Below are 72,089 nucleotides of genomic sequence, written 5' to 3'. Positions count from 1 at the left end.
TAAGTGATACCATGGCATGCATTTATTTCTTAATTTCAACCCCATTTCCATGCATGAATGGAGACACACGATGTGACTGCTATGTGTCTATTCCTCTTATGGACTGGTTTGCATGCCATCAACCATCAACTAGTGGGCGCAGGGGAGTCCAGTTCCTTGTGAGTGCCCATGCACTGTGTTAGTCCACAGCGGTTGTTTCTGTGATCTGGCAGATGTCCAGTAATTTGTATGCTTTCATCCTGGCACCGTTGATGTCAGCCTCATGATGATCTCACTACGCACAACACATGGTGTCATGCAATTCAATTGGGCCTCTGTGTCAGTGTGGTGGTGTATTGATGTATTTGACCCTCATGTGACTCCTTTGTACGCAATAATGGGGGACTGTCCTTTCAGTTGATGGTGTTTGGTGCTGTGTATTGGCTATAGTCATTGCTTGTAGCTGCATTTTGTTGAGGGGGATGCAGTCTAATTTGGTACAGTGCACATGCAAATGGCTGTGGAATGGTTGTGACACTGCTTCATTTACATGGTAGGGCTGCTTCTTGCATTATGTGGTCAGGTGTCAGCTCCAGTCTGGCCTGCTTTGATGTATGAGCATGCTCCATTCCCTCTGGCACTCGCAGCCAGGTAAAGTATGCATCTCTCCCCCCCCATCTGATCCAGGTGAAGTATGCATCTCTCCCCCCCATCTGATCCAGGTGAAGTATGCATCCCCCCCCATCTCAGCCAGGTGAAGTATGCATCTCTCCCCCCGTCTCAGCCAGGTGAAGTATGCATCCCCCCATTTCAGCCAGGTGAAGTATACATCTCCCCCCATCTCAGCCAGGTGAAGTATGCATCTCTCCCCCCATCTCATCCAGGTGAAGTATGCATCTCCCCCCCATCTCAGCCAGGTGAACTATGCATCTCCCCCCATCTCAGCCAGGTGAAGTATGCATCTCTCCCCCCCATCTCAGCCAGGTGAAGTATGCATCTCCCCCCATCTCAGCAGGTGAAGTATGCATCTCTCCCCCCATCTCATCCAGGTGAAGTATGGATCTCCCCCCCATCTCAGCCAGGTGAAGTATGCATCTCTCCCCCCCATCTGAGCCAGGTGAAGTATGCATGTATACCTCAATCGCCTACCCACATCACATCTTCATGGGCATAACATGCGACTCACCGAGAAGCCAGGATCTCTGCCCTGCATGTCGCTCCATGTAGCGTGGTATCGTGGAGTTCCGCAGGACCATTGAATCATGGGTTGATCCAGGTGATCGGGCACAACAATGTGTGATGATCCTGTTCGAGTCACATACCATTTGCACATTGATTGAGTGGTATAGCTTAAGGTTGCGGTACGCTACCTCCATGGCATGTGGGACCACCAATTCCACATGGGTGCAGTCGATGGCGCCAATGCAACCAGGTATGCCGGCCAGTGAATGGAAACCTACTTTGGTGTTTGAGATCTCCTGTGCAGACCGTGGTAAGGAAATGTGGTCGTCTGTGTGCTTGAGGAGGGCATCAAGCACTTGGTTCAGCGTGGTTGTGAAATGCCATGCAAGTGCCTCACTGTGTGCTGGTAGGTACCTATGGCCAGGAAGTGGAGCACAGACACTACCTTCAGTGGGGGTGGGATGGCGGTGTGTGTTTCAATCAGGCTGACAATGTCATCATGTATCATGTCCACAATTGTGGTGATGGTGTCCCGGTCCAGACGGTACAGGGTGTGGATCTGCTCAGCGGTTAGGTTGAATGGACTGGCTCTGATGCCTGGGATTGGGGGCTGCCTGCATGGTGTCACTGGCTGTGCTGGTGGGGCATGCTGGCCCTGCCTTGCCCTCTTTCTCCTCCTGCGTCTCCTCTGTGCTGCCTGTTGTTGTTGTTGTAGCACTTCCACTGCAATCAGGTCCTCCAGCCCCAGCATTGCTAGTAGTATTGGAATCATTGTGGAGTGTGACTGGGTGTGGGAAGGGGTGGGGTGTGCTCCTTTTGTGCTTGCCCAGTCTGTATTGCCTCCACCTGTGCTGATTGTGTGCACCTGTGGTAGTTGGGAACACTGCACATGGCCGTTTACGGTTGGTCTGCGATGGCAGTATTTGCACCATGGTGGTAAGGTACTTTACAGCCTTCACAAGGGCGTTAATTGCATGTCTGCGCAACTTGTAATGTCCCCACTTTGCGCCATGCCGGTATTTACGGCATGGGAGATCGCATGCCCACGCCCTTGGCGCTTTTAGCGGCACCGTTAATTACAGTGCCGTTAATAGTGCTTTATCAGGTCAGAATCGGCCGGAGCGGTAAACGATGCTGGTAATTCTTTACTGGCATCGTTTTTCACTTACTGCCAGGGTCGTAATGAGGGCCAAAGTGTCAATTTCTTTTTGCACCTTGCATATGCAAAAACACTATCAGGCTCCCCCTTCTAATTTAAAATTAAGAGGATCAATGGGGAATTTTGTTTTTACACCCTGCGCACCCACGTGGTAGCAGGGCTTTGGGATTCATTCTTTGGCCTAATCTTTGTCTATACCGGCTCAAAACACAATGGGAAGAGTCTGTTAATTTCTAATGCCAGCAAACACCACCCATGATTTCCATAGGGAAATTAATTGATTTACTTTGATTAAACATGCTAGGGATCCACACAGAAAAATAAGATATTTTCAATGGGGAAATAACTAAAAGAATGCTGGAAGAATATAGTGCCTACTCAATCTCTGGCTTTGGGGCAGTTCTACTTACAGGAGAGGCCTAGAACTGGGCATCAGGGAGCATCATGGCACCGTTGGGACAGCAAAGGGGGATCAGTCAAGGGCCTCCTCTCTTTCCTCCAGGGGGCCCCAGTCAGCTTCTAAGTCTCCTGGCTCCTGTCTCCAATGTAAGGTTTTAGGCCTCTCTGCTGGGATGTTTCTCGCCAGATTTTAGCAACAGGTCTCCTCTCTGAATTATTGGAAGAAGTCCCAGCTCTTATGCAAACTAATCTAGTTATAGGGTAAATGACATCACAAACGTGTCATGATTCTCGTGGAAGGGATTGGTTAATGATCACTACCCATCTCCTACCTGTGTGCTGATAGGACAAGCGGATTGGGGAGTGATTTGAGGGATCTGTGGGAGGAGATAGCTTCATCATCCCACTTTGACAGGTGGGCTCGGCATGCTTAGTGCTAGCAAAATATCTCAACATGGCAAGTACCCTTAATTTCCAGGCCCTTCTGTCCAAGGCAGCAAGGGGAGAGGTCGGAACGTTAATGTTAATTTCTGAAGGAATGGACTTTCATGCACGCAGCCGCAAATCGCCTTTTAAACTCATGCACCATTTCAATTTTAATTGACATCTTATTAAGCACACAGTTTCACGATACATGCGGATTACTTCTGGATTGAACATGTATATGATAACACCATGCCCAAGCTTGAAACTCTAGTGGGCATTTCGCTTAACATACTGTTAATTACTTTTTAATTCACATGTAATACACTCTGTTTTACTTCTGCTGCTTGGGATACAATTGTGGTATCCCATTGAAGATACTGTGCACTGCAGTTTCTTAATGTGTAAGTGCAGCTCTCCATGGATTGAATCAAAACATCATTGACACATGTCTTTCTTTTCCTTCCTGAAAGGAATTGCACACATTTTTGCACTTTTTAGAGTCAGGCCCACTTTCTTTCCTTAGATTTTAGGCCTGTATTTAATTGCATAGGCGTTATGTCCGACATCACTTCTGTTCTGGCCTTATATTTCAAAGAGCATGCACAGATGACTCTGGCTTCTGTATTTCTGGCATCCAGGGGCTATATTTCACCCCACAAGTTCCCACCTCTAGGCTCTTTGATTCACATGAGACAGAGAGAAGAGCAAGGAGAGAGTGTGGTGTCTGTTTCCTTGTGGCCTGGGTTTGTTCCAAGGATCTCCTTGGAAACTTGTGCTTTTTTCCTGGACTTGAGGGAGTGACGCTCTGGTCTGCACTCCACTCTTTGGATTTTGGGTTTTTGTTCCTGGACCCCTCCCTTTCCGGTAGTTCCACCTCCAAACTGTAGAGATAATGAGTTATTTAATCTGCCAAGAATAAAGGAGAGGTTTAGCATTTCATGCAGTACTACTTTCCCCGTTATTGACGTGCATATTGACAGCAAAACAGCAAGATCTACATACATTTTACTTTGGCATACACACTTTCAAACAATGAAATTTCTTTTTGGGACATTCCTGATAAATATAAGTTGGTCTACTCACAGTAAATGTGTAATTTTCTCCATCCGGGATCACATTCTTTACCTTTATTCTTCAGATATTTCCTGGGCACGAACCTCACTGGGTTCTTCAATCTGTCGCAAGTTCGGTCTGGGAAGACAGCTTTTCAACTGATTGATATGAACCCATTTCTCTTCTGTCTGTTCCCTTTTAGGGATGCAGATCTTATAAGCGACAGGTGAGATTTTATCGACAATTTCAAAGGTGCAGCATCATGAGGGAAGGAACTTCCACTCTGCGTTCTGGTTCCTTTGGAAATTGTACAGGTAGACCCTGTCTCCTACTTGTTACTCTTTCCTGGTGGTCTTTAAGTTGTAGCAGGTTTTCATCCCCTCTGCTGAATTTTTGAAATTTCGGTGGGCATAAGCAAAAGCGCGCTGAAGGTGTTTTCGGAAATTCTCAATATATTCATGGGTCGTGGACGCATTGATCAGGGTCTGCTCTTGAGTTCTGTAAAGCAGATGCTGAGGTAGCACCTTTTTTCGGTCAGTCATGAGCTCGAATGGTGACATGTTTGTGGCAGAGTGGGTGTAGACCTGATGGCCATCAGCACAAATGGTAATCGGATGTCCCAACTAGGTCCAGAGTCTGCCACAAATATTTACAAGATTCCCACAATCATTTTATTGTACCTCTAAACTCCCCCACTCGAGGCTGGCGGTAGGCAATGTGGAGCTTTCTCTTTACCCTTAGTTTCTCGCTCATTTTGTCATAACCTCACTGGTAAAATGACTTCCTCGGTCCGACTCAATCCACGGGAAGATGTCATTGATCATTAGGGCAGAAGCTGTTTCTGCCTTGCAATATGGCCCGGGAGACATTCCACCTACTTGGTAAACAAGCATATCACGGTCAACATGTACTTATTTCCTCTAGAGGAGTGAATCGCGGGCCTGATAAAATCGACTTGCAGGTCCGAACAAAGCAGTGTCATTCTCCTTTTCTGTAGGGGAGTTCTGTGTGTGAGAGAACCTGGCTGAAATGGAGCATACACAAGACACCCCTTTAAGTATAGGTTGAGTGTCATGATCCCCTTGTGGAGGGTCAAGCAAGAGTCCACATTATGGCAGTCCTGACAAACCAACCAGGGCATTGGGTCAGCTTTCCCACACCTATAGCATTGGCAGGGTTTGGTTGCAAAGATTGGCAGGCTGGCGTAGACAACAGTGCATTAAATATGAAGGCCTATTCCAAGATGGCCGCCACCAAAATGGACCAGTCAATGGCCCTTAAAATGGCCCCCCAAGTATTTTGTGCTGAAACCATCCCTGGTGGTCTAGTGTTCAAGGGTGCTGCCCAGAGCTATAAAACCACGCCCTCGAATGCACCTTGTGCTCAGCATTTTTCTTTCTTCAGAGTGAGCAGTGCAACATGTATCATCTGTGTCCTGCATGGCATTGTCTCCACAGAGAGAACCTCCATCAGAGCTCCGTTCTACAATTACTTACCAGTTTTGATCCAATCCGCTCTCCACAACTGCTGGAAGCTCCGTTCTGCAATTACTTACCCGTTTTGACCCGATCTGCTCTACGCTGCTTTGGGAACCTGCAGTAGAGGAACAGAAGAGAAAACACAGGTTAGAACTTGGGTTTGCCTCGAGGCCCACCACTGCTTCCAAGACCGCTTACCTTTGCCATCCTTTGACCACAGTTCCCGACCTGCCTTTGCCATCCTTTGACCACAGTTCCCGACCTGGCGAATCTACCAGCAGCATTTAGGATGCATTGCAAGCCTGCAGAAGGGGGAAAAGAAAGCAAGACATTAATACAAACAACAATCAGCATATACTTTTCAAAATGCTGTGCTGCTATTTCCAACCTTGAAATGCAAGCAACATTGTAGAGGAGATACCAATATGAAGAGGAGGTACCAACAACTGAATGCAAGGCATAGAAATCTGCGTGTGGTGATCTAGGCCTTCAAATATGATTTAAAAAGTGTGTGCTTTGAATTGTGTTATGTTTATAAAGTCCAAAATGCTTTGAATTTTGAATGATGTAGTAAGAAGGGCAGAATACAGAATATGTACTATAAAAATTGGGTTGAAAATAACTACAGGCCTCATTACGAGTCAGGCGGAATGGGTTATCGGGTGCTGCTAATGGATGCGGACCCGTTAAACCCATTCCACCTGATTACGAGGTCCCATCGCGGGTCCCGGTAAGGACGCCTGGTAAAACCAGGCATCATTACCGGGTCCCACGAGGGGACCAGGGAGCTAACAACGGCTGGTCATAATCGACCCGTTGTTAACTCCCTGCACCCATTCCCAATGAGCCCTAGGGAGGCTTGAATGGGAATGAGGATGGTCTGGGTTCCCTGAGGGTGGAATTATCGGGCCCTCCAATCTCGGAATGACCCGGTAATTCCCCATTCAGGGAACCCGGACCCAGTTTTGGAGGCAGCCATGCCGCGAATAGCGGCATGGCTACCGCCAAAGCTGTAATGAGGCCCTAATTGTTTAAATATGACCAGACAGAAAAGAAATCCACCATTTTGTATAAATGGCCTTGTTTTTAATTAAAACATTGCCTTTAAGCAACCCATAGAAGGTATTTAATGAAGCAGAACTCTGCAGACGATGTAGCATGAGCCAGCCTCTTGTGTGGAAAAAGTTTCAAGGCCACAGAGCCCTATTCTTGCCAATGTTCCCTGCGGAATCAGATAAGCAGCCTGAGACCAGACAGCCAACGATGTTGTGTCTGAGTTTTTAGCCAAAGAACAGGACACAGCTGCATGACCAAATAAGGGTAGCTGATCTGGGAAATCCAGTGGCGGGTGCCAAAATGCATCTCAGTTTGAAGGTTTAAGCATAGAATGACTAATCGCCAGGTGTGAGATTAAGGTCAATGGAAATGCTTTGCTTTAGCGTGCATTAAAAAAGGTTGGGGCTGGTTTCCACTCTCAGAATGAGTATAAAACCAGCTCTGACTTCAGTGTCAGGGCTGAGTTCTTGCACTTGACAATGTTGCAGTGTGTGTGTGTGTGTCAGTCTGGCGTGAATAAAACCTGACGTCCCTGAAAAGCTGTTTCTGTCTCATGGTATGCTGTCTGAATATTTTTCTGAGTGTCGAGAGCCCAGCAGAGCCTAGCAGAGCCAGCAGAGGTGCAGAGGAGAAAAATGGGGGTCACAGGACCCCGAGAACACATGGCTAGCCAGTCCAAGAGGGATAGGATGATGAACGACCGTCTCTTCAAGCCCAAAAGAACCTGGAGATTCAAGTTTAAGAAGATTAAGGTGAGCCATATTGTTCTGCCCAACATAAGAGTAAAGGGAGTAGTCTGCAGCTACCCTAGCCGAGAGAAAAGAAGGGACAGGGAGGCAGAACAGTATGAACAGAAAGGGACTATATTTTTGTGGCAACTTTCCAGGGAAAAATAATGTCAGTCCAGATTTGGAAAAAAATATATATATAAGGGGAAAAAATATTGACTCGAGATTACCCGAGCAATAGAGAGATACTGGGAAGGATACCCGAGCAGAAAGATACCGAGAAGGATACCAGAGCAGAGAGATACCGGGAAGGATACCCAAGATAGAGGACATGCCCAGATACCTACGCTTTAATATAGTGCTAGAAGAAGCCTGCATTCAAAGTCCTGAAAAGATAGGGTGCTATCGGAGACCAGAATCGATGAAAGAGGCAATTTGAAAGGGATGGGCTTACATTCCATGTCAGAATAGTGATAGGGGCATGAGATTCATGAAGCTAGCCGAGTCTGTCTGATTTTATTATATGTCATGTTGTTTATTTGATTTTATTATATGTCATGTTGTCTGTCTGATTTTGTTATATGTCATGTTGTTTGTTTGATTTTGTTATGTGTCATATTGTTTGTGTGCACTGTATGATATTGTTTATGACAAAAAATGTATTTTCAAAATGATTGAAAAAACTTGGTTTTAGCCAAAATTCTAAAGTGCTCAAAATTAAAAAAAATGTTCAGCTTGCTAGATACTATAATTCAAGGTGAACACAATCATGGGTCCCACTTCAAAAGAGCCAATCATATCTGAAATAAATGAGAAAGAATGGTTCCCCTTTTTAAGCCAGTATAAATAAATTAAGACCAACAACTACCGAGTTAAATTTTTGACTTCCTAACACTAGACAAGATAATTAATGAATTGTGTCAGGAACGACAGAGGTTTGCATTCAAATAACTGAGTTACAGTGATTTAGAGAAGTGCTGTCATACATGAGCGCGCTAAAACTGTGCAGAGTTGAAAGACAGAATGAGAGGTTGGGACCTTTAGAAACTTTGTGCGAACAGAGAATCGTGTTGGATTTATAGTGATTCATGGTTAAAAAATGTAACTGTGAGAATGTGAAGTGTGCAGTGCTAAAGCAGATAAGAAGCGTGGCACTATGAAATTCCAGTCTGGCTGTGTTTCTGGAACACTAAGCTGAGAGAGATAAAAATAAATATATAAAGTTAGAGAAAACTGTTTAAACGCGCACAGTTGAGAGACATGTAAGATTTAAACAGTGGTTGCTATGTGCAGAATGCAACTAAGTTAATGGGCCTCATTACGACCCTGGCGGTCCGGAAATAACGGTGGCGGTAAACCCGCCGCCACCGTTGTTTCCGGACCGCCTGATCCCGACCCCTGCAGGCGGGAGGTGATGTTCCCGCCAGGTCTGACCAGGCGGGTTTAACACCTCCCGCATGCAGGCGGACGAGGAAACACCGGCAGCATTACGAGATGCTGCCGGTGTTTCCATGATCCCGATTCCCATTGAGTCCCATAGGACTCAATGGGAATGGGGATTTACACCATTCCGCCTCCGTGATTCCCGGAAAACCGGGGTTGTAATGCCCCGGTAATTCCGGGAATCACGGAGGCGGAATGGTAATACGAGTCCGGCGGTAACCAGGCGGTTTTACCGCCGCGGTTACCGCCGGACTCGTAATGAGGCCCAATGTGTTTCAAACAAAGGGACGGAGAGAAAGGAATGCACAATGTCGGCCTTGAAGATAACATTGCCAAGTTTATGAAATTGGCCTATGTTGAAGGAATGCAAAATGCACATCGAGAGCCACATCTTAAACACGTACAAACAAGTGCATTACAGACAGGCTTCAGTTATCAAACGCATGTGCCAAATGCAGATTATAGATGCGAAGGGTTTTGTTTTTGGAAGCATTTATAAGTGCAGTTCATTATTTATTTTTTTAAGCGATGCATGAGTCAGGCTTTCTAGGAGCTGAACGATTTTGAGACACAATGTATTAGATATACATGGATTGTTTATGATAAAGAAAAGGTGGGGGTAAAATGACATCTCCAAAGGCTTCTGCCTATGAGGGGATTGCAGTAAACTGACAAGCAAATGGGAAGACATCAAAATGAGAATTCTGCAGGGGCGCAGCAAAAATGCTCTGTCGGACAAGAAGCAAGTTCATGAATGTTGACATTTTGAGAACTTGGTTGATAAATTCCAGAAGGGGAAGGGCAGCAAAGACGATTTTTCTTTCTGATGGTTTTTGAGATATAATCAAGTCAGTTGAGAGAGATTGCGTTGTATGGTACGTGGGTTCACCAGTTCTGTGTTCAGCTGGTGTACTTTTTGGATGGGAGCTGCTTTTTAATGATAGGTGTGGTACTGGAAAAGTCAGCTGGCTGGAGACTCAGACTGGGTTTTGGCTGCGTTAGGCTTGAGGAAACACCTATGTGAGCATTTAGGCTGGAAAATGCTCAGCTAGTTGTGTTTTCATATGTTGCATTAGAGTGCATTACATGCTAAATGAATTTGTTGCAGAGGACGAGTAAGTAAGCTTACATGTAGGCTCAGCAATATTTAAACACAGAATACACAGAGATACATGGGAATAAAAGGTGTCAACCTAAAAATAAGGAATACTTTTGCAAAACAGAAGATTGAATGTGTTTTCAGTAGGACAGCCTCATAGGGTGAACTGAAGTGTTTAGAAGTATTAAGTGGCACTGGGGTTTTAGATTGCAAGGAGAAATATGGCAAAGAAAGAACAATTCTTTGGTCTAATGATAGACATTGGGACTGTGAGTCCATAGATCAAAGACGGCTTTTAAGATTACAAATGTGGTGTTTCAGCAGTTTTTGAGGAGAATGTGTTAGCCGTGGTATAGTTGCAATAGGCACTTACCAGTGATGGTTATTTGAATCTGTAAGGTGCACATCAGCCCAGGGGCATTGTGGCGCTGGTTCCATGGATGGCATTATTGAAATGCTAAATAGGTTAGTAGGAAGCATTTCGCCAGCTTAGCTATTCATCATGGTGAGATCACAAAGAGGCTTGGTTGAACAAGAAGGTTTTCAGCATTTTGAGGAAGGCAATGTAGGATTTTTCATTTCCTAGTGCTGTGTCATGAATCAATCTGTGCTCCATAGAGTACTAGCCCAACTTCAGAACAGGAAACCAGTTGACGATGAAGTCTTTCTACAACTGTAATCCTCTGTTGTATAAATTTGACAACCAGAAGGATTCAGTAGTCAGAAAACAGGACACCTCCCCACGATACACCAGCTGTAGAGGAAGAAGAACAATATTAACAACGGGCAGGAATAATTATGACTTCTCAACAAAACACCAGAAGACAGCCCACCTGAAATAAACACTTGCATCCTATGGTGTGTTGTATATGGGGATGGATGACAGAGATGATGTCCTGAGGGTCCCCAGAAAGTCTAAAGAAAAATAGGAACAATCCAAACATTAACCAAGGTGCAAAACCAAAGCGTAGGACAACCCCTCCCGGAGGAACCTCGAAGTTCTTACCGGTATTCCCAGGGGAGATGTATCAGAAGAGTTCCAGAAGGTGTCGGAGAGGCAGAATATACGTTGGTTAAAGAAAGTGAAGAGGGTCCAGATGTTAACAGCTACCCATCCAGCACACTGACGCCTATTGCAGAAAACTGGTAAGCGTCTCAAGTCCCGGACAGTTTAAGGAACGGAACCTATCCCACCGGCACGAGGATGCCTGACAAAAGCACGCAGGTATGCATCTCTAGTTCTGGGCAGTTGGGGCAAAGGGACCTATCCCGCCGGCATGAGGATGCCTAAGGTGCAACACACAGGTAAGCGTCTCTAGTCCAAAGCTGCACCGGTAGATATGGTAATCCAGCAGATGATGTGGCATCAAGGACTCTACAACACAATTCCAATGGCTGCAGGGCAATCCAGAGGCAGACCGAGTCTGGTAACACTCGAGCCAGTAGCCAAGACAAAATCGGGAGACAAAGCAGATCCATGGTACAGTCCGAGTCAGAAAGAGCAAGCAGGTAACAAGGGGCAAAGAGTAGCAATCCAGGGAACACACAATGGTCAGAAGCCGGTAATCAAGTATCGAAGAGACAAAACGATACGTACCAATGCTTAATTACAAGCGCCGCTGCGTTCTGCTCAGCTGGTTTTATTTCTGGTAGAGCGCATCAGAGTGCGACACAAAGTCACATGAGACGGATGGCGTCCATGACAACCAGCCCGTCGTGTTCACAAACGGCACCATGTCAACCACCACTGCTGCAGAAACGGGGCAACAAAACGACAGAGAGCAATCCTATTAGTGGAAGAGAAAGGGTGCTGAGGGATACGTTGCAAAGTACTTGAAGCACCAATCGGGGTGCTTGTCCTGACATGCTGTGGGCAGTGCATTACAGCTTTTAGGAGCCAGGTGTTGAAAGCTGGACCCCCCAGCTTTGGTTCTTTTAAAGCAGGCACACATATTGGACTGACCAGGTGAGACCTGATGGGTCTGGTGGATTAATGAGAATGATTCACTCTGATAAGTATGAAGGAGCGTCGACAAAAAGGCATCTTTGTGTGACGACCATGGGTCTGAAAAGGATGCTTCATTTATTGATAGCTGGTGTGCTTCTTTCCCAGCCTATGAGAGGCTTCCTTATGGGGATATTCAGTATTGCCCTAGAGGCATTATTTTGTGTGACTTATAATTTATTGAAGTTTTGGGCATGGATGCCCAGGAAAAGGACATTGCAGTAATCCAGTATTGGTGCCTACTGTATTTTTGGCAATGAATAGGTAATTCCTAGTAGAGAGGAAAGGCTTAAACGCATGGATAACCTTTTATGTATTTATTTTTTAGAATATATAGCGCACACAGCAGCCCTAATTAACCGTTCCTTCACAGATAGCCAGTGAGCAGCTTGCCTGGCTTGAGTAATGTGTACTCTTTTGAGAATGCTGAGAACTGCACGCAGCATTGCTCTGCACTATTTAGAACCTGTTCAGATTTGTTGTGAAGGTGCCTGCAAGGATGACAGTGTAGTAGTCCGACATAACTCTGATAATGGCATGGGCGATGGATAAGCAGTTTTGTGGGGAAAGGAAAGGTTTGATGGCATTAATGAGCTTGGTAGTGAGGCTGGGACTGAGACAATGGTACTTAATGATAAGTGCAACGGAAGAGAGTGTAGCATTTAACCTGGCATAACATGGACAGGGGTGAGCCAATGAACACTCCAAGGGGTTGTTTTACAGCTACAGAGACAGTGTTGGGATTGAAGCAGGCATTGGTGAATGTCATGAGAAACGGTGTAAGTGGTTTTACACAGTCTTTTAAATTAGCGTACTGGCAGGGGCAGGCATCGCCTTTACAGCTGAATGGTCTGATTTTATTCATGATCTCTACTACTTCTGATTTAGAGATTTATCTGAAGTTGAAAGGTGTTATGGGTCCTTTGTGACCTCTTTTTGGGGAGGTTTAGGGTAGCATAATGTACTGAATGAGGATTTTTGGGGTGGTCTTAAAGTTTCTTTTACAGGAGCTCCTCCTTGTGTAGTAGGACAGACTGTATGGTGTGGCACCAGGGTTAATGTTTTATGATTATTTTTTTAAGCCTTGGTAGCTGGCATGGAGAAAATTATTTGAAAAGTAGTGAAAATCTTTTTCATTCAGAACTAACAGTTGAGATTCTATTATTATAGGATTCAGATGGTTGAGCAACGGATTGAATGCAAAGCCTAAAAGCATAATGATGTTGTTTAGGTTTTCAAGGAAAGCAGGTTCTGTTGAGTTTTAGACATGCACCATTTAGAAATGGGCATAATTCTAAAGGCTTGAAAAAGGCAGAAAGCCGATGAGATTGTATGGGTAAAAACTAAAGGTTTTATTATTGTGGCAAAAGTGCAGTAATATAACCAGCTGTGTGACCTAGAGGAAAAATTATGAAGATATTTAATAAATTCAGGCACAGGTCATGAACGTTGATGAACAAGAGGAGGAGACAGATGACCTCCATGTAATCAGAGGCAGCTATAAAGTAGGGAAACATGGTGAATGATTAAGGAGCAAACAAAATGAAATAAGAATCATGAAGGACAGTAACGGTTCAGATAATAGACTTAGGTTAAACAACATCACAGATGGTGGTATACCTAGACAGGGCTTAATAGAGTATTAAGTGGTACTTTCCTTAAAGCATCACACAGTAAAAAGAAAGGAAGTATGTTTTAGTATACATGACAAAAATGAAATAAGTACTCAATATAAATGAAAGACGTTTAGAAAAAGGATTAAAAACGTTAGGTAGACTTTGGACCTTTTTTGCACAGGATCAGAAAAATGAATTGGAAAAGGATGAAAATGATTATCTTAAATAAAAAATTAATACAAGCGAAATTGAGGAAGGGAACGATTGAACAAATGAATAAAGGGATAGGGAATAAACCCAGAAGCATAAAATGGGTAAAACATGAAAAGCTTTGAAAACAAATAGCACCAATGAGGTTACCTGGCCAACAGTAAAAAAGAACGGAGGGAAAAAAAAGCATCAGTGGCCATGAAGACCGAGAAAAGGAGTATGTCTGACCAAAAATTGGGTCAACCAAACAAGGAAAATTGTACACAAACCATTTTAAGAAAATATACTGAGGTAAGTAAAAAACTATTTTTTTGAGTGCCTTTAACGATTTTGATTTATGTTACAGATATCAGTCATGGAACTTGCACGGAAGCATGAGAAATGTCTGCATGGCCTTAAGTAGGGAGAAAAAGAAAAAGGTAACTACTAGTTCACGCTAAAAGGGTGTGGACACACAACTGATCTGCACTAAAAGTAAGAGGATTCAGGTGAGTAACAGGAAAAGAGGTAGTAAGAGACACAGGGCCTCATCACGAGTCTGGCGGTAACCCTTAAATGCAGCGGTTGTGCTATTACCACTGCATTTAAGGGTCCGCCAGATCATGGCTTTGGCAGATTTTCCCCCCAGCTCTGAGGTGGGGGGAAATCTGCGGCAAAATTGCCAATTTTCGGCACGATTACTGCAAGCGGGAATTCCTCCGGCGGTAATAGTGCAAATTTTCCCCATTGGGCCCAATGGGGAATGAGCAATTCCCGAATGAGCCCAATGGGGAATGGGCAATAACCCTTCCGCCAAACCCGTGATCCGGCGCCGGGGGGTTTGGCGGTAGGGCTATTAGCGCTGGAGCTAATAGCGCCGGCGTTACCGCCCAACTCATGATGAGGCCCGCAATGTCTTCAAGTGTGTAGCTGTTTTTCCCAATATTAGTGCAATCATGTGTGGAAAGAGTAGAAAATAGATGACAGCATGGCCATTTCAGACAAACGCAGAAAACAGAAGTCAAATTGAAGGTGGGTAATTATTTTTGTGTTCATAATGCCAAAGAAGGTTGATGTGACAGGGCCATCCAATTATTTAGAAGAGGCAAACATTGTTGTGTGTGATAAAAAATGGAGGCACATAGTAAGAATTGGTGCCATAGTCTCGAAAAACATGGGTTGACTAGATTAAGTTAGGCAGGGACGGTGTGCAGCGAAACAACTTTGTTTGACTCAACAGGATGAAAGTAAAGCACAAGAAGGGAAGACCATGGTCCAACAAAATCAACAGAAACAATGAAGTATTTACTGCTAACCTGCAAGTATGTGCTGCTGAGCTGACGAAGAACGCGCAGCTAACCTGAAAGAACGTGCAGCTAAACTAAACATAGAACAAAGTCTAAACATTGAGTATTATATTGAGTATTGAAAAGTAGTTGTTTATGTGCACCAACAAATAAGGGAGGGCCTGTGCATACAAAGGGCTGAAGGAAAATAGACTATAATAAAGAAAGCATTTTTTTGTTAGCAGAAAAAGGAGGAAGGGGTTTAAGTTAGGAGGAAAACGTGACCCCCTTGCCAGTCCCAGAATGACTTTTGTCTCTATTTAGATTTCCTACAGACAACGGGGATCCCCAAGGAACATCTTAATCTACTACGGATGTGCCTAGAAGACAAGAAAAGAAGAATACTTCTTTCTTTAATTGTTATTTTTATTTCCTTAGGGTTGCATGTGTCACCCTCAGGAGTAAAATGTGTCCCACGAAGGACAAATAGTGTAATGCATGTTATTGGAAGCAAACCCAGGCTACAGCCAGCTGACACACAGTAAATGATGTGGGTGTAGTTGGTCTAGGAGGCAGGAATGACCCATAAAATGTTTCAAATGGAAATTGTAATGAACTAGTTTTTCTAGGACGTAGGGTAAGATTGATAGAATATGCAACCAGAGGTTTGTTTCTTTAATGTTTGCGTTGGTAGGAAATGTGATATTAAAAAGACATGCTTAATTTGCAAAAAAAACTCATTCAGCTTTTATATTTCAGGTATATCTTGAGCTTGTGGCACATTTGCTAAAACCTGCAGAAACTCCCCCATTCTTGTGTCTCTGGTGCTAATGCAAGTGTTCCATGCCCACATGGCTATTGTGAGAAAAAAAAATTGAACTTTTGTGAAAAGGAAAAAAGACAATGGACTCCTGGCGTAAGCATCAAAAAGGCATGGGAGACTGGCTGTGAAACTGCTCAAAAGAAAGGACAAAAACGACAGGACACGGAAGGTCCACAGATGCCAAACCGAGATGAGTCGAGTGGAAGATTCATCAACAGCAAGAGAATAGAAAACGAACTTGCACAAGTGGGAACAACTGCATGGATAAGCATGCTGGGAGCAAATATGATGTCTTGAGCAGGGAGTAGCAGGAAAAAATGTGGACGATAAGCCACGATATGCTAAAATGTATGATGTGACTGTAGGCTTGCCTCAAGTTAATGACTATCTTCAAAAAATGCATAAACGGCCATAACCTTTTCTGAATCATATAGTTAGTTTAAAAGAAATGGAGGTGGTGTTAAAAAAAAAGAAGATAAAGGAAGTTTAGGGACACACATGTTTTGTTTTAAGAAGAATAATGTGTTAGTATTTGACAAATTGTAGGATTGTGATAGAATATTTATTTTAGATAAGTATCAAGGAGGGTGGACATGGGCATGGTTGAAAGTAAGTGTTTAACAACCAAGAACTTTCAAGACATGGGGGTGTAGAGGAGGTACCCATATGAAGAGGAAGTACCGACAACTGAATGCAGTAGGGGGCAGCCCCTCCCCACACTTAAAACTAGGCATATAAACTATGTGGGGTGATCTAGGCCTTCAAATATGTTTTAAAAAGTGAGTGCTTTGAACTGTGTTATGTTTGTAAAGTCCAAAATGTTTTGAATTTTGAATGGTGTAGTAAGAAGGGCAGAATACAGAATATGTACTATAAAAATTGGGTAGAAAATAACCAAGTGTTTAAATATGACCAGACAGTAAAGAAATCCACCATTTTGTATAAATGGCCTTGCCTTTAATTCAAACATTGCCTTTAAGCAACCAATAGAAGGTATGTAATGAAGCAGAACTCTGTAGACGAGGTAGCATGAGTCAGCCTCTTGTGAGGAAAAAGTTTCAAGACTACAGAGCCCTATTCTTGCCAATGTTCCCTGCAGAATCAGATAAGCAGCCTGGCACCATACAACTAACAATGCCTTGTCTGAGTTTTTAGCCAAAGAACACAGTTGCATGACCAAATAATGAGTCAATCATTGCTAATCATACCAAGCACTCTAAACCAATTAGGACCATTGCCATCCAAACTTACGGAAATCTCTTTTTTTCTCTCCCTTAACATGCACTCAATACTGTCTATTGATAATTGTTTTTGACTGCAAAATGTATGAACCAATCTGCAAATCACTATGAATCTGTATATATATCACGATCACCGGGAATTAAATCACCCACACATAATATGTCCAAAAACAAATGTCACATGATATACACCCAATCACGAATAGTGAATGCCCGATCTTGGGACCACATTGGCACCAAATATGTATCGAATCCATTGTTATTAACAATTATGAACAGTAGCCTAGAAAAAGACCTGTTAGGTCGAAACACGTGTCAGCACCACCTGTTATATCATCAATTGATGAATTTGAGACAATAAAAGATTGGAAAAAATGAAAATCACATACCTTGTGGAACTATATTTTTCAAACGCAGCAAAAGACAATGGGGTAAATCCCAGCATAAGAAATTGCACACGCGCCAAATGAGTGGAAACTATAACAATTCTCTCTGGATATACACAATAGGCACCACGAGCACGGGCCTTTTTACAAGTTTCCACCAACTGGCTGCTAGTGCACCGATAAAAAAGATGGAGGGCGTGGCAACCCATGGTCCCTGGTGCTCTTAACGCAACTGTTAAACTGTCCTCAAACCAAGGAATCCGGCAACCGGAGCCTACCCAACAAACCCAATGAACCAAAGAATGGCTGACTACCTACTATCAAGAAAGGAGGATATCAAATCCCTCTTTATTCCCAGAGGTCCAACAGAACAACCAACAGCAACACCATCTGCACAAGTGGAAACACTGCAGTACACATTTATCAGACTAGAAAGACTATGCATAAGGGAAATCAACAAGTTTTGGGAGAAATTCACCCTGGAAACATATCTTGAACAAGACAAAATACTCCGTGGACTGAGAATAATAATCTTTCCTGACTTCAGGAATCCAGAGGATGCTGATTTAGCAGGCATATGGGAAGTGAATCTAATGAATGGCTCAAAAATCATGCTTGAGCTACTGATAGAACATGCTGACAGAGAACACGAGAGGATCACCATAGACATTGACACACTAAAAGAAGAAATAGAGGCTGATAAAACACCAGTGCTCACCAAGGACAAAAACTTTAAAATCATGTATGATATTTTGAAAAACCATCAGGATGAAGTCAAGATTAGAAAATGCTGCAAATTTGCAAGAGATGACAACGACTACAGAGAGAACAGGATTTTCACCTTCAACCAAAATATGACGAACACTATAGACCATCCTGAAGGGAAAGTACTCCCAACAGCTTACCTCAGAGCTCTGACATTGACAGTGAATCTGAAAGCACGGAACAGCTTCAAACAAGTAATCAGGACAATGCGACTGAGGAGGCACCCAACCAACAGGATGAACCTGGCGAATCTACAGAACCAGAAGTCATATCTGCAAGCATCCAACGAGTATACGTTTTTTTAGACCAAATAAGAAAATGCAGAAAAGGAAACAAACCCGCCAATACCAAACAGGTGAGGTTCAAGGACCCCTTAGAAACAAACACGGGAGTAGCAAGGCCAAATACAGAAGAAGCAGGGGCGGGATCAAAAAACTGCACCGCCTAGAGAGAAGGCATCCTAAGACTAACAAGATCCAAGACGCAATTAGGGCTAGAAGAAACTGCAGCACAAATGACTCCAACAAAGAAGAGTGTGAATTATTCTGCAAAAGAGTCCTGCAAAGAGGATACAAGTCATTCAACATCTCACAGGCCATTGATCAAGTATCAATGATCCCCAGGAGTGAGCTGTTACAGACAAACAAAGAGGGAACGCCACAGAACAGATGAATGATGTCCGATTAATAACAAAATGCAACAGGGATAGCTCAAAGATTCAGAAGATACTCACTAGACATTGGCATATCCTAGGAGTAGATCAAGATATAAAGGATTGGATATCAGAGAAACCGAAAATGACCTACTGCAGAGCAGCAACACTTAAGAGCATGCTCAGTCCCTCATTCATGGAACCCCAGACAGGACCAGGTGAGAACTGGCTGACCCACATACTGGGTCTGGATTCGATAAATGCGGAACCTGCACAATGTGTTCCCAAGCCACAACAACCGATAGAGTGCACTTTGATAATCTTTATGAAAAAAGGATTGAACAATCATCAACTGTCGTACTAAGTTTGTTATTTATGTAATAATATGCATTTGTGGACTGAAATATATAGGCAGCACTATACGGGAACTAAGGACAAGGATAAGGGAACACCTACATTCCCTGAAAACCACTGAAGCAAGATATCTACTCGCCACCCACTGGCAAGAGAAACATCAAATGGACATCCAGAAAAATATCAGATTTGTTGGTCTCGAGACAATCAAGCCAAACTCCAGAGGAAGAAATCGAGCCCTGAGACTACGGCAAAATGAAGCTAGACTCATTGTCTTCTTGTAAAATATAACTGTTACCTGATTTATACTAACCCCACTGTACAAATAGAGCAAAGGTAGTAATCCAGACATTGGTCCACCTTTCTGGGCACTATCTCCCAGGACCCTCATTACCTGACATTTCCATTGGACCCCTACATGGACGAACTAGTACAATCTTGGTGACCAAACTGACACCAAGACGCCAATATGGCACCATGAGAACAGCTTCATGCCCCTGGCAGGGCAGACATATCACAACCAACAGTGACATACAGCAATGCGCAGCTTAGTACTGCAACCCTAGGAGAACCTAAATGAACCAGGAAAACCTGCCCTTGGACGCAGCCCATAACTTTGATTTGATTTTATCACAAGGGGCACTGTCCCCATATCGCAGCCCAGCACATAATCCAACGCGGTACCACCCACAAGGACTAAGACTAAACTGACCAATGCCATGCTTAATGAGCATCCATAAATACTGAATGAACTATAAATACATGCCTGCATCAGATTACTGTAATTACAAATATATGTAATCACTGGCACAATGCTGCCAGGTCGCAAAGCACAGCTATATCATGATTGCCTTACAGGAACCCCCACCAATAGTTAGGCTCCTTTAGCCCAATTCTGCCCAATGCGCACCAGGATGCCACATCCGCATTCAGCGCGATTAGCAACCAATCGGAAGACACAGCACAACAACCAATAGGGTTGCCGGCTACAGACCAATGAACACTAGTTTGACAAACCATATGATGCAAGTCATTACACTCCCCAGTTGTACCTGAACCCGGACGCCACAGCCGCATTCAGCGCTGTTAGCAACCAATCGGAAGGCACAGCCCAACAACCAATAGGGTTGCCGGCAACGGACCAATGGACACTAGTTTGACAAACCATATAATGCAAGTCATTACACTCCCCATTTGTACCTGAACCTGGAGGCCACAGCCGCATTCAGCGCTGTAGCAACCAATCGGAAGGCACAGCCCAACAACCAATAGGGTTGCCGGCCACGGACCAATGGACACTAGTTTGACAAACCATATAATGCAAGTCATTTCACTCCCCAGTTGTACCTGAACCCGGAGGCAGAAAGATACAACATGAGAGGTAAGATGCTCCCCTAGCTCGCGCTCCACGCCATTTTCTTAATTTAGCTTCACTTTGATTTAAATGCAAGAGCACCACGCAACTCAGTCACCACCTATTTGTAACCCTGTTGTCACTTCTGACCCAGCGGGAGCCTTGTCAAGCCACAGTGGCTACCTCTCAATTAGCTGAGAGACAGTGGGTGGGTATAGATCCAGACACCAACGGCACCTCCCTCCACCAACCTGACAAAATATAAACCCGCACTGCTGAAGGGGCCCCTGAGGGACCCTCGCGTTTGGAAACAAGGCACAATCAGCACACACAAACTAATATGCCAGACACAAGGTTGTATTCCCAAAAGCTAGGGTTTATTGCAAAGCAAATAGTCACAGTTGGCCAACTGGGTCCCATGCCCCGCAACGTGTGTTTCCAGCCCCCGGGGGACGCAAGAGAGTGAGAATCGTCCAACAGTTACATAAATACAAAGCAAGCATCTTACAATCAGTGGTGACACATTCAATACCGCCCATAATGTATTTCCTTTAAATTGGGTATGATGATTGACAATTGTGACGAGTATGACACCTTCAGACATTTATTTAGCAACAGTTTGCAATTTCATGTGCCTGCAGACACAATTCTTTGTTATAGGAACACACTGCTTCTGTTCTGTGCAAGCAAGTTGCGTGCAGGGGAGAGACACATTCCAGGCCACACTATCTCCTAGTTTCTATTTGTGTACTGGGGGTTGACTTGCTCTCCGGGGCTCTGCAGGGCTCAGGAAAGGGGGGGGGCGCAAAGAAGAGCATAATTCAAGCCATTTAATGTTCGCTTCTAACATTTCTACTGTATTAACGAGACTAGCTGGCACCTGTGTACTGATTAGAATGCCTCGCTGCTTGCTTCCAAAGACTTGTGAGGGAGGAGACCGGGCAATTCTGTCTGGGTTGCTGCGTTATGTTTCAACAAGTCTCTTGCGGCCTTGCACTTTACATGAACAATAATGTACTAGTGGAGCAGAATAAGTTTACAGCAAAGCAGTTTTAACAGAAAGCAAGAGGCAAATGTTAGAAAACAAAATGGCGATTTCAATCACTTCAAAATGGCCACACTTTAGTCAGGTTTATGGCTATATATTTCTAATACTAAACACATGAGGCGGTTGGTCTTCGGCCAACAAAGTACATTGCCTCATGATTGAGAGGTGTCTACTTTTTCTGGACTGACAAACCCTCCTTTTGGCTGTATGCCAAACGCCTCATCCATACATTGCATCCTCTCCCGACCAAGTATCTGATCCTGATTCTGAATCTTGCACACTACTGGTCTCCTCATCATTGTCATCAATATTGATTGACATTAATTATTTTACTGTCTTCAATTCATCATTACCGTGAGTACTTGTTTTAGTAGGGCTCTTTTTTCTGACCATCTGTACACACTCCTCGCTTATTTCAGTACATACTATGGTAAGCAGGGTATGCAGCAACAACATGCCATGAATATTCCTAGCACTGCTACTAGGATTGCAAATAATTTCCATCCCTATGAGCGTAATACCTCCCAGAACCAGGAGCTTATGTTTAATTCCCAACTCCCTTCAGGCGGGTGAAGGTCAGAGCTTAAAACATGCAACTTTCTTATCGCTTTGAAAATTGTAGGGGAGGAGTCGCTTACAAATACACAACACGCTGATCCCACGATTTTGCAAACTCCGCCATGATCAACCAGGATTACATCAAGAACCATTCTATTTTGGAGTGTCATTAATCTAATTCCTTCTTCATTAAATATCATATTGTATAATATATCTGTTGTCCTATTGATTGTTTTCTCTTATATTCTGGACAGTTGTCTTATATTATATGAGTTTATTGCTTGGCCCCAAAATGCTATGAATGATTTTGCTATGTCCTCTGCGATCAAACCTCCTTCCCCATTTCGTCGTGGTCTTGACCTGGCCAATTTGGCTATATCTGCTGTTCTTGAAAGGAATACCCCTGGGAACAAAAATCCCTAGTAACAGGGACCTCCCCAGTTTCTAGATAACCTGGGATATGCTTTTTCTCCACATATAAACTAAACAGGATCACACACATAAACTGGCTCTACCTCCTTATCAAGGAATGCTATATTCATGCATCTAGTGAATGTCCCAACCAAATAGGAACCCTTTTTCCTTAGGCAAAAGGGGACAGAGTGTGGACTGTAATTTACTGTATAGGAGGGGGGCACTGTATCTTTATTTCCTTCTGGGTTCATATGAAACGTGATTGCAGATGATTGATAGGGCACAAATAATCTGTCTTGTGGCATCGCTATCGGTGTGATCAATCATGCTTTGTGAAATATAGAACAACCTATGGGTTTCATAATGATCTCTTCGAATTCATTCAGATTTGTTTTATCCAATTGACCAGTTTTACTTTTGTTCCATTTCTCATAATATAATGCACTCAGGGATGTGTAACATGCAGAACTCAATGGCAGGGGCTGCACATACCAACCAATTCCCTTACCATCATGCTGCAGCAAGTGGGCACATGCCCAGCAATTATTCTTTCTTAATATGGAGTTAGTCATATTAATTATTAGCAGACTTTGGTTGACTCTGGGCCGAGAGGGGTTTCTTGACATCAAATGGAGCCAGGATTCAACATGGCCCTTTGATTGTACGATTACTGTCTGAACTTACGTGTCCAAAGTGCCTAGCAATAGTGAAATGCGAGGCGCATAAAAAAGTAACATGTAAAGTGGGAGAGGGAAACGCATTTGCAGACAGAATTGCGAAGCAAACTGCCATTGATTTGAATACTAAAATGTTGACAGTACAGTCTGAAGAAGTGCCCCGTGTTATTCCCATAACCTTCCCTGTGTCTTTCTTCCATTGGGGACAGAGTGTAAGTAATTACATGAACCAGGCTTTCAGGAGTGGAGATGTTTCTAACAGGCAAAAGTACTTCTAAGGGGTGTATTCCTTCCAAGTACCATAATACCAGTACAGTCATTATTGGGGCTAATATACTCATTATGCACATAACTATCGTTAATATCAGCATACAATTTTTTCGGCAATTGTTTTTGTGTAACCTTCCAGTCTCTATGTTTAACTCATTATCAGCTGTGGTGCAGGGAGGGGCAAAAGCTGGTTCTGGCATTTTTCTCTTGCTTTTCTTCTTCTCCAACAGTGTTCGTCGTGAATGTCTCTTCTCGCTGCACTCATTCGAATGTCAATAAGTTCAGTAAATGTCAACAGTCTGTTCTGCTAGTTCTTAGCAGTCTGGATTGCTATACGTTGGGCAAGATTTCTGTGCATCTGCACATTGCTCAAAGGACTCCAGAGCAGTTATCAATTGCCTTCGTACCATGTGAGTCCCTCTTGTCTGTAAGGGGTGATCTGCACATGGATTATTATTTTTTTTTGCCCTGAGGAGCCTCACTCTTGGGCTGTCCGATTTGCAGAACCCTCACACCGCTCTCCTCTAGGCCTCCGTTTCCTACTTCATCTACAATAGGAAACAGAGGCAACAAAGATCAAAAGAAATAAAGATTTGATCACTCTTTCTTCCAGTTCCGCAAATTATACTGCCTTGCTCCTGGTATCGTGTGATCAATGAATAGTGCGGACACACTTCCAGACTCAAGCTCGGAGTCAGCCTGTGGTGCAATGGCAGACGGTGGGTGCCACAGTGGTACACGTTTTGTGTCAGCCAGTAATGATGCAGATTCTGCTTAACAACGTTGGGGCACTCTTTGCCCTTCCTCTTTTATAGCAATCTTTCCAGGCTTTATTTCCGGATCGGACAGATTTTGTGGCGAAGAACTGGCAACAATTTAATTAGTTTCTGGGACCGCTGACTCTTTCTGGTTGTCTCGATCAGGCAGTTTCTCAGATGGTGATGGGACCTTTTTGGCATGCGTTGCATGAATACACGCTTTCCTTCCGTCCACGCGGATGGCGGTCTGGGTTGCTAAAAGTACCTGGTAGGGTCCATGCCATCTAGGTGCCAGTAATGTTTTTCTCTCAAAGTCCTTGATCAGGACCCAGTCTCCGGGTTCCAGTGCATGTCCCGGACCAGTATACCAGATTGGAAGCGCCTCCTGCACCTGCTGATGAATCAAACACCATTTTTGGATTAACAGATTACAATAAATGCTGAGTACAGGGTATTCAAGCTCCCTTAGCCGCTTTGGCTGAGGTGCACACCAAACATTTACCGGCCTCCCCATCACTATCTCGTATGGGGAGAGCCCAGTTCTTGCCTGCACAGATGTGCGCATGCACAGTAACGCTAGTGGTAATGCGTCTACCCAGCTTAACCTATTTCCTGCACAAATTTTACTTATTTTGGCCTTCGAAATGTCGTTGTGACATTCAATAAGACCGGCACTCATGGGGTGTCTAGAACAATGGAATCTCTTGTCAATCTGGAGACCTGGGCAAATCTGTAATATCACTGCGCCCACAAAATGCAGACCATCATCTGACCATATGACACAGGGCAGACCAAAATGGGAAAAATACTCTTTTAACATTACTTTTGCAGTGCTCATCGCAGTGCAGTCTTTCAATGGATATGCTTCCACCCACTTACTGAATGCACATATAGCCATTAGGACATACTTCAAGTTTTGGCATCCCTCCATCTCTATGAAATCAAAATGGATTACCTCAAATGGCATAGAGGGAGGGCCGAAACTGCCTGTTGGAGTCACTGTTCCCTTCCCCACATAGTGTTGTAAGCAGGTGATACAATTTTGGACCAGCCTCTCTGCATTTTTCTTAATGTGCGTGTTCTCCCATACTGTGGCTAGATGCTGAACTATCTTCTTGGCACACATATGAGTAGGACTGTGGGCCATCGTGACCATTGCAGTTATATAAGAGTTGGGCAGCATCCAATTTTTACTTTTCTTGTCTACCCAGCAACCTTCTAGATCTAATTCTGCAGAGCCCTCAGCCCATCCTCGTGTTTCGTCAGCAGTGGCTTCTGCCTGCATCTCTTTGACAGTAGCAATTCCATTTTCTATCATGCAGGGCACTTCTTCAGACTGTACTGTCAACATTTTAGTATTCAAATCAGTGGTAGTTTGCTTCACAATTCTGTCTGCAAATGCGTTTCTCTCTCCCACTTTACATGTTACTTTTTTGTGCGCCTCGCATTTCACTATTGCTAGGCGCTTCGGGCACGTAAGTGCAGACAGTAATCGTACAATCAAAGGGCCATGTTGAATCCTGGCTCCATGTGATGTCAAGAAATCCTTCTCAGCCCAGAGTCGACCAAAGTTATGAACCACGCCAACGGCGTATTGGCTGTCAGTATATATGTTCACACTCAAATTTCCAGATATCTCACAGGCTCTGGTTAAAGCTATTATCTCCGCGGTTTGTGCAGAGTTGTAGGGGATTCTTTTGCTTTCTACAATACTCTTCAACGTAGTGATAGCATAGGCAGCAGTTGATGTGCCATCAGGTAATTTAAAACAGGAGCCGTCACAAAACAGTTCTCCATCTGGCTCTTTTTGTGGGGTATCTGTGAAATCAATTCTTCCTTTTGTTTCTTCCTCAGTAACCATTAAGCAATCATGGGGAGGTGATTCATTTTCACCTAGTTCTTCCATGGGCAGTGGCATTAATTCTGCAGGATTCAAAGCGCTACACCTCATAATTTGGATGTGTGGCGCAAAAAGGACAATTTCGTATCTAGTCAATCTAGCAGAGATGAGGTGTTGCATCTGCGTTCCCTTTAATAGAACGTCTATGGCATGTGGCACCATCAAAATTAAAGTGTGCCCCAATACCATTCCTTCGGTTTGTTTCACTGACGCAGCAGCCGCTGCAACAGCTCGCAAACAACGTGGTAGTGCACGCGCTGCAGGGTCCAGTGCGGAAGAAAAATAGCCGCATGGCCTATTTCTTCCACCTTGTTCCTGTGTCAAAACAGCCAATGCACAGCCTTCACTTTCATGTACAAACAATCTGAAAATGTTCTCATAATCTGGTGTGCCCAAAGCTGGAGCAGAACAAAATGCAGTTTTGAGCAGATCAAATGCTCTCTGACATTCTTCATTCCACTGCAAAGGCACCACAGCATCCTTTTTCGTCAGTGCCACCATTAGCTTCACAATCAATGCAAAATCCACTGCCGGCAGTATGAAGCCATGCCTATTATAGCTCTGACTCCTTTTTGTGTCTTCGGAATAGGCATACCAGAAATATTCTCTATTCTCTCTGGTGTCAGTCTTCTCCCTTCCTCGAAAGTAGGTAGCCCAAATATGCCACCTCCTTTCGACAATATTGTAATTTCTTTAAGCTTGCTTTGTTGCCATGTGCTGCTAAATGTGTCAATAATAAAACAGTATTTTTTTTTACAAATCTCTTCTGTATCAGCAGCAATTAATAAGTCATCTATTTACTGTAACAATACACAACCTGTCGGTAATTCTAGCATATCTTACTGTTCTTTCAATGCTCTGCTGTAAATACTCTGACTCTCTGTGTAGCATTGTGGAATGCGCGTGAATGTAAATGATCGTCCTCCTAATGTGAAGGCAAACCGATATCTACTTTCCTTGTGTACTGCAATACTGAAGAAGGCATTTTTCAAATCATTGACACTAAAATATTCTGGCGAGGCAGGAATCATTGTAAAAATGGTGGTGACGTCTGGAACCAATGGGAATTGAGGATCTACTACCTTGTTTAGTGCATGCAGATCAATTATGAAATGATATGATACCTCATTACCTCCTTTCTTATACACCGGGAGAATGGGGCTGTTACATGTACTGCCTGTAATCTCTTCAATCACCCCCAATTTTACCAAATCAGAAACAATACTTTTCAATCGTTTCTCTCCTTCTGCTGAAATTTTGCACTGTGCAATACGCGGTAACGTTACTCCTTCTTTCAGGGCAATTTTTACTGGCTCTATTTTCAATCATCCCACATCATTGTCATTCATCGCCCATATACAACTTGGCACTTCACTCAATTCTCCTGGCAAAGGTTTAGACAGAAATTCAGACACTGGTACATTCTGTAGCTAAATTTCCAAGAACACTCCATCTGGTGTGCAATGGATAACTGCACTCAGTTTTTTCAATAGATTTAACCCCAAAAGCTTTTCCCCACAATTTTCTGTTAGGAGAAATGGACAATATTCAGTGAATGGACCTAATGTCACTTCTACTGGTTGGGACACCAGATTTATCACTGGGGTACCTGCAAACCCTACTGAAATATTTCATTGCCCTGACAGTGGTATCTCCGGAACCAAGTGATGGTCTATCGAGCACTTTTGTGCCCCGGAACCACGAGAAAGCTATGCTCTCTATTCCCAACTTTCATTTCTACGTAGGGTCCTTTTTGATTCATGGGAATAGGCACTGGTTCCGACCCCTGTCTTGGGCTGTCCTGTTGAGGGAACAACACATCGTCCGATGTGTAATCACTGCTATTACTATAGTACGTATTTGATTGGGTGTCAAAAATGTTCCTGCCCCTTCCTCTATTTCCACTTTGCGTGTTCTGATGGCCCTGATTTGGGGTAAAAGCTGCCTGATTCTGAGCTTGGTTCTGATTTTGGGTACCATTTCCTTGGCTATTTTGGTGCTGCTGCATGTTGTTTCTATTCTGCCCATTTGTTCCTGGATGCCCCCTATGCTGTCTTCTCTGGCCATACCCATTTCTATTTTGTAAATGTGGACATTGCGCTCGCCAGTGACCTTCCTCCCTGCAGTACGCACACTTATTTAGTCCCAAAGGCCCTCCATGCATGTTTGAATTTCCTCTGCCTTGTGCGTTTCCTCTCCCTCTATTGTGTCCCGCCACTTGCAGAAGTAGCACCTCAACCATGGTTCGTAGTGCTTCTATTTTCATTGGCAAGGGGTATTCATCAAATATCTGTGTATTTCCATTGTGGGAATACTAGGATCTGAAATCCATCTTAACGCCTCTCATATCCATACTTTTAGTTTATCACCCATTTGTCTTGGCAACGACAGAAATCGCTGCTGTACATATGGTGACACCACCTCCCTCCTTTCTCTCCTAATATCTTTACTCCTCATCCCCGGTGTGGCAAACATTTCAGCATATTCATCATCAAGTTCATTCTTAAATTCAAAAAGTCTGTCTACATGCTCCCTTATTTCTTCATCCCTCTCTCTACAACGGGCTAATGCATTCAAATCCAGCAACTGTTGCGGCGGTAACCTTCCAATTAACTGTTTCCATCTTGCCGTTAAATATTCCCCCATGCATTCCAACAATTCCTGTTTTTCATTGCTCCTCCTGAAATCATACATCGAGGCTAGCATTGTCATTTCATCATTCCCGTTTATATACATCTCTGCCTGTTCTTGCAACTCTCGTTTTCTCTCCTTGCTGATCGCACTACGGGTCATTCTAGTTCATCCACTTTGTCCTGTCCCCTCTCTCATTTCAAGGAGTTCAAGTTCAATTACTGGAGGGGCAGATGGGACAAAAACAATCTCTTGGGAGGGAGGTGCAGATGGGACAACGGGAACGGGAAGCAACTGTTGCGGTACTGGCTGGCTAATGGGAGGCGCTCATTGTATGATTTGTGGCTGTCCTGGGGTCTGAGCAATAGGTAGGGGCTGAGCAACTGGAGGGGGGTGAGCAATAGTCGCTGACGCAGTCTTTTTAGTCTCTCCCTTTGGGCCTCGCTTTGTATCAGTCAATATTTTATTTATCAATTCATCTGATGAATGCAACTCTTGTTGTGGGTATATTTTATCTATACTCAACTGACCACATCTATTTGATTTTCTCAAACTATCATTCCACTCCTCCTCCACTTTTTTTCACTCTTTCTGCTTTTGACTTATGCCTGAGTGCGCTGTTCTCTCTACTTTTCCAACAAAGCATAGCTTCCCTTCTCCAGTCCCTAAGGATATCAAATGCTGCAGGACGTGTTTTCTTTTTCATCAACACCTTCTCCAAGTAATCTATTCTCATAATCTCAAAACTCCCGTGATTCGGCCACTGCAGATCTTCCTCTTTTCTGGTTTGCCTATGCCAATTCTCACTAAACATTATCGCTCCCGCACCATACTTCACATACATCTCATAGTCTGGCGACCCCTCGGGTGGCGTGACCTGCCCAGTTTCCAAAGATTGTCTACCGCAGTGGAAAAATCCTGCTAAAGTGGACAATACCCCAGGCATGTTTTAACCTTACCCTCGGCTAATCAACCTTACACTGGGTGTTTGATTTTGCAAAATCAACTCTCAACCAATATCAGGGTTACTTTGAATCGGGGCACGACTCACCGGATCAGTCAAACCGACTTTCAAGACGCAATTCGTCCGTATACTGACGCAACCAATAATGTTGTGTCTGCGTATCTTGGCTCACTCTGCCTCGTTTCGGGACCCTTGCCTCCTTGTTCTCTGGCTGGGCACATCGATCAGGGATCAGTTGTGTGCAGATCTGCAAAGGAGTCTCTCATCACTTTCACCGGGCTGCCCCGAACACCTCTTGATCCCGGCTCAATCGTCCCATCCTCGCCGTTCTCTCCGCCTTCCTTATTTTACAACATACACGATGGAACAAGTGGGGAGGGTCCCTATTCGGGCACCATCTTGAAGGGGCCCCTGAGGGACCCTCACGTATGGAAACAAGGCAAATCACCACACACAAACTCATACGCCAGACACAAGGTTGTATTCCCAAAAGCTAGGGTTTATTGCAAAGCAAATAGTCACAGTTGGCCAACTGGGTCCCACGCCCCACGACATGTTTTTTCCAGACCCCAGGGGATGCAAGAGAGTGAGAATCGTCCAACAGTTACATATATACAAAGCAAGCATCTTACTATCAGTGGTGACACATTCAATACCGCCCATAATGTATTTCCTTTGAATTGGGTATGATGATTGACAATTGTGACGAGTATGAAACCTTCAGACATTTATTTAGCAACAGTTTGCAATTTCATGAGCCTGCAGACACAATTCTTTGTTATAGGAACATACTGCTTCTGTTCTCTGCAAGCAAGCTGTGTGCAGGGGAGAGACACATTCCAGGCCACACTATCTCCTAGTTTCTATTTGTTTACTGGGGGTCGAATTGCTCTCCAGGGCTCTACAGGGTTCAGGAAAGGGGGGCCGCAGAGAAGAGCATAATTCAAGCCATTTAATATTCGCTTCTAGCATTTCTACTGTATTAACGAGACTAGCTGGCACCTGTGTACTGATTAGAATGCCTCGCTGCTTGCTTCCAATGACTTGTGAGGGAGGAGACCGGGCATTTCTGTCTCGGTTGCTGCCTTATGTTTCAACAAGTCTCTTGCGGCCTTGCACTTTACATGAACAATAATGTACTAGTGGAGCAGAATAAGTTTTCAGCAAATCAGTTTTAACAGAAAGCATGAGGCAAACGTTAGAAAACAAAATGGCAATTTCAATCACTTCAAAATGGCAGCACTTCAGTCAAGCTTATGGCTATATATTTCTAATACTAAACACATGAGGCGGTTGGTCTTCGGCCAACAAAGCACATTGCCTCATGATTGAGAGGTGTCTACTTTTTCTGGACTGACACTGCTAAAAGCACTTGGGACCTTTCCTACACTTGCCACCTCCTGGTGCACCTTGTAGGAAAGGACACCGGGCACCAATGCCTTTACTAATTAATACTCAACTGAAACGCCGTCGGCACACCATGGCGAACTGGCAATTAATAGAACAGACACTGTGTAAAAACACATTATGCGTAATATTTATTTATTTATTTTTATTTATTTGCATTTGTTAAGCGCACTTGCAGCCCATGAGGCATCGAGGCGCTGTTACAGAGGATACACAGATTTAAGATTACATTCGGGTGCAGGAGGCTCTTAGTTACAAGTTAGCAGGCATAAAGGCAGAAACAGGTTAAAGTCACACAAAGAGTCTGGTTTTGATAGCCTTACGAAAGGCTAGGTGGGACTCGATGAGTCTGAGGTGAGGTGGCAGGGCGTTCCAGTGCGTGGCTGCTAGGGTGGGGAAACTGGAACCACCAGCACGCACTTTCCGATAGGTAGGCCTGACAATGGTGTTGGCGTAGAAAGATCTAAGCGGTCTTGTGGCGGAGTGCCTGGTGATTCTGTTCGTCAGGTAGGGGGGGGGCAAGCTCATGAATGCATTTGTGGGTGATGGCAAGGGTTTTAAAGACAATTCTTTCTTTAACAGGGAGCCAGTGCACTTGCCTTCTGATTTCGGAGATGTGGTCCCTCCTTGCGGTGCCGGTGGCTGCCCTTAGAGCATTGTTCTGGGCTAGCTGAAGTTTGGCGATGTTTTTGTTGGAAGCCCCGACGAGAAGGGCATTACAGTAGTCAAGTCTTGACCCGATGATGGCCCTGGCAATCGTGAGGCTGCTTTGACGGGCCAGGAAGGGCCTTGTTGCGTTGATGACTTTGGTGTAGTAGGCTGAGGAGGCGGCGATGGCATTGACCTGTCTGTCCATCGACAGGTCGGAGTCAAGGTAGACTCTGAGTGTCTTAACATGGTTAGAGACTTTAATTGGAATATTATCAATGGTGAAGGAGGCGTACTGTTCTCCAAGATTGCCGAGGGTGAAAGGTGAGCCAATAAGGAGGAGTTCGGTTTTTTCACCATTGAGGCAAAGCCAATTCTCCGCCATCCAGGATTGGATGGTAGAGTAGATAGAGGAGAGGGTGTTGGAGTCCGCTAGGTAGTCGCCCGTGAGTGGGATGAGTACCTGCGTATTGTCCGCATAGTTGGTATATGAGATACCCAGGGAGTCCAAGATGCTAAACAGTGGCCTCGTGAAGAGGTTGTAGAGAGTAGGTGCGATACAGGAACCCTGGGGGACACCGCAGGTGAGGAGGCTGGGGGTGGCAGCAGCAACTTAAGAAAATACTTTCATGGCCCTTTCTTTGAGAAAGGAGGTGATCCATTGGCAGGCTTTAGGGGAGAAGTTGGCTTGTGTGGCTAGGTGGTGACACAGGGTATTGTGGTCGACAAGATCGAACGCTGCAGAGAGGTCAAGGAGCAGTAGAAGGGCAGGTTTGCCTGCGTCTCTGAGATCGTCCATTTTGTTCTTCAGGTCTAGGAGGGCCGTTTCAGTGCCATGGCGAGGGCGGAACCCAGATTGCCGTAGACCGAGGAGGCGGTTGTCCTCTAGGAACTTCTGGACTTGCAGGTAAGCTGCTTTGTCCAAGATTTTGAGCAGGAACGGTACAGTCGTAATGGGCCTGTAGTTCCCCGGGACGGTTGGGTCGAGAGAGGGTTTCTTGAGAAGTGGGCGAACCCAAGCTTCCTTAAGTCCTGATGGGACATGGCCTGATTGGAAGGATGAGTTGATAAAGGCCGTGAGGAAGGGGGCTAGGCTAGGTGCGGAATCCTTGATGAGGCTGGCGGGGCATGCATCCCCTTTGCAGTTGGAAGGTTTAATGGAGTTGAGCAGGGTGATGACCTCTTGCTCTGTGATATTTTTAAATTCGAACAACGGGGAGGACGTGGTCTTGGTGGGTGGCTTAGCATGCATGTTCGCTATAATGTCGGAGAGGGCTTTTTGGTGGCCACGAATTTTACTTTGGAGAGTGTTAAGCTTCTCAAGCATGGCAGATTGAATGCTGTTACACCATTTGTCATCTTTGATGATAGAGGAGGGGGGGGCAGATGGTTTTTCGAGTTCCCTGAAGATGGTGAATAGTTCCTTGGAGCCTGATTTAGCGTCAGCGATCCTGGTGTTAAAGGAGGCAGCCTTTGTTCGAGTGATGTTGGTCTTATATAATTTGGAGATGGCTTTGAATTTCTGTTTAGTGGCTTCAGACGGGTTTGCTTTCCATGTGGAAAGAGCAACCCTCTTCTGCGCACGAATATCATGTGTATTCAGGCACCGGCGCTCCCATGGTCAGAGCACACTGAAACAAAGCCCAACACTGTACAGATCTGGCCATCACAATATGGGTCAGCACTAAGTATACTATATGCATCCTTGGCACAATAAGCACCAAGACCCTTCCCACGGAGGCCCCTCCAGGCCAGTGAGGGAAGGGTCCCAGGGCACCAGTGCCCTAATTATGATAATCACCTTGAAAACTGAAACCCAACTGGGCACTTCCCCACTGTCTGGACCGCACAATGCAAACAACTGATACCACACATGAACTGAACCACGGAATCATGTCTCTTAACTAGTCCTAGTAGCTCAACCCTTGGGCACTAAATATTCACACTAGTTTACCTTCATTCTTTATTTGTAGGTATTGACCTCTGCTAAACCAGGCACTGGGCAGACTGAGCCCTTGCTATTACCACTACACAGTAACTAACTGACCTACCTGAATCTAGCAGGAACCTGGAAAATCCCTCTATCTTAACTACCAGGTGATACCCCTTGCAAATGAGTCAATCATTGCCAATCATTACCAAACAATCTAAACCAAGTAGGACTATTGCCAACCAAGCTTACGGAAATCTCTTCTTTTCTCTCCCTTAACATGTACTCAATACTATCTATTGATAATTGTTTTTGACTGCAAAATGTATGAACCAATCTGCAAATCACTATGAATCTGTATATATATCATGATCACTGGGAATTAAATCATCCACACATAATATGTCCAAACACAAATGTCACATGATATACACCCAATCACGAATGGTGAATGCCCGATCTTGGGACCACATTGGCACCAAATATGTATCGAATCCATTGTTATTAAAAATTATGAATGGTAGCCTAGAAAAAGACCTGTTAGTTCGAAACACGTATCGGCACCACCTGTTTTATCATCAATTGATGAATTCAAGACAATAAAAGATTGGAAAAAATGAAAATCCCAAACCTTGTGGAACTACATTTTTCAAACGCAGCAAAAGACAATGGGGTAAATCCCAGCATAAGAAATTGCACATGCGCCAAATGAGTGGAAACTATAACAATTCTCTCATGACCAAATAAGGGTTGCTGAACCGGGAAATCCAGTGGTGGGTGCCAAAATGTATCTCAATTTGAAGGTTTAAGCATAGAATGACTAATCGCCAGGTGTGAGATTAAGGTCAATGGAAACACTTTGCTTTAGCCTGCATTAAAAAAGGTTGGGGCTGGTTTCCACTCTCAGAATGAGTATAAAACCAGCTCTGACCTCAGTGCGAGGGCTGAGTTCTTGTATTTGACAATGTTGCAGTATGTGCAGTATGTGCGTCAATCTGGCGTGAATAAAACCTGATGTCCCTGAAAAGCTGTCTCTGTCTCATGGTATGCTGTCTGAGTATTTTTCTGAGTGTCGAGAGCCCAGCAGAGCCTGGCAGAGCCAGCAGAGGTGCAGACGAGAAAGATGGGGATCCCAGGACGCTAGCGCTTCATGCTAAAATAGTTAACAACTGCAAACTTCACTAAAAGACTTGCGCCTTGCGGCGCTAATGCTATTCAGTCACCCTGAGACTTTAATTACCTGAAGCATTGCTACTCACCTTTTAACAGTGTGTCACAGCCGGCCTGGACCACAGCAGCCCAGTGAAGCAACTGGACCCAGTATTGGAGCTTGCAAGCAGGGATTTCAGCCACACATGAAGGTCACACAGCAAACCAGTCCAGTCAGCGACCATCCTCACTACATCTGCCAAGGTGAACATGAATCCCAAAACTCTCCTGCCTACACCGTTTGCCGGACTAAGATGCCAGTCGGCGAACTCAGTGGGGACGGAGTGTTTTGGGTCTCTCAACTTGTATGAAACCCCCTATCACTGGCAGTGGCCACATCTTGGGCATGACTTAACAACAGGCTTCAGAATGAGGTAGGTACCACCCACTGGTCACATCCAGAGATGGATCTCCATACCAACAAACTGTCTAGGATTCTGAACATTTTGCAAAACTTCATCAACACCCGGAGATCCTCTTTCCCGATATAGTCGAATTCGGTCAGAGGAAAATTCACAGGCTGTTCAATATGCTGACAAAATTTCCCAATAATCAGGTCCCCCTTTTGTGCCGTAATCAAATCAGCACCTGGGTTTTCTTTACTCTACTGGGCAGTTGCGAGTTCATTTTGAGCATGTGTTTGGGACCTGGTGACAGCAGCAACCTGGATTTCCCCCAACAGGAATTTGGTTTCTACAAGATCCCTGTGGATGGCTCCGGTTTTGGCCAACTGCTCAGCAAATAAATTTCTAGTTTTTTCTGGTTGTCACGCGCTCCAATTCGTGGCGTCTATGGAGCACGTGGAAACTAGAACACCATTGATTGTTCCACTACACTACTTCCTGGTGTGTGGGTCTAGTCTATTTTTTTTTCTTTACTGCACCTTTTTCCTTAAAGCCACACCTCACGCTTTCTTCAGCGCTTTTCAACCCTATTCTTGTCCCTGGGTTTCCGCGCTGTGCTTCGTTACTCTCCTGCCTTCCTTGCTACCCTTTCTGCGGCTCGACTTCTTTCGGTGGCTCCCATATGAGCTGTCCACGCTTCAACGACCGCAGAGCATTTCTTATTTACCTTTTATGTTCCGTCCTCTCTTGGTGCCTGCCTCCCCTCTCCTTCAGTGATTTCTGACATCGGGCTCCACTGCTCCAGCATTTTCCTCTCCTACTTCCGGGCCCCTTCCCATCTCGATTTCTTCTTACCTATCCTCTGTGACTCTCTTGCCATAGTCTTGTTCTCCGTTCTGTCTGCTCCCTTTCTTGTACAATCCCTCTATATTCTTCCTTATATTCTTCCATTCTTTTTTCTGTTGCGGAGGGCTTCCCAACCACCCCTTTGTCACTGGCACCTTTGGGGGAAGTCTCTTACTCCTAGTTAACCACAGTGTCCCTCTTGCCATTCAATCCAGTGTCATACAGACTTTCAGCTGACTGGTCTCTACTTTTGGATACTTGTCAACAACTTACCACATAATCTTGCATCTTCAATCAGTCAGACTCAACAATACCCCTGAGAGTTTTTTTCTGCCTTGGGATTTTTCCTCTCATTGGCTCTGGCGGGAAGCGGTCCCCTGCCGGTATGTTTTAAAGAGATATGGCAGGGTGGTATTTACCCGAGGGAGACCATATCTCTACAAGAAAAAACATCCGACACGAAGGAGGAAGGGGAAACAATACACGCCGTCCTCAGATGATTCAGGTGAGGAGGAGGGGGAGAATGTAGTGTTTGACAATCCAGAGTCTGCCAAACTTGCAAACCAAGATAGCGAGTTTACTGAATTTACAGAGCGTGATAGTTTTCAACGCCCACAAAAACCCACAATGACTACTGCAGAGCAGATACAAGAACTTGTAAATGCAGTACAAGGGCTGTCACAGGAAGTGCAGTCTCTTAAAACAGAGAATGTTACTCTACGGCAAGCAATGGCGAATCAGGAACAATTGCGAGCGGAACTTCCACCCATGCCTCTGGCTTCTGGGAAATATGATGGTGCACCTCGAAGGTTTAAAAAATGTATGGAGGCTTGAATTATTTACTTCACCTTTCGTCCACAAACATATGCCTCAGACCAGGCCCGCATTGTGTTCCTCATCTACAACCTTGCACAGAACATCCTGGCCTGGGCTACTCCCCTGGCTACAGGTGCCAGCCCGCTATTACAAGATTACGCTGCCTTCACCGCACAGTTCAAACAAGCCTTTGAAAGACAAGGAACTGTTCAGGTTGCCAGTGAGGAATTGCTGGACATCCAACAGGGATCATCGGACCTACTGACGTATATTTCACAGTTCAAAAGGGTTGCTACTGAGACCGGATGGCTGGAAGCCGCTCAGTACACAATTTTCCGGTGGGGCCTCTGGGAAGATCTCAAAGACGAGTTGGCTAGAATACCCCAACCCCCCACATTTACTGATTTGTTATCTATCGTACTACAAGTGGACTACCGTCTTGCGGAAAGAAGAGCTGAGTGAAAGAAAGTCTGCAATACATTCTCCCTTCCTGAGCTTCCGATACTAGTACCCTCCTCACCTAGAACAGCCAGAGAAGAACCAATGCAGATTGATGTTTCCCGTGGGCCTTAGAGCCCCGAAGAATGCAAGAGAAGAAAGGACAATCAACTCTGTATGTATTGTGGATCCAACAAACACATGTTAAGAAACTGCCCCGAAGTACCACCACAGCGTCTGGGAAACGGGCAGCCTCAGAACCAATAGGGCTGGGTTTTCGAGGAGGACTCACCAGTCCCTACGTTTCTATGTCTGTCACCTCTACTACCTCCACTGAAGACAAACGACTAATGGTAGTTAGCCCGCAACTTCACCACAAACAACAAATCATTGATGCCCTGGGTCTGGTTGACTGCGCAGCAGCTGGCTGTTTTATGGACACAATGTGGGCCAAAAAGACAGAAATTTCTCTACTGGAAAAAGAGGAAGACCAGAAAGTTGAAAGAGTTGATGGAAGGCCTCTAAATTCCAGCTTGATTACTCACGTCACCTCCCCTCTCACAATGTCCGTCTTGCAACATACAGAAGTGATACAATTCGATCTTATAAGGGTAGCTCATTTCCCTGTCATCGTTGGGGTATCATGGCTTCGCAAACACAACCCTGCAATAGACTGTGCCAAGAATCAGATGACCTTTACCTCAGATTTCTGCGCTAAGACTTGCCTACAAGGAACCAATTACGTTACTGTTCAAACACTCGTGGATTCTCTACCACCACAGACCACAATAAGGATCCATAACATTCCTTCCAACCTGCGTGAATACAGTGAGGTGTTCCGTGACAATGATCCACAACAGTTACCACCACACAGACCAGAAGACTGCGTGATTGACCTAGTCCAAGACACTCTGGTGCTCTTTGGCTGCATGTTTTCCTTATCACTTAAAGAGAAAGAGGTATTGTGGAAGTACCTAGATGACAATTTACTGTATTGTCTTATCCGTCCTTCGCGATCACCAGCTGGAGCTTCTTTGTTTTTTGTCCTTTAACATGATACCCACAATCTAAGGCCATGTATCAACTACCGTGGCCTAAACCAAGTTACCATCTGGGACAGATATCCCATGTCCCTTATTAAAGACATTTTGGAGGCTGTTCAAGGGGCTGTAGTCTTTTCTAAACTCGTCCTACGAAGGGCATACAATCTGCTCTGAGTCCATGCGGGGGAAGATTGGAAGACTGCATTTCATACCCCTACAGACATTTTGAATACCGAGTCATGCCCTTCGGTTTGGTGAACGCTCCATCCATATTCAAAAGATTTATGGATCGCCTGTTTTCTGATCTCTTTGTCCATACCACCATAGTATATCTGGACGATATTTTAGTATTCTCATCCTCTCATCAACAACACCAAGAACATATACGTCAAGTTGTACAATGACTTAGAGAGAATCACCTTTTGATCAAACCGGAAAAATGTGTGTTTGAAGCCACCACTGTTCCTTACCTAGGATTCATTTTATCCAGCGCCGGTATACAGATGGATCCACAGAAAGTCGAAGCTAATCTTAAATGGCCTACTCCCGTTTCAGTGAAAGAGATTCAAAAGTTCCTTGAACTAGCAAACATTTACCACAAATTCATTGCAGATTTCTCTGAGACTGCCTTGCCTATCACCGTCTTACTGTAGAAAACCTCAGCCCCTTTTACCTGGAACCGACAGGCAGTAGAAGCATTCCTCTACCTCAAACTGCTCTTCTGTACAGCTCCCATCCTTCAGCAGCCGGATCAAGAGCGCCCTTTCTTCGTAGAAACAGATGCGTCGGCAGCCGCCCTTTGAGCCACTCTGTTGAAAGATTATCAAGATAAAGAACACCCAGTGGGCTATATCTCTAAAACCCTAACCCAAGTAAGATCAACTATTCGGTAACAGAAAAGGAACTCCTCGCCATGAAGATCACCTGCGAGGAGTGGCAACACTTACTCCAAGGTGCCGCTTATACATTAATTCTAAGGACTGATCATAAAAATCTGAAAATAATACAACAGATGGAGTTTACCAATTCCCGACAAGCCAGGTGGGCACATTATTTTGCCCAGTTCGAGATTACCATCACCTGCATACCCGGTTCTAAGAACATACTTGCAGATGCTCTCTCCCGGATCCCTGTACCAGGAGTTACCTGGGAGCACCCTCCTGAAACGATCATAGCTTCAAATAAAATTGTCAATCAAGTATTGACCTTTCTACTAAAAGTAAGAACAGCTACTAGTTGTGTTACATCACTTCCAACCCTCAGTAACCATGATGTTATCAGCAAACAAGATGGGGTGCTTTTCATGAACAACCGGCTTATCTTCCGGATTCTGACACCCGACGCCTCGCTCTCAGGTGTGCCATGAAAGTCCCTTGGCAGTGTCCAACACCATAGAACTCCTAAGAAGACAGTTTTGGTGGCCTGGTTTGACATCTGATGTGTACAGGTATGTCCAGTCTAATCCCGTGTGTTGCAGTGCCAAATACAACCTTCAGAAACCTATTGTTTTGTTGCAACAAGCGCCACTGCCCTAAGTCCTTTTTATACAACTTATGGATTTCACCCTCGTGCCTTGCGACCTGAAGCCCTTCGGGCTTCCACTATTCCATCAGTGGATGCGATACTCTCTAACATATCCGAAGCTCATGCCATAGCTAATAAATCCCTACAAGCTTTCCAATATAGATATGGTACTCAAACCAACACACATCGCCAACCCTCATTTATCTGGGAGAAGGACACTAAGGTCTGGCTTTCAACCAAGTACCTCCCACAATGTTTATGGGTATACAAGCTGTCAACAAGGTATTTGGACCTTTTTCAATAACTGAAGGAATAAATCCGGTGTCATACTGTTTACAGCTGCCTAAACATATGAAACGTATTCTTCCAGTATTTCACTCTTCACTACTTAAAGAATTCCATAATGATCCCTATCAACGTTCATGCCCTCAGAATTGGGTCAACAAGGACGACACACCAATTGAATACGAGGTAGCTAGTTTAATGGACTCCAGATACCTAGAAAACCGTTTGGAATACCTGGTCCAATAGAAAGGATACCCCCACTCAGAAAACTCCTGGGAACCTAAAACCCACCTGCATGCTTTCAGATTGGTTCGCAGGTTCCATCGTTGTCACCCCAACAAGCCAGAGGGTCCCCCCACAAGGAGGGGGTGTACTGTCACGCACTCCCCTTTCTAGCATCTATGGAGCACGTGGAAACTAGGACACAATTGATTGTTCCACTATTCTGTCTTCACTTCCTGGTGTGTCGGTATAGTCTATTTTCTTTTCCTTATGGCATCTTTTCCCTTAAAGGCACGCCCCATGCTTTCTTCAGTGCGTTGCAACCCTACGCTTGTCCCTGGGTTTCTGCGCTGTGCTTCATTACTCTCCTGCCTTCCTTGCTACCCTTTCTGCGACTCGTCTTCTTTCGGTGGCTCCCGTGTGAGCTGTCCACGCTTCAACGACTGCAGAGCATTTCTTGTTTACCATTTATTTTCCGTTCTCTCTTGGTGCCTGCCTCCCCTCTCCTTCTGTAATTTCTGACATCGGGCTCCACTGCTCCAGCATTTTCCTGTCCTACTTCCGGGTCCCTTCTCTTCTCGATTTCTTCTTACCTATCCTCCTTGGCTCTCTTGCCATAGCCTTGTTCTCCATTCTGTCTGCTTCCTTTCTTGTACTATCCCTCTATATTTTTCCTTATATACTTCTGTTCTTATTTCTGTTGCCTTTTACTCTTCCTCTGAGATTCCTGCTAATCTGAGGGCTTCCCAACCACCCCTTCGTCCCTGGCGCCTTTGGGGAAGTCTCTTACTCCTAGTTAACCACAGTGTCCCACCTGCCATTCAATCCAGTGTCAGACGGACTTTCAGCTGACTGGTCTCTACCTTTGGATACTTGTCAACAACTTACTACGTCATCTTGCATCTTCAATCAGTCAGGCTCCACAATACCCCTGAGAGGTTTTTTCTGCCTTGGGCTTTTTCCTCTCATTGGCTCTGGCGGGAAGGGGTCCCCTACTGGTCTGTTGTAAAGAGACGGCAGGGTGGCGTCTACCCGAGAGAGACCATATCTCTACAAGAAAAAACATCCAAAACAAAGGAGGAAGGGGAAACAATACATGCTGTCCTCAGAAGATTCAGGTGAGGAGTGGGAGAACGGAGTGTGTGACAATCCAGAGTCTGCTAAACCTGCAAAACAAGATAGCGAGTTTATTGAACATACAGAGTGGGATACTGGTCCCTCTATTCTGAAGTGGCCTCTGATCTTTTTCCAATCAATGGTCATCTCATTAGAGGTGACCAGATCATCAATGGATTGGTTTAATTTCCGATGCTTAAGCAGTTTGTTATTCGCATACAGCATTCCTCGATTCTTCCAATTAATCAGGTACTCCAAGATCCCGTTCCTGACATAATCAGAATCAGTGATTATGGCCAGTTCTTTGAGTTGGTGTTGCACGGCAGTGAGGATGGTTTCATGTACCGCCATTGACTTTGCTACCCGACTACTTCAGACACCCACCTGGTAAACAGAAGAGGGCTCTGGGGCATCTTTCACCCAGGCTTTCCCAATAGCAGCCTTTAGTTCTTTTCCCCTGTGATTGTCAACATGGTAGGAGCACCCATCCACTTAAACTGTGGGTATCCCCTGGCATGTGTCTTCCTCTTAGACTTTGTGCAGGGAAGTAAGGTACGCCTCCATATTGTCTTGGGTCTTTAGACTTTTGTATTCGAGCACAGTCATGCAAGTCAAACAAACCTTGCATGAGTGGACTCTTCTGTAGCGAAGGAGCCAAGTACCTCCACCTCAATCACCTCGCCTATATTGCCTATATGTCAGGAGCCAGAGCATGAGACACATACAGGACCCTTGAAACTACAGATACCAAGGAGAATCCTGGAAGCAAGGTTCCCATTGAGACAACAGTACTTGCATACGAGACAGTATAATGGCTGTTCAAATGAAATCCCGAAAGAAAATAGGGCGGTTGAATGACAAAGAAGACTGGTGACATCATACAGAGCAGAGATGATGTATATAGAGAAGGTGCAGAGAAAAAAGAGTGCAAGCAACTCTATAAAGAATCAAGAAATTATCAAAGATAAAGAAATTTATGCTATGAAAATGATGAAGATATCCAGCTGTTCTACATGTGTAAATATGCAAAGAAACACAAGCATATGAAGTATTCCTGAGGCTAGCTTTATAGTAAATAGATTGCGGTATGCGCTAACATGTACATACATATATATATTGGAGTCAGTAAAGGATAGATGTTCTCACTACGTACAATAGCAGAGCTGTGCAAAATAAAGAAGCCCACTTTTTCGATTATGTTGCAGTTAGAAAACAAGTGAATTACAGGTGAATCTCAGAATAGCGAGGCTGGATGAGCCAAGAAGCCAAGGCCATATCAGACCAGGAAGAGCTGACATTGGATACAAATCGTGAAAAAGAATGAAGCTCCTGTTCGTAGGGCATGGACAAAAACAAGAATATGTCATAGGTCTATTCGAAAATGGTATTTTCATACACTAGAATCTCGTGTTTGTGGTTTTCAGTCAAGTGGGGAGAAGAAGTTGGATGAGCATGAGCCTAGGTCACACCTAGGCACAAGGGCAGAGCATGCCTTCACTCCCCTGAATTCTTCAGAGCAACAAACATTTCCAAGGCCAAGTTCAATGTCCTAATTGACATCAGGCTGCTAAGGTGATGATAGATGTATATGCTAATTGGTGGGAAGCATGGTTAAAGAGGAGCTCATCAGCACATGGTTGCCCAGCCTGCGTGCTGCTATACGTAGGTGGGAAGGTACTGACAGAGGTTAGAAGCCAACCAATGATAGAGGACCGCATGATCAAGGGTCCTATAGTTGTGTAGCCAATAAAACGTCATATATTTAGTGACATTCATAGTGGCATGTTTAAGGGGAAGGGCTCAGTTGCCCCACCTGATGTTAAGAAGCAAATCACATTGTTCCACTTCCCTAGACAAGTATGGTTTCTATACCTAGATGATCCTTTTAAACCCTATCACGCTCTGCATTAGGTTTTTGAAGGTTGCCACGTAGGAAGACATTAGTAATACGCAGGTTAACATCATCAATGACGAATATTTACTATAAAAATGTTTTTTTTTTAATGAAATGCTTTGAGAAGTCTCGAGAGAGTCATTAGACTGAGACATCTGCTGATGTCCGTTGTACTCCCTGTTTTAGATAATTGACATTAAGGCAGTTATCCTTTTGCCAAGTCCCTGAGTTGTTTTGATTATTGATGTTTGAATAAATTCTGCATCCCCATCCATCTGAAGGGTACTGCTACCTCATCTTAAAGGGATGGCAGCTCCAGTTCACATGGTAGCAGAGGATAGGTAGATAACCACTGAGATAAGTAAGCTTTTGAGGTCCCGGAAATATCACACAACCTCTGTCATTTGCCTGAAAGGAACTGAGGCTCCTTGTAGATAGTGGTTTAGTGTACCGCAAAGTCTTGCAAGCCAGGTTAGACGGTTCCCCTTGTTTTCACGCAGAAACCCCTCCCGGTGTCTACAGGAAGCTGAATCAATGGATAGTTGGAGAGGCCACTGAGGAGACGTGCGATCCTAAGAGTCAGAAGTTGAACAATTTGAATGGTGAGTAGAAAACTGAACGAGATGGCAAAAGAGTGAATGGGCAGTGGGTGAAGAAAGTGATAAATGAAAAAAAGAACGAGTAACAGAGGGAGTTGGTGTTAAATATTGAGCAACATTGTCTTGAGGGGAGGCCAAGCAATTAAGAAGTATCATGAGGAGAGGCTGTGATAAAACGTAACAGAAGGGACAGCGCCTAAAATCCCAATAGCGGATGATGTAGGAGACGGATTCGATTGAAGAGGAATCTAAATAGGACTGTCCAAACTCCATAGGGGTGTTTTTAGGGGCAGGAATAGTCTTAAGAGGAAACGCTAGGATACATGTGGCTGGCCGAGTGTGTTTGTCCGTCTGTTCGTTTTAGGTGATTGTGTAAAAGTGACGAAATGAATAGACATAACTGATAAACATAAAAAGGAGAAACTTAAAAACTAAGCATGTGTTTAATGAACTTGCATTGATGGTGTTTTTAGCAGATTAAAGTAAAAAAGTAATAATAAAGGTTTGGATCCTGCAATGATTGCTGCACACTCATATGATTGTATTGTTATTTAAAAAGTATTATTGAAAACTTTGCAAAGAGTAAACGATGAGAATTGACGTTCGAAGAGTGACATGTCAAAAGGGACGATATTACTCTGCTTATACACCTTTGCGAACAATTGCCGAAACACGCACCTAAGATTAGACAGTACAGTGTGGAATGGGTTAAATGAATAGCAGACAAGATGTTCATGCCATGGCCACAAGGGAGATCGCTATCAAAGGCAGTCCTGCAGCACATGACGACATATTTGTAGACTGCATATACAGGGAAAAAGTTAGACAAATGACTAGCGAGGAGAGAGAAGACCCACCTCTTGTGGATTGGATACTTAATGTATGCACAGAGGGGCATGAAGAGCCTTTTACTCCACCCGCCACGCCTGAAGCAGACGACAATAGTAAGAAGGATGATGGACTGTACCCATTAAGGGAGCTCAGGCAGCAACAGGGTATAGAAACCCGGGATATGAGTCACCTATGCAAAGGATGGATGAGGGCCCAGAGAAAAATACTGAGAGTGATGTAATCTCTAAGGTCTCGAAGGGAAAAGGAGAGACGCGACAAGGAGAAAAGTGATTGACCAAGTACATCTCTAGATATAGGACGAGAAATGAAGACATGGAAAAGAGAAAAGGCTAAGACTGATGAATTATCGCTTATACAGAACAAATGGATGGGTGGTCAGATTTTGCTCAAACTCGATGGTAAGAGCATTGAGGAGGTAAGGCAAAAGGAAGATCAAGATGAACAGGACAAAAAGGATACAGAAAGATTGAAAGACGCTAGAACAAAAAGGAAGGATAGACAGAGAGGGGAAGAGTAGTATCAAGAGCAGCAACAGAGAAAACAGGAAAGGGCAGAGGAGCAGAAAAAGTATGACAACAGACAGAAGGCGATCGAAGAGCAAGAAAGACTAGAAAGGAAAAGAAGGGACAAAGAGGAACAGAAATTAGGGGATAAAACAATGCAAAGACGCATAAATGGAAAAATACAAAGGGCAGATGCGAGAAGGGACATGAAAAGAAAAAGATATACTCTACCTGTTTACAATCTGAATATATGTATTACCTTGACCTTGCCTCCCGATACCCTGGTACTCTGTAACCTTGTAAGCTTTGCACTGTCTTGCTGCAGTGCTCTGATATCCTCGGGTCTGGTGTGCATTAGAAATAAATAAATAAACAAACAAACAAGAAGACAGGGTAAGGGATGAAGCATAGAAGCAAAGAGAGTTTGACAATGAAATGGAACGAAAGAGAAGACCGAGAGCAAGCAAACTTGATCGCATGGAGAAGGAGGTGATGGATCCTAATCCAGTAGTGGCATGGGAAGATTTAGAAGAATTTTTCCCAACACATGAGCCACTAGCAGGTCCATTCAGAGCAAATCTGGAGGATGAGTTTGACTCTAGAAGCATTGGGGACGCAATTGATAAAGTCCATGACATGAAGGCCAATAAAGTACTGCAAGGGAAAGCTAAAAATGACCGACTTGAGAGTATGCAGCTATGCGACAAAGAAAGAGCCTCATGTAGTTTTGAACCCAGATAGATAGAGTGACTCTGAACAGAGAGGATGAAGAGAGAAGTCACACAAGCTGGGGACAAGATATGTCAGACAAAGATAGAGAACCTGTTTATAGGGAAGAAGATAATACATGTGGACCTGAAGGGTGTTTATCAATATATAAGGAAGTAAGATGGTCGGATTTAGACCTCCCTATATCTCGGGTGAGATTCCGTGATGCGGCTAAATCAGCCTAAAGAGAGATACCATGGTCAGAGGGGGGAACTCGCCACCATAAGTGAATAGGCTACGGTCACTACCAGGTAGAAGATGCTGCAGAACCATTGTTCCTGCTATGGACAGGCAAATGATGGGTGATTAATGTGAGTTTGGGATTTCACAGTTTCCTTTGTTGGAGAAAGGAGGAGCAAGGCTACAATATATACCTTGGCCACAAATGGATAGGGCTAATTTAAGATGCAAACTCCTAAGTTTAACTTCTGGCACTGGGAAGTGGATACATGAGTTAGAGAAAACGACAGGAGAAAATATGTTAGCTATAGGGGACATTAAGGGTCTCCTGATTGCCATGCTTGGGGAAAGAGCTGATGATGTTTTATTGAAAGCAGAATTTCACAGTGTTACCACAGTAAACACTGCTCCTGATGGAGCACCATTCAATAATTGCAGAGTGGCAGTTTGGAAAGTGCTTAGAGTGCTGTATTCAGACACATCAGATATGGGAGCTAAAATGACGTGAAAAAAGATGCAAGAACGGGATGATCCGCTTGTTTATATTCAGAATTTTTAAGAGCAATGGGCTTTGGAGACATGCGAGGCATGGGGGAAATCTATACCTGCGTTCTATCATATACTATGCCAAGGGGTGCCAGACCAGGTACAGAAGGAGCTGAAGAAGTTAGTGGGAATGGAAGCAAAACCATGGTCGTAGATTCAGCTGACCATTGCACAATATTGCAGGCTTTTGCAAGAAAAAAAGATGATATTAGGAAGGTTGAAGAGGCAAAGTTAGTGCAGAAAAAACTCTCTAAATATGCCATTTAAGGGGCAATGTTGACTAGTGGAGACGGATCGGGTTCACAGCAATCAGCAAACATTCCACAGGGGAAGAACCAAAGGTAATAAGGGATCTATACCACAGGGAAGGGGATGTTTTCGAGGAAGAGGCCTTCAAACACAGCAGCCACCAATGAACCACCACAAGGGCAGTCACAGCAGTTACCTTTGCAGATACAAGAAAGCACGAGCATGGGACAGTTAATAACTCCTAGGATAGGGTGTGTCACTGTTGATGGAGGGAATCCTTTCACAGGTATGGGAATGAGACTGTACCCACAATAGGACAGCTCACTGGGAGACTTGATGTGTTCTATACTATCAATAACACCTAAAGAGGAATCAAGGGTTGACGTTAATATAGGAGGCAAAACTTTTTCGTTTTTAGTAGACACGGGTGCAACACGCTCATGTATACGAGAGGGGAAATTTTCGATGTCTGGAAATGCCATGAAATCTCAAGGATTCAAAGGAGCTACAAGTAGAGTTCCTTTTACTGATGCACTACCAGTCTCCATAGGAGAGTGTGACATGTCTGTGCCGTTAATATATTCGAGAGACACCTGTCAATATCTTGGGTCGAGACTTAATGACCAAGCTGAATATGACGATTTCATTCATTGATGAAGGCATAGTGTGCTCAACACCAGGAATGCATTATTTAAACATGAGTGAATTCATTATGGCATTTGCAGGACAGATAACCATAGGATGAGTGCCATTAGAACCAGAACCTTTTCACTATGGGGTATACATCCTGTTAACATAGCTACCAGGCTTAGTGGGTAGAACTATGAGAATAACGGATGAATTTTTGTTTAGACCAAGGATACCTATGGAAGAAGAGGAAGGGCACATCTTTCCTTTAGAATTACAAGCAGCCATAGTGCGAGGAGAAATGGCTTTGCTTGCTGGGAATGACCATGAAGTAAGACGATGGAGCATAGTGATTGCCATTGGGGAAGGGTATAGATTTACTGACGTCACTGATGATGAGATGTTTGGAGATTATCTATCTGATGATCTAATGATTTTCGCGATGAGCATAACTTATTGGGTGAGAGCAATTAAACGAGAGGTTCCTCAAAAATAATGGTACAGAAACGCCCTGAGTATTACGATGAGGGCATGGCGAAGATACCAGTTTCTTTATGGACAAAAGGCCCCTATGATGTAGGCCTATTAAAGGGAGCTGGGGTAGTAAAGATTAAATTGAAACCAGGAGCAATTTTACCTCGAGCATGACAATATCCCATGTCTCGAGACGCAGATGAAGGTATTTTTAAGATGATATCTGCTATGATGGATCATGGTATTTTAGTGATGTCAGAATCACTGTCTAATACCGCGATTTATCCGATCAAAAAAGGGGTACGAGGGTTGTGTTGTTTAATTCAAGATTTGAGACCGATTAACCAAATTGTAGCGGCTGATTTTCCTCTTGTTCCAAATCTGGCAACAATCTTATGTAACATACCTGTTAAGGCACGATAGTTTACTGTGATTGATTTTAAACATTTATTTTTCTCAATCCCATTACATAAACACTTGCAAGATCTGACGTCATTTACATTCAGACACAGACATACTCGCCTGAAAAGCACTCGTTTACTTGGGTATTGTGAGTCCCCATCGGTTTTCAATAGAGTCCTACAGATGGACTTAAGCAATATTAATTTTGAAAGTATTGTGTTGCAAAGCGTGGATGACATATTGGTCTGTAGCACCACAGAGGAAGAGTGCAGACGCGAGTCAGTTCAGCTGATGATTATTCTTGTAGACAAAGGATATAAAGTAGATAAGGAAAAGTTACAGTGCTGTCAGGAAGAAGTGCTGTATATAGGCTGGTTAATCTCACAGAAAGGAAAGAACTTTACTCCAGAGAGGGCTGAGGCTATATTAAAAATCAGTAAAGCCAGTCACGATAAAGCACGTACAGAGATCTTTAGGAATATGTAATTTTGTGAGAGCATGGGTCTTTGACTACAGTTTCTACATAAGGCCGTTGTTGCAAACGCAGAAAAAAGCACAGGGCAATCAGGAAAAGATTGTTTGGAATGAGGCGATGGAAGAAGGGTTTGATGAATTGAAAAAGGTGATCTGTACAGCTCCTGTTTTCGGGATTCCTGATTATACAGAGGAATTCTTCCTGTTTTCACACACGAATAGCACTATTATGACAGCTGTGCTCATGCAGAGAACCATGTTGGGGTTCAAGCCCCTTGCATATTGCAGCCGGATTTTAGACCCAGTAGTAAGGGGTCACTTCCCTTGCAAACAATCTTTGGCAGCTGCCGGCTTCGCCATTGAGAAGGCTGCCAGCATAGTAATGGGATGTTCTATGATGCTATTTGTCAGACATGCATTGTTTGCCATTCTGGAAAAACCAAAAGGTACATTGACGTCTCAAAGGGCTTCAGCCTATGAGGTGGTCATATCAAATCCAGCGATTAAAATAGTTTGATGCAGAATAGTGAATCCTGCCATGATTGTAGTGGAACCACTGGCAGAGGGTGAGCATGCGCATGACTGTTTGAAATATGAAGAGTTCTATGATGTGCTTCCAAGGGTGAAGGAAAATCCATTGGCAGCTGGGGAGATTCTCTTTATTGACAGTTCCTCTAGAATCGATCAAAATGATGGACAAAGGTATGCAGGTGCTGCTATGGTAAGGCTCACGGCCAATGGAGAGTTTGATGTAGTGACAAGTGCACGACTACCGTTTCACTTTTCAGCACACGCTACAGAATTGGTGATGCTGATTGTCGCGCTTGTGAATCATGCAGACCAGGAAGTAACAGTGTACAGTGACTCCACCTATGTGACCTCAACAGTGCACGCAGGACTAGCATGCTGGAAAAGGAGGGGCTACCTCTGAGCGAATGGCTCCCTGGTGCAACACGCAGCCTTTTTGGACACACTTATTAGCACACTACAACTCCCAGTAGCCATTGCAGTTGTATAATGCACGGCTCACACAAAAAGGTCAGATTTTATTTCCATGGGAATCAAAAAGCAGATGAGGAAGCCAAACGCATTGCATGTACAGAAGTAATGATGTCATTTGATAGGCCTGTAATGCTCACCTTTGCTCTGCAGGGGCACCTGGAATCCTCCACTACTGCCTCTTACGGTAAGGACGGGAAAATGGCCTGTGACACGTGTATCTGAAAGGGAATGTACAGGAATGTCAGCTGCTGCGGAGTACAGAAAGAAACCACTACCCAGTACCACCCAGTACCTACCCTCTGGGGTCCTCTCTCACCTGTTTCACTGTTTCTGGAAGCTCCCCATCCTGCTATGTCTCAGCAGGGGCGCTTGTAGAAACAACCAGTTACTTCACTGGTTGTTGATATTTCGCCCAGTCCTGCTGTGGCGTAATTGTTCTTTATTGTCCTTTTTAGAGTCTATCAGGCGGTTGGATGAAATTCCTGAATGTCTTTTAATCCATGGTGCTGAGCCTTTGGAGTTATCCAGCACCACTACGCTAATGCTAAGTCTTGAGTCCAGTGAACCCTAATCTCCAAATCCGTGCCTCCTTATAGTGCCTTGCTCATAATGACTTAAAGGGCCTAGTTGGCTTGGGTTGTCTCAGGCTATGCTGGCTATGTTGTGCTGTGCTGGTATAGCGCTGATGGTGCTTGCGTTGCTCACTGACCTTTCTTTTGTCTTTTCTTTGAGCACTATTATGCTGCCGGGACTCCGCCGCGAGGAAGCCGCTCAGAGGAGGGAGACCGCGGCAAGCGACTGAAGCAGCTGATGAGCGGAGCAATGTTTGCGGAGCCGGAGGGAGTTCTGAAGACTGCAGCTGATCTCAAGATGGAGGTTCCTGGAGGCGTTGCTGCACGGATCGTATTCAGGTAACAGCTGCTTGGGATCAGAGGGCCACGTGTTTGCAGTCATTGATTTATTGCTTTTTCATTTCCTTGCAGGAATGATGCCGGGAGCGCCACGCTGCATCAGCAGAAAGACGCGAAGCAAGGATCGTGGCTTGGGCATGGCTATTTATAGTAAGCCAGCCCAGCCACACCCAGAAGACTGGCCTGCAACCCAAGATGCCAGTAAAGGATGCCTCCATCTTGAAGAGGCAGGCAACCACAGGATGTAACCAATGGCAGTCCCAGGCCCCAGTATTAATCCCTGAATGCCCATAAACGCCAATTCCTTTCAAGGAATCCTGGTACGCCGTCAATCCCTCCATGCTTTAGCCCACCTTGCCCCTGCTTGTAGCCTGACCTGGGGCCTACCATAGTGCTTTGGATGGTGTTGTGGGGCCCAGAAGCGGGGACAGGAGACCAGGCCCATGGAATCAAGGGCTGTGATTGTGACAGCCCTGATGTGAATGAAAGCATGGTGGTGATGATGAGTGGGTCAAACTGTCATAACAATCTGTCTAGAACACAATTGGGAGAAATCCAAGGGGAAGCACCTCACGACGAAAAGGAGTTGTGGAGACAAGAGGGTGTTCTTTAAACCCCTCTGAGGAATTGCGATGACAAGACAGCACTGGTAAACCGGTGATGCCTGTAGACTTGTTAAGGGTAGTGTTGGAACAGCTAGACTACCCTGCACTTGTTACTAGAGAAAGCCTTGTAGCAACAGTAGCGGAGGATTGGTTCATTCCAAATATAGTAGAACACGTTGCATTTTTTGTAGTAAATTGTATGATATGTCAAAAGTTTACTGCTGGGCACACATTGTACACAAGTAGAGGAGTTATTCCGAGACCTAATGGTCCCTTTCAGCATTTACATATCGACTGTCGACATGCTGCAAGTCTGTATTGGATACAGATACATGATTATAGTAGTATGTCCCTTTTCAAGGTGGATCAAAGCTAGACCGTGTACACACCCATATGTCACCTGTGCAGCCAAATTTCTAGTACGAGAAGTATTTCCTAGATCGGGAATATGTGAAGTATTGAGATCAGATAATGGCCTCATTTTGTCAATGAAGTCTTTGAACAATAAAGACTTATATATGCTTAGCATAAAGCACACATTTTCAATGGCATATCACCCAAAAGCAAATGGTGTCTGTGAGAGACTCAACGGCCTGCTTAAAGAGAGAATAGCTAAATTGAAATTGACTTTGAAAAAAGGATGGTTGCATTGTCTACCACTGGCATTGGAAACGTTGAGGAACCAGCCAGGGTCAGACCACCATCTTACCCCTCAAGAGATAGTGACAGGGAAGCGAATAAGGACACCTCTCACACCTCCATCTAGAACTAGAAGTGATGCTCAGCCAACACCGGAATTGTTAGGAACGGCGCTAAGTGATTACCTTACATGTATGACCTCAAGTATCTCTGTCATTTCAGCCCAGCTCAAGTGAAAGGGATGTGGGGCAATAGAGAACACAGAAGAAGATGCAACAGCAACAAGAGCTGACCAGCTTTGTCTTTCTAAGTTTTTTCCTGGAGATGCAGTACTAATCCGCAATTACACTTGGAAGTGGAACGAACCTCGCTTCAACGGCCCTTTCATTGTGGAAGATGCCACGCCGTCTGCAGTCAAAGTGCAAGGCAGACGTGCTTGGATTTTCTCGGAGATGTAAAGATCTATACTGGAGAGCCCACATCACCCTCACCCACACCTGAAGGGAGCATTTGGGAAGAACCATAGCACATGCAGACTAGGTCTATGATGAGGAAGAAGGACGCAGAAGCTGCTGTCGAGTAAAGATAAAGAGTTAATTGGACTGTGGCTTATTTCGGGACACACTTTTCAGTTATTTGTAGAAGGGTTAAGGGAAGATACTTGCTCTTGAGCCACAGGAACTTGTTGACATTGGACTGAGGCACACTTAAACCTTGATGAAAAGAAGAATATGCCAGACCTTGAGTTTCTTTTCCAACATCGGGAAGTGGGAAAAGTTCCCCTATTCCTGTTTTATTGAAATTCCTTTCTAGGGTTCCTACAGTGGTGCCCAACAACAGCGCTTTCTGGATCATTCTTGAAATCTTCCTGCTCATCTTGCGCACTTACCCTGCACTGGTGTGTTAAGGATTCTAACTGGGCATCACACACCAGCCCAGGACTCTTGACACTGGCCTAGGATACAGCGGACAATTAAAACACTCGTACTTTATTTCCTAAGAATTCAGATTGAGATGGCGCCCAACCCATCTCACACCCCCTTTTACAAATACCCTGGGTCACAATGGACCATGAACCAGGCCGGTGCATGGTGATACAATATTTGTTTATTTTAAATTCAAATAAAATCACACAATTTTAATATTGGGCAGCAATAACCAAAGGGGTGATAATTACAAGGTAAATTGATGAAATGCACTTAGTTGACCTTCTAATATAACATACACAAATCAGAAATGAATGAGAACAATATTACTTTTCGGGTAGATAGCACCCCTGCAATACTCCCTCAAACCACTATTAACCAAATTATATGTTGGTAGCAAGGAGTAGCAAAGAGTAAGTTATACTATGCAACAAACAGAATTGAAATCCGACCTTCCCCCACTAAATGAGAGGCAAAAAATGTAAAAGCCTTTGCAATTGAACAAAATAGCACTCAGAATTAGTAAAGATTTGTTTTACGTGTGCGGTGGAATGAATGCGGTAAAGATGAATGATACCAGTATCAGGGATGTGAGAACACTAGCAAACTACAAGGCAATGTGGAAGTGAATACACAGTGCAGCCAAATCACATGCGTAGAAATTGCATTTGCTAATTTACACAGGTTTAAATGTCAAAACGGTTTGAAAAACGGGTTGAATAGACAAAATCGGAATGCGTTTTTTATGCTGAGTGGCAGATGCACATCACAGGGATAATATGAAAGTGAAAGAGTGACTCTAAATTAATGACAGGATGAGATTCTCAATGGGAGGGGAAATTTGGTTTTAAAAATACATGCAGAGGACAAGGAAAATCGGTTTGGAAAGGAAATTCTGTTTCACTTAAACTAGATGTTAGTGGCTATAAAAGAGAAATGCCACCCGTGAATGGAAAGTTTAAGCTGCATTTTTAACCCCTTCACACTGTGTGCCACTTTTAGGGAGAATGAATTTATTTAATCAAAATCGTAGTAAGGACGTACACAAGGACAAAACTAAGGGACTTATTCATGGAACTTGTGCGCCGAAAAAACGGGATTTGTGCGAATTCGGCAAATTCCATGAATCAGCCCCTAAGGTAAAAAGAATGGCGCTAACACTTGGAGGTCAAGGACAGGATGCACAAAGGATTCTGACAATTTGAATGGGTTTTTGCCAAGGTAGTTAGGGGATTTCTATGGGATTGGACCGAATACAAGGTAACAGAGCAAAGGATGTAGTTTGTGGTTGTTGGGGAAGGGAAATACTCACAACAAGCACTTGAATGGGGTATTTTGGACAGCGGACCAAGTTTCTGGACAGCGAGGCAATATCTGGTCACTGGTCACAGCGGCATGCTTTCCTAGAAGAAAACAGCTGGGCAAAAGATCTAGTCATGGCACAGGTGCACCTCAGCTGGATAGAGTGGGTAGCAGGGCAAGGAGGCATCACTGGATAATCCCAATGAGGATTCAGCCACCTTTCCCCTTTCTCCCTGGGTTATTGGGATTTTTAGTGGGGTTTTTCTAGATCAATGATCTGCCTGGATAGGGTCAGCTGTGCTCTAGCCTGGCAGTGGAATCTGGAATCTTGCAGGATGAATATGGAATATATGGATAAGCAGGAGCTGGAAAATTCAGAAGAGGGTGTCCTTTGTCTCTGTGAGCTTCCACCTATTATAAGGTGGGTGACACACAGGATTTTCTATGGAGGCAGACCTTTGGCTTGACATGCCTCTAACAACTGGATTGGTCAGGGTTTACTGTTACCTTCTTCCTGTCAGCCAGTTGGACTTCAGGGACATGACATCCGTTTTATTGGGCGTGCTTACAAGGCCCATGGCCCTCCCACAGTACTTTTAGCCAAAATCAGTTTTGACATAAATTGCACATTTTTACAGTTATAGCACTTTTGAAAATCACATAGGCAGATTCCAGATTTTACACCAAGCATGTCATTGCAATTCCCACATATGTACGATATCGTTTCGCAATCGTAATAATCTTTCGCCATTTGTAGTGGGAACCCCGTCACCTAAAATTATACAATTGTAGATCTGTGTACCTATTATCACAAAGCATGTATACTTTTCCCATGATTTAAAATGTTCTGCCGTTTGCGTCCTCCACATGCTAGGGAAAGCTACAAAGTCTTGTTTTTATGCCAACAAAATCACTTTTAAACTGTGAAACAGTCGTATTACTGCAGAAATAAAAGTCTTAAAGTTTATTAATTCAGAACAGTCTTTTACCCCAAATGGGCCAGCATTGTCTTCCAAATAAGCGCATACCTCCCAACCCCCAGCTAAATGTCAGGCTGTAGCAGCCTGAATCCAATGTTGCTCTGGAGTGGCCATTGAAGCTCCACAGTTTGAGTTGAGGGGAGGTGCTGCTAAAAAGTCACACCTACGTGTCCCATAAATCCATTGTACCAGGCTGGAGCACTGCCGCAGAGTCTGAAGAGGGTGCGAGATCCACCACCATTGCCTATTCATATGCCCCAGGGAATGTCCACATATGTTCTGTGGCTTCAGCATTTTTTTTTCCTGATCCTGAAAGCAAGACTGTTGGAATTAAATATCTTACATATACTTTAAAACAAACACCCCTCACCTTCCTATGCAAGGACAGGGGCTTAATGCAACAATTTACTTTTAAACAGACATTTTGTTGTGTGTAAAAAGCATCATTTTACATGTGGTTAACTTTCCATGGCTGTTACTTCACAATGCGGTTTCCTCTTCCATCTAGATTCTAAACATTATTTGTAGCCCTAGTCAATTTATCATACACAGAAATCTGTTCAAGGCAAGGGTCCACTGAAACTGGCATAAACACAGAGAGATAGGGCATCTTGTGAAGAGTTTAGCTGTGATATTCTGTGGCAAAAAGTTTAGCGTTTTTTCCATATGGCTTAGAGTGAAGTTCTTTGTTATTTCATAGATCTTGCCTAACACAGCCTGTCAATCAGTGAGAAATGCCCCATTTATTGCACCAAAACCTGAATATGGATGGACATAGCTGGGTCTCACTGGAACAGAACTGTGTACTGTTGAAACGGTGGAAAAGAACATCAGGGTGCAGTCATTTTAAATGCAAAATATTTCCTTTTTCAGTGGGGAATTTTGAGCTAGCAGCATAGCAGTGCTGCTTTTCAATTCTTTTTTTGGTGCACATATGGAAAACACTGGCAGCCTTTCTCGGGGTGTTCCATGTTCCATCTTGCCCCATATGTGGTTGGCAAAGACAGAGCAGCCAATATTTTGGTGACTGCAAAACACAGTTTTGGTGCAATGCAATGGTGCTCAACAGAGCCAGTGCAGTTTGGTGATGTAGGGGAGTTCTGCTGGGCGAATAAATGTACCCCACAGGTGGTGAGAACTACTAACATTCTTCTGTGTCTGCAAGATCCTAAAAATGGACCAATTGTGAGAAGAGTGCTTGCAGCTATCATTGAGCAAATCCTCCAGCTTCCTGAGTTCAGTGTGAAAAACACAAATGTCCCTGTCACCAGATAATGCTTACAGACTACAGTACAGTATTTCTCTATCTTATCGAGGAATGCCCACAACTTGTTGGGAGACAGACCAACTTTCAAACTTTCCTGAGAGATCTGAGAAACAATGCAGCACTCAATGAAATATTGAGAGACATCATAATCCAAGTGAATGGGTACTCTGAATGAACCCGAAGGACTGAAGGAGACTTTTGAGGAAGAAGATCAAAAGGCTTATTGATTGAGGAACTTCTGTTTCATGCTGAAAGAAAATCTTCATATTGTCTGGTGGAAGGCCAATTCGTGGCATCTATTGGGAATTTGAGTATATTATTGTGTAATCAGCCAGCTGAAGCTGATCGAGGAATGTTGTCAGCCGATTCCGCAGATTTCAGAAATAATGCATGATGTTGCCCCAATAAAACTACTTTTTCTTTCCTTAAAAAATAAATATGGGCAGCATCACTGGTAACTTTAAAAGGTTATTGATTCAAGTGGTCATGTTTCTGCACAATTTACACCTGTATTTTGTTTATAGTGATATCACTCTCACTTACAATAAGAACGGTGTATTATGTTGACATAAATAGTGGGAAGATTCCTGTGTATCCTCCTGAGCAAGAGAAGGTTAAAGATGTGGCAACTACGAGAAAGCCTAGGCCTTATGAGATTGTTCCTACTCAAAAGATACACACAAGAGCACCTTGTCCTGTGATGAATGCACAAGGGTTAACTGTTAAAAGGAAGTAACACATGGACATTTTGCGAGACAATTTTATGCCTAAAGCTTATTGTGAGAAGATGAAACTCCTAGAACTTTATCCTACTCAGGTAGCACATGTAAAAACACCCATTCCACTGACAAATGGTTCTATGATTGGTCTAGTAAGGAGAAACCATGCTGACATACTTCTTGAGAGAGGAACGAGATTCAAGAGAAATGCTAGGGAGGATGATCATGAGCTAAATGATTACCTGGACAGCACAGCACACATAGGGAACAACATTTGGTATCAGCATGTGAAAGAAGTGGGAAGAAGTACCTCGAAGGAGGAATGCTTTGTGTGTGCACTTCTGCTTTATAGTATGGGGAAGTCCAAGATCTTCATAGCTATTGAACCTGACATCCAGACAGCTCACTGTCTGTCACACGTAGCGCTCTGCAGAACAAGAGGCCAGTTCACATGCCGAGATACCTATCTCAAATGGGCAACTGAACGGAGAGATCCAGATGAAGATGGCCATGTTCAAAACTCAAAGGCAAGAGACAGAGCTCATACAAAGAATCATGTGATCAGATATGAAAAGCCTGGAGTGAAAGGATCTGGAATAAGATGGGTAGTAAATAAAAGACTTGAGAGTCCAGGACGAACTGAAGAAGATATCCGACATTGGAAAAACAGAGACCAGATGCAGATATGGGGATCAGTGTTATCACCTAATGGATGGGAAGAAGGAGTGGCTATCTGTAGAGCCTGGACAGCGAGGCAATATCTGGATGATATATGATCCTGGATGATATATGATCATCCTGAATCAACTGTTCAGAATGTGCAAGTAGGATGCAAACCATTGTGGCCGAAACTTCCTAAACTATTGAACTGGGTTGAAGACAGAGGAGGACGCTTACAGATAGTACCATTGGAAAGTTCAAAGTTGTGCTTCAGAAAAAATGGCACAAGAAGAGTTGGAAAGAATCAGAACTGCAGTCAGATCTTTGATGCACCAAAGATGAATCTCAGAAAAGCTGTGATTATTGGATCACTATTGGGCCTGTGGAGCCAACGCTTATAGAGATTACCCACAGACTGGGGAGGAGTATGCACCTTGGTGAATGTTCATGTTCATGTTCCAGCGTTGTTGATTCCAAAAAGTGACTTGAATATTGACAGTTTTCCAAAAGCAGATGCTCATCTGAGGAAGAAGAGATCTGTAGAGCTGATGAATTGAATAAAGAGGAGGAACTACTTCTCTGCCAAGTCAATAGAAGCCTTTGACTCTATCCCGTATGAACACAGACTGTTCAGCCAGACTTCGTCAGTATTCACGTTAATCTTCATGCCGAGAATCCAGGTTGGAGCAAATACCAAATGACTGCAGATCACCAGATGGGAATTGCTGCAGATGATCAACACAACCATAAAGGGATTCAATGCTATCAAGAGGAGCTTCGAGCCATGTGACTGATGACTCTTCAGAATAGATATGTCCTAGACATGATGACAGCTATGGATGGAGGTGTTTGTGCAAAAATAGGAGAATCATGTTACACATTCATACCTTCTCACGATGATGAAAATGGGACCATAACAGATGTCATAGAGATGCTGAAAAAGCTACATGTTCAGATGATAAACGAAGAAGAAGGTATTGCTGATGACAGCTGGTTTGGATCACTTTATTCTTGGGTTCCATAAGGGATAGCAGACATGTTCAAGTTCCTTGGAGCCCTGATCGTGCTAGTATTTCTGGGATTCTTTGTGATCAAGATAATAATCACACAGTACAAGAAGACAGCAAATAAAGCCATAGGGAAGAAAATCATGATTGATGTTGAATCAGGATGGAAGGCCAAAGATCAAACAGATGAAGAAATCAGAGACTTTGTGAATGTCAGTATCCATGCACCTGAGGGAATGAAATTCTTGTATCCAAAGAACCATAAGGAGTACGTGGGAAGATGGATCTATTGCAGTTCAAGTGGACAGGGCATTCTTATGACTTGGAACAAGGATGAGCATGTGAAATCAGCTGGATGCCTGAAGGGAGTCATAAAGATATGGATCTCAAAGAAACATTTCTTCAGGCAAGGATGTCTAGATGTGAAGAATGATGGGAGAGTGGTCAATGAATCACCCAGAGGGGGTGGGGGTGTAGAGAAGGAGCCATGTACCCCACCTCAATCACCTTGCCTATATTTCCTATTTGTTGGGAGCCAGAGCATGAGACACGTACAGAGCCATTGAAACCACAGATACCAAGGAGAATCCTGGAAGCAAGGTTCCCATTGAGACAACCATACTTGCATACGAGACAGTATGATAGCTGTTCGAATTGAATCCCGGAAGAAAACAGGATGGTTGAATGATGAGGAAGAATGGTGACGTCATACAGAGCGAGTTGACATATATAGAGGAGATGCAGAGACCAAAGAGTGCAGGCAACTCTATAAAGCATCAAGAAGGTATCGAAGATAAAGAAACTTATGCTGTCAAATTGATGAAGATGTCAAGCTGTCCTACACGTGTAAATAGGCAAAGAAACGCAAGCAGACCATGTATTCCCGAGGCTAGCTTTATAGTAAATAGAGTGTGGCATGCGCCAACATGTACATACATATATATATTGGAGTCAGTAAAGGATGGATGTTCTCACTACAATAGCAGAGCTGAGCAAAAGAAGGCTGGCAGTTTTTTCTATTATGTCGCAGTTCGAAAACAAGTGAATTACAGGCGAATCTCAGAAAAGTGAGGCTGGATGAGCCAAGAAGCCAAGGCCATATCAGACCAGAGTGAGCTGACATTGGATACAAATCGTGAGAAAGAGTGAAGCTCCTGTTCAGAAGGCATGGACAAAAACAAGAAGACGCCAGAGGTCTATTAGAAAATTGTATTTTAATACACTACTAGGTCAATTTCGTGGTCTTCACTCATGTGAGAAGAAGAAGTGGGATGAGCATGATGGTCACACCTTGTCAGATACACCCTGTGACTCCCAAAAGGGCGTGCAACTACTGGCAGTTGAACTTGTCGTGTAGATGACAAATTCTTCCTGCCAACATAACTCTCAGGAGTACAAAAGGATAGACTGAGGGGTTTATTGACCGAAAGATTAAATGGACACCCCAGGACACAGCTTGGCTGAAAAAGAAATACACACAATCAACTCCAATACAGCAATTTGAAACAGTAATGCTAATGATTGAGTTGTCAATGCTCACTTGCGTGTCCAACAGGAGTCCACTTGAAAACTGAGAGTGATATGGCTTTCCTGTTCTAGGTCAATGGGGATGTTATCCTGGAAACTAAGGATAAACAATATATCAGAACAAACTAAACAAAGCAAGGGAGTGTAATGGCACAAACAATAAACATAAAGAGACATACTTAGGAAAGGTCTTATCAACGGGATACAGTGTTTGGCATATAGTTCTAGATGTTCTGGTTATGTTGCAGATAGAATGAGTCTTGAATGATGATGATGAAAGGTCCCCTGAACCACCGTCACGAGGACGCCTAGGGCACAAATTTGTTCCACTGGTAGTCCCTTAACCCGACGGCACGTGGACGCCTCGGTTTCACAGTAGTGCTCAATGAGGAAGTCTCTAGTCTAAGCACCAAAAGTACAAAGTTCCCAAAGGTCAGCGTAGGCACAGTATATCTGGAATGAGTTCCGTGTTGATGAAGCGTGGACTAATAAATCGTTGGGCAAATGGAATCCGAGGACAGTCTGGCTCGTAACATTCCTAGCAGTGACAGAAGCAAGTCAGAAAGCAAGACAATCCAAAGGACAAGACCGGGTCGGCAATTCACAGGCTGCACCAAGAACAAAACATAAGGCAGTAGCAATCCAAGGGACGGTCCGGGAATCAATACCAAAGAGTTCCATAAACAAGAAAGGGACAAAGAGACAGCAGGTCCGGAATAACAGGCAGAGTTCAAAAACCAAGAATCCAAAAGTTATAACATAGCACAAGAAAGCTGCCGAACAATTCAAAATTCAGAAGCACCGCTCCATTGTTTGGGCAGGGCTTATAAATAGTCACTTGATCTACGTTTGCTGCCGTAGCCATGTGCGTGCATACCAGTAGACCGGGCACCATCATTTCCATGGCAACCCCCAACTCGCACGAAAAGACATGCTGCACGTGGGAGGGCAGCCGGAGCTCATTTTCGTATGCAATCATTTCTCTTTGACATTGCTTGGCTTGAATGAGGAACGGGGACGAGACGGGGTATATGTCAGACTTCGCCCGTGGAGCTTGTGGAGGACCTGGAAGTTATGGCCCCCGGTCTAGTCCTCACCCAAGATGGCGACCGCAACTATAAGACGAGACCACGCCCCCTCTTCGGCGCGTTGTATCTGTCCATGTTTGTGTACGCCAGCAACGCTGTGTTCTGCTGCCGGTGTGTCTGGATCCCGCTCCGAAGCACCCTTGCCGTCCACTTGCTTCCCCTTACCTAGTTTCTCTTCCTTGTTTCTTAGTTTCTTTTCTTTTATCGTCCGGAGCCTGGCTAACGCTCCTGTTTAGTTTCCGGTTCCGCTCGTTAGCGTCTCCGGTAACTACTATTTTTCTTCTTCTTGGTCTCATCTCACGGTAGGTGTTTCCGTTGTTCCCTGTTGGATTTGGGGTGTTTCCTTTCTCCTCTAACATCCATTACTTACCTTTCTTCTGTGACACTATTTCCGGGTTTGTTCACCCTATCTTCAGTTTCTGTCTTTCTCTCCCTTGTCTCAAATTCTACCCCGTTCCTGTCATTACACCCACGCTTAGTTTTTACTCTTTAGGGCCATTCCCTGTATCCTGTTGATTTTTGGACCTCTGCTTGCATTTATCCTGTTTTTCCGGAATTGCCTCAAGACTAAAGGACAAGGCTTGTGAAGTCAGCCACTTATTCATCTTAACAATTCACCCAGGGTTTTTTGGTGCCCGAGAGGCTTTTTCCCTGGTACCTTGGGGGTCTAGCTCCTCGGGGTTCACCTTTGATAGGTTACACTTCCTGTCAGGGTGGCCTCTGAGGGAGCTAGGCCCTATTTACACGACAAGAAGAAGAAGTCAAGGAAGGAACAGTCCTCAGAAGACCGGCAGTGGTGCAGGAAGACCCCCGCCCGTTCCAAGGACAACTCTTCTGAAAGTATTGGTGAGGAGGAGGTTGGGGAGGTTGGTCCTTTGTTTGACAGAATACAACGCCCACCGATAACCATGGCATCCTTGGAACAATATCAGGACTTGTTTGCAGCCATGCAAAATCTCACGATAGAATTACAAACCCTCAAGACGGAAAACACCACACTGCGTCAACAAGTGGCCTTACAGAGAGAGGATCGTGGAGATCTACCGCCTATGGCCTTGTCGTATGGCAAATATGATGGTCACCCAGGGGGACTAAAGGACTTTTTAGATGCCTGCCAGGTCTACTATACATTTAGACCACACGCCTACGAGTCAGCCAGATCCCGAGTGGGGTTCATCATCGCCAATTTATTTGGAAACGCTTTGGCGTGGGCAACCCCTCTGGTGACAAACAATGATCCTTCTTTGAGCGACTACAACCTCTTTGTGGCCCAATTCAAAGAAAGGTTTGATCGTCCTGAAATATTGTTTACATCTCTTGAAGCCATCCTTGATGTTAGACAAGGAACAACAGATGTGCAGACCTATATCTCCAGATTCCTGAGACTGGCATCCAAGGCTGACTGGCCTGATTCAGCCAAACACACCATATTCAGGAGAGGTCTACACGAGGATATCAAGGACGAATTGGCTCGCATTGCTCGACCAGCTACCTTTCAGGATTTGATGACTATTGCTCTACAAATAGAGTTTCGTCTGCAGGAACGTCGTCAGGAAAGAAGAAGACCACGTTTATCTTTTCAACCGAGTACCCCCTCTCCGCCTCCCAGGGAATCTCAAGCGGCCGAAGAACCCATGCAGGTTGGAACCACCCGTGGCCCTTTGACACCTGAAGAGCGCAAGAGGCGCCGAGATGCAGGACTATGCATGTATTGTGGTTCCTCCAGACACCTACTCAGGAACTGTCCTGAAGTTCCACCTCGTCGGAAGGAAAACGCCAGCCCCCGAACTTACGCAAGGGAAGTTTCGGGGGATCTCTCTGCTATCCTTGCTTCAACACAACCCCAGTAGAGGAAGATAACCGTCTAATGGTTTTCAAGGTCTTTCTGTGGCGGGATGCCTCCACTCCATTGGAAGTTTTGGCCATGTTAGATTGTGGTGCCGCTGGCAATTTCATGGATGTGGAGTGGGCCAGAGCTAACCACATTCCTGAACGGCTCAAATCAAGAACCATACCTGTAGAAGGAGTAGACGGAACTCCTCTTTCTTCCGGGCCGATTATCAAGGAAACCACTCCAATACGAATGCAGTTGGGACAGCACCAAGAGGCAGTGGTGTTTGACATTATCCGAGCAGCTCATTTTCCCTTGATAATTGGAATACCCTGGTTAAGGAGACACAATCCTTCCATTGATTGGGCCTTGAACAAGGTAAGCTTTGACTCATCATACTGCGAACGTCACTGCATGACAGTTCATCTTATTGGACCATTGAAAGAGGAAGAAAATATCAAAACCGTGTCTTCTGTTCCGTTACAATACCAAGGTTATGCCGAAGTCTTCCAAGACGTAGTACCACGGCAGTTACCCCCTCACCGAGCAGAAGATTGTTCAATCGAATTGATCCCTGACGCACAAGTTCCGTTCGGTCGGATGTATCCGTTATCTTTACCCGAAAAGAATGCCTTGAGAGAATACCTGGACACACACCTTCAGAACGGGCTTATTCAAGACTCCAAGTCCCCTTGTGGAGCATCATTGTTCTTTATTCCTAAAAAAGACACTTTGGAATTAAGACCCTGCATAGATTATCGAGGTTCGCAATCAGGTGACTATCCGAGACAGATATCCGATGCCCTTGATTAGAGACATCCTGGAAGCAGTCCAGGGCTCACATTACTTCACCAAACTAGATCTGCGAGGAGCGTACCATCTCTTGAGGATCCGCCAAGGAGACGAATGGAAGACGGCATTTAGGACACCCCTTGGGCTATTTGAATATAAGGTAATGCCGTTTGGATTAGTCAATGCTCCTGCCATTTTTCAAAGATTCATTGACAAGTTATTTTCAGATCTCCTCTATTTGTCGGTAGTAGTCTACCTGGATGATATTTTGATTTTCTCCCGCAACTTACAAGAACATAGGAATCAAGTCAAGGAAGTATTACATCGACTGCACACCAACCAACTTCTGGTTAAACCAGAGAAGTGTATCTTCGAAGCCAAGACCGTTTCCTATTTAGGCTTTATCCTTTCGAAGGAAGGTATACAGATGGACAATCGCAAGACTCAAGCAATACTGGAATGGAAGGAACCAAGATGTGTTAAGGATATCCAAAGATTCTTGGGCTTGGCAAATTTCTACAGGCGATTCATACCCAAATTCTCTGATCTAATCCAACCAATCACCAAACTCCTTAAAAGAGGGGTCAAGTTCGAATTTGCCCAAGAACAAAGACAAGCCTTCAACACTCTTAAGGAAAGGTTTACCACTACTCCCGTTTTGGTTCAACCAGATCAAGACAAACCGTTTATATTGGAGACAGACGCCTCGATAGGAGCAGTTGGGGCGGTCTTTTTACAGAAAACAGAAGATGGTATTGAACATCCAGTGGCCTACTACTCAAAAACCCTCACGAGCAGTGAAAGAAATTATTCAGTTCTAGAGAAGGAGTTATTAGCCATCAAGTTAGCATGCCTAGAGTGGCGCCATCTTTTGCAAGGAGCCAAGCATAGTTTCCTCATTCGTACTGATCACCGAAACCTGAAGGTCCTTCAGCAGATGGAGTGTTCCAATGCCCGTCACGCTAGATGGGCATATTTTTTTCTTCAGTTTGATTTCAGAATTACCTACATTCCAGGAACGGAAAACCAGGTAGCTGATGCTCTGTCACGCAGTCAAGGGGAGGAGATTGGTACCTACCAAGGGCATGACCTTCTACTACCTGGCCTAAGAATGGTCGCCTTAGTGGGGACATTCGGACAGCAACTGTTGCAACAGTATCAACAGGAAAAGGTGTTCCCTCGGTCTGTAAGACAAGGCAGTGAAGGACTCTTCTATCACGAAGAAGCCTTGTACATTCCTTCCAAGTCCTTACAAGAACAAGTACTCAGATGGTGTCATGATACACCGTTGGCTGGTCATCCAGGCGTAAAGAAGACTCAAGAGTTGATCAAGAGACGTTTTTGGTGGCCTTCAATCCTTCATGATGTTAACCGCTATGTGTCATCTTGTCCAGTGTGTGCGTGTAATAAGCAGGTCACTGGAAAACCAATTGGACTCCTTCAACAACCACCACTACCAGGGCGACCATGGGAGCATATCTCCACTGACTTCATAGTTGAATTACCCATATCTAGGGGTATGAATACGATAATGGTCACGGTAGACTCATTCAGTAAGATGGCTCATTTCTCACCCATTTCACATCTTCCTTCGGCCCCAGAGGCAGCGGCCGTGTTCTTACGGGACATTGTTCGGCTACATGGTCTCCCAAGAACCATCATTTCGGACAGAGGTTCAAAATATACCTCAAGATTCTGGTCCACCTTATGCAAACAATTGGGGGTACACAGAGCCCTATCTTCAGGCTATCATCCCCAAAGTAATGGCCAGACAGAGAGACTTAATGCCACACTTGAGCAATATCACAGATGTTTCTGTAGCAACAAACAAGAAGAATGGGCCTCATTCCTTCCTCAAGCCGAATTTGCCTACAATAACTCATACCACCTCCATTCAAATGAGCCCCTTCTTTTGTACCTATGGCTATGATCCTCAACCCCTACCTTGGACAGGGGTACCTTCCACTAGCACCCCGGCGATTGACAGTCTACTAACTGAACTTGCAGAAGTCCAGAAGACGGCAAAGAAGGCACTGGAGGATAGCAGACAATCACATAAGAAGTGGGCTGACTTAAGAAGAGGAACCAACCCAGACTGGAAGCCAGGTCAGCTGGTATGGTTGGCTACCAAGTATCTACCAAGATGGGTCCATACTGGCATGTTTGCTCCTCGCTACCTGGGACCTTATCCCATCCTCTCTCAGGTTAATCCAGTAGCTTACAAGCTCCAGTTGCCCAAGAGTTTACTACGGATACATCCTGTGTTCCATGTTTCTTTATTGAAGGTACACACACTAGACCCGTATCATAGAAAGCCGTTGAGCCTCAAGCCTCCCAAGACACAGACCCCAGAAGAATACGAGGTGGACTATTTAGTGGACTCTCGGTATCACAAGGGGAGAGTGCATTACTTGGTTCATTGGAAGGGCTTTTCTACTGAAGAAAGAACATGGGAACCGAAGAGCCACATCCATGCCCCACGGCTGCTAAGAAGGTTCCATCTTCTCCACCCAGGGAAGCCTGGAGGGCCCCCTAGGGGGAAGGGTTATACTGTCAGACTTCGCCCGTGGAGCTTGTGGAGGACCTGGAAGTTATGGCCCCCGGTCTAGTCCTCACCCAAGATGGCGACCGCAACTATAAGACGAGACCACGCCCCCTCTTCGGCGCGTTGTATCTGTCCATGTTTGTGTACGCCAGCAACGCTGTGTTCTGCTGCCGGTGTGTCTGGATCCCGCTCCGAAGCACCCTTGCCGTCCACTTGCTTCCCCTTACCTAGTTTCTCTTCCTTGTTTCTTAGTTTCTTTTCTTTTATCGTCCGGAGCCTGGCTAACGCTCCTGTTTAGTTTCCGGTTCCGCTCGTTAGCGTCTCCGGTAACTACTATTTTTCTTCTTCTTGGTCTCATCTCACGGTAGGTGTTTCCGTTGTTCCCTGTTGGATTTGGGGTGTTTCCTTTCTCCTCTAACATCCATTACTTACCTTTCTTCCGTGACACTATTTCCGGATTTGTTCACCCTATCTTCAGTTTCTGTCTTTCTCTCCCTTGTCTCAAATTCTACCCCGTTCCTGTCATTACACCCACGCTTAGTTTTTACTCTTTGGGGCCATTCCCTGTATCCTGTTGATTTTTGGACCTCTGCTTGCATTTATCCTGTTTTTCCGGAATTGCCTCAAGACTAAAGGACAAGGCTTGTGAAGTCAGCCACTTATTCATCTTAACAATTCACCCAGGGTTTTTTGGTGCCCGAGAGGCTTTTTCCCTGGTACTTTGGGGGTCTAGCTCCTCGGGGTTCACCTTTGATAGGTTACACTTCCTGTCAGGGTGGCCTCTGAGGGAGCTAGGCCCTATTTACACGACAAGAAGAAGAAGTCAAGGAAGGAACAGTCCTCAGAAGACCGGCAGTGGCGCAGGAAGACCCCCGCCCGTTCCAAGGACAACTCTTCTGAAAGTATTGGTGAGGAGGAGGTTGGAGAGGTTGGTCCTTTGTCTGACAGTATAGCCCTGTGCATAATTGCAGAGTGCTTTCTTTGTAGACAATGATGGTTTCCTGACACACCTATGCACAAGGGCAGAGTGGGCCTTCACTCCCCTGAATTATTCAGAGCAAGGAACATTTCCAAGGCTGTGTTCAAAGTCCTAATTGACAGCAGACCGCTGAGGTGATGATAGAGGGATATGCTAATTGGTGGGAAGCATGGTTAAAGACAAACTCATCAGCATCTGGTTGGCCAGCTTGCATACTGCTACATGTAAGTGGGAAGGTACTGACGGAGGTTAGAAGCCAACCAATGATAGAGGACTGCATGATCAAGGGTCCAATAGTTCTGTAGCCAGTAAAACATTGTATGTTTAGTGATGTTCATAGTGACATGTTTAAGGGGAAGGTCGTAGTTGCCCCACCTGATGTTAAGAAGGAAATCACATTGTTCCACTGCCCTAGACAAGTATGGATCGTGTACTTAGATGATCCTTTTAGACCCTATCATGCTCACCATTAGATTTTTTGAAGGTTGCCATGATGACGTTAGTAATATGCAGGTGAACGTCATCAATGACGAATATTTACTCTAAAAATGTGAGAATGTCACTGCCTGAGTCAAAGGCGGAGGGGACATCTCTCACAACCCAACAATTATGTTCTATGCTTTTGCTGCCAATGGACATTTTAGCATGCACCTGCTAGGCAGGAGATGTTTGGAATATGGAGTTTCCAGGCCCATTTCCCACTTATCAATCAACTTAAATGTGGTAATGGTATGATCTTTTGGGAGTTTCCTGAATAATGCTTCGCTGATTAAGTTTTTCCATTATTCAGGCATAGACTGGCGAGATCAGCCCCCCCCCCGTCATTTACCTGAATGGGGTAAAATGGCTTTTCATCCATTTTCTGGATGTCGGTCAAGCTTTGAGCTGGTTTTTCTTCACCTTTTGTCATGGGATTTGGGTTTTCTTCTGATTGTGGATTGATGTAACATTTCACAGTATTTCCTTCTAGTGTGGAATGCCACTTAAAAGTAGGAGGAAGGTTAATTTTCAAAAATGGAGACGGGTTCCCATCACCAGTTTTTTCTCCTACAGAGATGACAGGGATGTCTGGGACTTCATTGTTCCTAAAGTGAAATTCTATTTGGTCTGACCGTTTAATCATATCGCTTGGGATCCAGTGGCCACCAGTGCTGAAAATGCATAATGACCCTGTACCTTGATGGAGGCATACAAACTTCCTTCCCTCTCTTCAAGGGGGCAAAGAAAATGTGCATTTTGTGTCAGCCTGGCAGTTAGTTTTTTTTCATTTTGATCTCCGACACTGTATGATCTTGGACAGTTTTCTGTGTCGGAGTCCGGGAATCTGTAAAGAAAAAGTTGCAGCCAGCAACAATCAGACTGGGTAAGTCCCCCTTTTCCCCTGATTCTTTGCTGTCCCCCTTTTCCTGGAGACAGTGGCCTGAACCTGTTTGGGGGGAGGATCTCTCATTGCTTTTAAAGTCATCTGGGTGACATTGTTGAGATTTAAAAATTGGTTGCTCTGGGTCAGTCTCAATACTTACCCAGTCTAAGTTAGGGTATTTTGGGATCCACTTTTCCTTGGGAGGGATCCCTCCACCCCTAAAAGAGAAGTTTTTCTTCCATGGATCCTCCAGGGATTCTTCCCCTTCAAACGGGATGACGTTGATTTCCTCCACGAAATGGGGTTTCTTTTTCTCTTGATTTCTCCTACTTACCCTCTCTTCCCTAGTTTCCAGCTTTTCGGAGGTAGGAAATTTGTGTTCAGATTCAGAGGTTTCCTGGGGTTTTTCTCAGGTGATAAAGGACGTTTCCTCTAGTGCTTTGCATTCCCCTTTCCCCGGTCCCCCTCCTCTGGAACCTGTGGGTTGTCAGGGTTTTTTTCCCATCATTGTTCCGGGGCACCAGACTCGGGTGTGGAGCTGTTCTGACAGTAATTTCCATTTGAGGCTCTGCTGAGCCCTCAACATGCAATGGAAGTCTTGTGTCAAATTTTGGACCTGGGGCTCCAATTGAGACATCCTTTCTGGTTGGTATGGGGGTCTAGATTCGTACTTTTGCTGCTCTCGTGAAGGGTAGCTGCCCCTTCTCCCAGAGTAGCTCGGGTGTTGAGAGTTTCCCTGATAACCTTCCATCCTTGGTCTCCCTTCTCCCTGATTTCGGAACCTATTGTCCTGAAAGCGGGGATAGAGAGGTGGATTGTTCAGGAAATTGGGGTTTGGAGGGTATCTGGGAAAGAAGCTTAAGCTGGAGGGTGTAGTATTTCTTCCCTTCAAGGGAAGTTCGAGGGAAGTTTTAAGGGAGGTTTACTGGGGCATTAGTTACCTGATTGGACCCCCCTTGTGCCAGGGAGTCCATGCATACCCCAAGGTGGGTCTGTTACCCTTGTATCTAGGGAGAATATAGGTGGCAGGGTCAGATGGATCGTTGGTTGGATACCGATTGGGAGGGTCTCCTCTGCCTCTCATTCTGCTTAGTTGTATTAGCAGAAGGAGTATTTATAGGCCCCCCCATTTCCAAGTCCAATATGGGGGTATTTTTCACCTTTGCAGCAGTGAGGGTGTTTGACAGTTTGGAATTTTGGGGTTTATTTTTGTTCTCAGATGGCTTTTTCACTTCATAAATCCCAGTGGCCTGTTCCACCACCCAATCCAGAGTCCTACATTCATGGAAGTCCCTAACCAGATGAGTCATAATATATTTCGGGAGTGCGTGCAAATAAGTATTAATCCTGGCTATTTGTGCGCACTCGTTTAGAGGTCTGGGCAAAATCCTGCTTCAGCTCTTGCACGAACTGTCTAGGTGCTTGGTCTTTTCCACAGTGCAGGTTGTAGGCCATTTCGCAGGCCTCCTGAGGGTTCCTGTGCACAGAGAAATGTTATACGATGCCCGCCTTATAGGTGGACCATCTATAGTCATCTTGATCCTCCAGCCCTGCAAAGAAGCTGGGGTATTCCAGGGAGAATGTCAATTTGACAAACTCCATGGAATTTTGATAATTTTTTAAGACAAATGACGTCATTATCTGCTCATATAGTTCTAGATGCTCCCATACTGAGTATTTAGCATTCCTGTAGTATGGTGTCATAAAGTTCCTTATGGCTTTTATTTGCCGAATTTAGTCTTTTGCAGGACCTCTCTTGTGTTTGGTGGCCTTCTTTTTCCACTGCACCTGAGTTCACTCAACCTCTAACTCAAAGCTGCTACTATTGGTGGTCCACTCCCTGTCTTCAAGGCGCTCCCTACCTCTATGAAACTGGGAATCCCCCAGAATTACAGGGCCTGGCCTCTTCTCCCCTGTGGTGCTGTGGGCTCTCCTGGTCACTTCCCTTGGGCTCCCCTTTTCACATGGGGGTACTCAGCTTCTACATCCCTTATTCTGGGTATGGTGGAGAATTCCCCCCACCTCCCTGAATCTGTGAAGGTTTTTTAAATTACTCCGGTGATGCCTGGACTCTGATTCTTCTCTGTCCGCAAAGTAGACCAGAATGTCCCTTTGTAACTTTTTTTGCCAGTCTAACACACTGATCTTCTCATCACCGGAGCCCTCCTGGTCAGAAGTACTTGGTAGGGTATTTCTAAATCTGGGTAGCAAGGAATACCCATCAATGTCTGATAAGTAATGTCTTTCTCGATCAGTTAGACTAGGCCTGGTTGAGTCCAGCAGCCTCATGTATCCCTGTTCTTGCAAACTAGCAGACATGAAGTTAGCAGCACCTGTGCATATATTGGGGTGAGGTGGCTTGAGGTCCCTAGTAAAGATGTCATCCCTCTGTGCTTGGAGGGTGCCTTTCCATAGTCTAACTTGTTACGGTGCCTCAAAGCCTGCATGTACTTGGCTATTCCCTTTTCCAGTTTCTCAGATGTGTTCTTCTCAGCCCCTATCTCTTGGTGATATATAGAGGCCTGAGTTTTCAGCTCTGCTAGCAGGGCTTGAGTAGCATCTATTACTTTGTTCTGTGCCACCACTTGGTCACTGAGTCCCTCGTTCTCCTCACAAAGGGACTCATTTTCCTTCTGTGAGGCTTGTATTGTCTGGGA

The sequence above is a fragment of the Ambystoma mexicanum genome, chromosome 11, assembly GCF_040938575.1.
Source record: "Ambystoma mexicanum isolate Mex_15411 chromosome 11, UKY_AmexF1_1, whole genome shotgun sequence".
NCBI lineage: Eukaryota > Metazoa > Chordata > Amphibia > Caudata > Ambystomatidae > Ambystoma > Ambystoma mexicanum.
This window is presented reverse-complemented; position numbering follows the sequence as displayed.